The sequence below is a fragment of the Gekko japonicus genome, unplaced genomic scaffold (assembly GCF_001447785.1).
Source record: "Gekko japonicus isolate JY-2015 unplaced genomic scaffold, Gekko_japonicus_V1.1 scaffold63, whole genome shotgun sequence".
Classification (NCBI taxonomy): domain Eukaryota; kingdom Metazoa; phylum Chordata; class Lepidosauria; order Squamata; family Gekkonidae; genus Gekko; species Gekko japonicus.
Window position 1 is genome coordinate 671,107 of NW_015168654.1, and position 72,089 is coordinate 743,195.

At 48.9% G+C, this 72,089-nt stretch overlaps 1 protein-coding gene across 1 annotated transcript; it reads right to left on the bottom strand.

Moving 5' to 3' along the window:
* Positions 1-2,647: 2,647 nt before the first annotated feature.
* Positions 2,648-56,362, bottom strand: GAREM2 (GRB2 associated regulator of MAPK1 subtype 2). The gene is given in 9 exon segments (XM_015415120.1): positions 2,648-3,869; positions 7,115-7,281; positions 16,326-16,631; positions 16,677-16,780; positions 16,783-17,301; positions 17,347-17,509; positions 23,332-23,462; positions 42,976-43,116; positions 56,248-56,362. Coding segments are annotated over 9 exon segments (2,547 nt in total). The 3' UTR covers positions 2,648-2,968.
* Positions 56,363-72,089: the final 15,727 nt, after the last annotated feature.

Genomic DNA, 72,089 nt, shown 5'->3' on the forward strand with positions numbered 1-72,089 from the left:
AAAAGGGAAGTTCCGGCAGTTTTGGTAAACAGATCCAATTTCTAGGGGCCAAGTCTAGAAGATGTAACTGAAGCTTTCTCCTGCTCTGCCTTGAGAGGTGGTGTATGCTTACTCAGTTGGGAAGAGAAGCTTTGCCTCATGACCTATTGGCATCTACCTAGCCTTTTCTCCTACTTAAGATCCTGTTGGAAGAAGGCTGTGGGGGATGGAGAGACTAGATATGTAGGATTAATCCTGGTTTAGCATCAGTGTGTTTCTGTTTAGAGAGCAGCCGCCAGGCATGGCATTTGGGATGAGACCAGACCAGCAGTGGCTTTTAGTTCATTCCCTGTGAACAAAGGAAAACTGCCTTGTACCCAACCAAGACCCTTGGTAGATCATGGTCAGTACTGGGAGCAGCTCCCCAGAGTCTCAGGCTGAGGCTCTTCCGCTGGAGAGGCCGAGGGCTGAACCTGCGACCTTCTGCCTGCAAAACAGATGCTCTACCTCGGAGCCACACTGCCCCCGGGTGGTGATCCTCCCTGGCCCTCCCCTTTGCAGGACTCCTGTTCTGTTTTAGAGCTGGACAGGCTTCCTGCTAGCCTGGCAGTTTTAAAGTGTGTAGTCCTCACTGGTGGGAACATATCCTTATTTGAGGGAAATCCCTGCTTGAAAGGACTTGCTCCTCTCCACCTCCATGGTTGGAAATCATTCAAAAGGGGGGGGGGGAGGACTATGTCTGATGTGGATTTCTCTCTCTCTCTCAATGCTGTCCAGGCTTCGTTCTGTGTAGTTCCAAGTGTTCTCCCCCATCCCCAATAAAGCAGCCAGAGCTGCCGTGGAGTTCTCTCCCCACCTAAACACCACCATCCTCTGCATGCATTTATTATTTTTTAAAATAAACTGGCTTTATTTTACTAATTGGCAAGGATTAAAGTAGGAATGAATACAAATACTCCGCCATCCTCTAGGCCTCAACCAAAAAACCCTCACCCCGTCTTAAGGCCAAAGTGGTCTTCTCATACCCACAGGCAGCACTTGCCAGAAAAGGTGAATCGTTCCAGCAAGGAATTTAGCCAGACAGCGGCAGATCTCAACCGGCCCCGGCAGAGAGGTGGAAGACTAGTAGGACGTTGACACTTGCGGAATGGGTTCAGAAGAAAACAACCAGTTGTCTACACATTGTGCTAAGGGGCAGTTGAAGTGACTGCCATACAAAAGGCCACGTTGGACTCTGCCTGACCCCACCCACCCCCGGCCTCATGAGAGTGGCAGCGTACAGCTCGCAGAAAGAAAGGGTCAACAAGGGCCAGGGAATATTCTTCTGCTTCTTCTCTTCCTCTTGGCCATGTGAAATTTCGGGATTGTCTCTGCTCCAATCACATGAGCATGACATTGATGACGGACAGGGCACTGGGTTTCCAGGCATTATGGCAGTGGAGATGTGCTTGCAAAGGAGGATGGAGTAAAAGGAGGTTTCAAGTATGAGGGAAGAGGCTCCAGTGTTCCACAAGGCTTCCTGCAGAATCACATGGTACAACTTCCGCTGGACTGTAACAGAGCAAACCACAAACTCGCTGAGAGGAGGGTTACTGCTACACTCCCACCAGATGTATAAAAAATTCTCTGCATGTGGGAAACATACTTAAGGCAAATGGCTACCCCGCAGTCCTCCCTGGCAAGCTAGCTTTCTATAGGTGAGAGAAAAAATTCTGCAGGGGAGCTTTCATTCCCCCCCGCCCCAAGCAGGCTGCAGTGATACAGTCCAGACACCGGTACACCACTTATTTCTGCTACCAAGGTGTGTGTGTGGGGGGGACCTAACTCCAAGAAGCTATAAGCAGTCCCCACCCTCTCTAAACTTTAAAGAGAAGGGCTTCAAGGGGAAGAAAGGATTTTATTCCCAGGAGTGTTTCCTTTCTGAATCTTTAGTGCTTCCTGGAACAGAGTGCCCTTCACCCTATCCCTGCAAGTTCAAAAGCAGCTAGACGGTAAGGAGGCAGCTAGGATGCCCTAACGTTAAACTTGCAGTGCAGGGCAGAATTAAGCTGCTACTAAACTCTTCCTCTCCCTGCCTCTGAAACAGGGGACTGCTAGGAACTACCTTACCTGGCTACTTTTCCCACCCCACCCCCCTGGCAGAAGCCCGTGGAAGCCACCGACAAAGGCAACAGCCAGGATGTGGAATGCTACTCCCTACCACCAGCATGTGAGATGCCCCATTTCATAAGGCTGTGCTGCTGCCCGGCCTTCCTCTGAGCAGCCAAAACTGGCCCATGGCCTCCACCATGCCAGGTCACTCCGGCACTTTGTTCCAAGGTTCCTCCTAGTACACAAGAACTGCACTGTGGGGGACATCTGAACAGAAGACCCGCAAGCCTCTCCTGCAGACGTGGCAGAGAAGCCCTTCAGCCCACAGGCTGTGACTCTACAGATGGAGCAAACAAGGCTGCTTGTGGTCCTAACAGCTGGTCCAGGTGGCTACCAGTACTGTGTCTCCATTGAGGAGGGAGGCAGCTGCCGGTTCCCGGGCCATGCCTGTTGAACCAGAACCTCCCTGCCCAGGTCTTGCTGGAAACCAGCAACCATCCTTCTGGTGGTAGTTGTGTCAGTGCACAAAGGCAGGCAGGCTTGTACCGTCCTTTAGCGAGAGGCCGCCTGGGTGCGTAGGGGTAGGGGTGAGGCCTTGTCTCCGCCTCCCAGGTGGGAGGAGGGGATCCTGCTATCTCGCCTTTCTCGGACATCCCCCTCCTCAGTTCGCAGGATTATGGGTAAGGCTCACGCAGCCTTCTTCATCAGTCTTAGCCCAACAGACCCATCAAAGGATAGGTGTACACAATGCAGTTCCCCCCGTCCTACCGCTGGTCCCCTCTCTCCTATCTTCTGCTGCGGGTCTGGCATCTCGGCTGAAGGCCATCCATGTCCCTCTCGTTCCTCGGTTCCAGGGAGGAACGATCCCCTGCGCTGCTCTCTGGGTCTCCCGTGTGCTCTAGATCTTGGGCCTCCAGCCCTTGATAAACTGCATGATTTTCTTGACCTGAAGCTTGGTGAGGTGGAAGTCCTCCAACAGGATCTCCTCCGTGAGCTGTACAAAGATACTGCCGTCGATACGCTCGCGGGCAAAGAAGGTGACCACATCCTCCGAGAGGCCGATGAAACGCAGGCAGCGGGACACCTCCTCGAGTGACAGCACAGACAGGTCGGCTGGGGGCTGCCAGGGCGAGCCATCTCCATTGAGCCGGGCAGGTGGCACCTCAATGACCCCCTGGGCCAAGTATAAGCGAGTGACCCCTCCCTCAGCGCCATGAACAATGGTAGGAGACAACGGAGCCACAGCCGTACGGATGACAATATTTTCGGTTGCCTCAAAGGCCTTTGCTGGCCGAGGAGGGGGAGCAGGGCTGTAGTGCAACTCTCCCTCTGGGGAGGAAGTACCCTCAAAGGGGTCAAAGGTCTCTGGAGAGGACGCGGTGGGCTTCTGCCACTCGAGGGACTCCAACCAGTCTGAGGAGCTGGAGGAAGCCGGGCTGGAGGAATAGGCTGGATTGGCGAATGGGTTGAGAGCCCCAAATGGGGCAAAGCGCTTCTGAGGATGGGGAGGCTTCAGGCGGGGGCAGCTGTGGTAACTCTTGATGGTGGCGGAGTCGCCGCTTCCCAGCAGCGGGGTGGATCGGCCCGTTGCCACGCTGGATCCCAGGTCACTATAGGCCCACGGATCTGACCACGAAGACAGCTGGGCGGGCTGCGGTGGAGACTGTGGTTGTGCCTGGGGACTGGAAAGCTGGCGGGTAGAAGACTCCCCAGCTTTGCAGTCACCCCACGTGCAAGGATAGCAGTAGAGGGAGTAGGAGTCCGGAGACGGGGAGCAGCTACCACTCCGTGGTCTTGACCTGGGCAGAAGGAGAAGAAGAAAAGAGAGAGTCCAGGGGTCAGCCAAAGGGGGGAGGAATCTCTGCTCAGTAGGTGAATTTTTTAAAAGTCATGAAGGACAACCGCTTGAAGAAGTCAGAGCCTCCAGCGGCCCCTGCTGGCTCCCGGGGGAGCCACTGAGCCCTACATAAAAGGTAAAGGTTTCCTTGCTCGAAAGCCAGTCAAATCCGACTCTAGGGTTGCGGTGCTCATCTCCGTTTCAAAGCCGAAGAGCCAGCGCTGTCCGAAGACGTTTCCGTGGTCATGTGGCCGGCATGACTAAACACCAAGGCGCACGGAACGCTGTTACCTTCCCACCAAAGTGGTACCTATTTATCTACTTACAATTTCTTGCTTTCGAACTGCTAGGTTGGCAGGAGCTGGAACTAGAGACGGGAGCTCACTCCGTCATGCGGCACACTCGGGTCTCGAACGGCTGAACTACCAACCTTCCACAGCCCGCAGTTCAGCGTCTTAACCACTTGAGCTACATAGCTGATACCAAAAGGGCAGAAATGCAGGCAGGTTCCAGGCTTGGCTGGTGAGCTTCGTCAGTTCTTTTGCAAAGCCTTTCCAAAATGTGCTGCAGATGCACAGTTCATTGGCTGGAACTCTGGCAATGGTTGGTGCCTGCTGACAGCAGGGATGGGGGACTCCAGAAGGACAACCATCTCTGCAGGGACACCCCCCCCCAGCTGGCTTTATGGTGGGCTTCCAGGAATGTCACAAGAGCCAAGGCCATCCATTCTCCGCATTAAAGGCCAACGTAAGAATTTCAGCAGAAATGGAAAGCATATTATTCATATCATGGGTAAAGGTTAATATGTGCCTCCTGAATAATCGGAGAATTAGGAAGAAATTATAGTTATTAATGTAAAATATCTATGTCAGTTATTCATTAATGTAATAGATTTACTTCATTAAAAAGGCTTAATACGATACTTAAGTATTTACCATATAGAATTCCTTTTCTGGAGAAAGAGTCATCGATGGTATGCAGAAATTATGACATTAAGTCATTACAAATAGATATGTTTTTAAAAATGAGAAATTTATGTAACTGAGCTAAGAAGAGAAATATTTTGATTGTTCTATGTATTACAAACTAGAATTGTGTCCTCTGCAATTATATAATAAAATAAATATATATATAACTTTAAAGGCCAACATGATGTACGTGACCTAAATCTCCAATGCTATGATGGTGCAGGAGGGAAGAAGGGGAGGGGGATGGATCGGTCCCTTGCCCCCAAAACCCAGTGCTGGTACCACAAGCACCCTGTCATGTACCGGGGTTCCTTCCTGAGCTCTGCTATCTTTGCTTACAAGTGGCTATCTCTGGGAGCATTACGTCAGTGTTGCGAGAGCTATAACACTGATTCCCGGGATTCTTCTGTGATGGCTGGTTATAGGGAAGAGCCAGGTGCAATTTCTTTTTCCCCCCAAAAAAACTTTGAGCCAGTGAGGTTTCCAAGGAGGAGAATTCTGCTTCCTTCTCTCTGTAGCAACACAGGTGTCAGCTGCCAAAGAGACTGCTTTGTCTGCACCCCTCCAAATAACCATTGGGTTCAAACACCGGAAAACTTCAGGTCCTGAAAGCTTCCAGTGCACTAAATGCATTAAGATCACCTGAAGAAGAATGACCGAACCATCTGACCTCCTCCATTACACAAAGATCAGGTGTTAAGACTGTTGTTGCAAACTTGGTCAGCATTAGGGATGTGCATTTCGGAATCCCGAACCGAAAAAACCCGGAAAAAATTGCTTTTCGGGTTTTTTCGGCTTTCGGGATCCCGAAATGGCAATCTGAGCACTTGTCCGAAAGCCGAAAAAAATCCCAAAAAAATTCGGGATTTTTTCGGCATTGCCAAAAAACGGCTTTTTGCTCTTTAAACTTTAAAGGGCGGCCGGGAAACCCCGTTTTCCCACCGTTTCCCCCTCTTTCCCGCCTCTAGCTCCTGTTTTCAGGAGGGAGGGGGGAAGAGGGGACCCAGAACAGCCATCACTGTGAATATCTAGTCTCCCTCTCCCCAAGGTCCATAAGAAACAATGTTGCCGAATTGCCACCGAATTTCGGTGGCAAACCGGCAATAAACACTGCAACCCCCTCCCCCCCGCCCCCAGCAAAGTTTCAAGAGGATTTTTGCCATTGACTTCAATGGCCCCATTGGTTATAATGGACCCGAATTTTTCGGGTTTTCCGAAAATTTTCGGATATCTATGCTTTACCGATATAGATATTCGGGGTTTTTTTGGGTCTCCCGAAAAAATTCGGGTCCAATAAACCCGAATCCGAATTTTACCGAATTTTTTTTTTTTTTGCACACCCCTAGTCAGCATGCGAGGACCTGCGTCAGGAGCCCTTTCCTTCCTTCTGAGATTGGGTGGGTGGCAACCCATGTGAGGGCCTTCTCAGCCGTGGCTCTGGAACTCTCTCCCTGGAGAGAGTAGCCTGTCCCCTTCTGTTGCCATTTCTCATTTGTTTCATTTTTTCGTTTGTTTCATCTGACATTCCCTCAGTGACCCCTCTTTTCAGCCATGTTTCTAATTGTTGTTCTTATGCATGTGTATTTTATTGTACATCTATCCTAACTTGAATTGTCGAAATAATGTGGTGTTTGATTTGTTTTTAAAATGTGTTTGTTATTATGCATGTTTTTAATCTGTTAGCTGCCTTGGTGGCCCTGATGAGGGCAGAAAAGCGGTCTATAGGTTTTGTAAAGAAATACATTCATGTGTATCTTCTCCATCTGGTAAGTACACAAGACAGGCCCCAGCAGCAGCAGCCGACTTCCGGTTCCAAGGAGAGGCTCAATGAGCAATTCAAATAAATTCATAATATTTTCTAGAATTCAAATAGGATTCTTCAATTGGTATCCATTCTATATGTTGGTGGGTGTTAAGTATACGTACTAAAGAGGCCAGTTTTGTTGCTTCATAATAAAGTCTTAAATCCGGTAATGCAAGACCACCTTTTTGGGGCGGGCGGCCTGCGTAATGTAAAGAATGTTACCCTGGGGTTCTGTTTGCCCCACTCAATGAGGAATTCCACCCAAAGATGTGTCTACCCTAGATCCCCGTTTTACTGACAGCATGGGACCTGATCTGTGCCAGAACACAAGGGGAAAGAATGTCCCTGAGCATCTCCAATGTGCCTCCCCCCACTACAGAGAGCCCACAGCCAGAGCTTCTGGCCTATCGCGGTCAACCACTGCCCCTCACTCACACAACGTCATGTAGTCCAGATGAGTAGTAGGAGAGGCTGGAGCTGGGCGAAGCAGCTGCCTGGAGCTTGGGAAAGCGCAGAGGCACTGGAGGGCTGGCAGAGGCAGGCAGGTGGCCACCTCGTGGGGGTACTGGGGGTGCAATGAGAAGGCGGCACTCCTCCTTTACCTGGAAAAGACAAAATGGTGGGGATTGTGATTTGCTGGGGGGGGGGAGCTGGATGCCTCCCAGGGGAATTCAAGATACTTCTTTAAGATGGAGTGATACCCAACAGTTTGAGTTTGGATGCACCAGAGTCTTACGGGCACAGCAAACACAGGGGCCCAAATCTGTCTTTGCCAAAACACGGGGTAGGGTCTTTCATAGGGAGCTAATTCAACTGGAGGAAGGAAGGCAGGGTGTTTAAGGGTTCTTGGCAATGATTCCTCGTAAATGCCCCCTCCTGTTGGTGGAATTGTTTTTCCTCTAGCAGAGTTCCCATCCTATCTTGGAGACTGCTTGGGGGGGGGGGCTTTAAAAAGCCTGAGGCAGCATTTGCAAGTGGGAAGGGAAGGGTGAAGCCTCGCCTCCCCCGTGCAGCTTCCCCCCCTGCAAACTTTCCTTCTTCTGCATTTGTCTTACTGAGAAAACACTAGTTTCAAAATGTTTTCCCTTTGTGTATTTTGCCATTATGAGATGCTATTTTATTTCTGATCTCTTCCTTTCCTAGCAATTCTGATTACCAATTCTTAACTAGAATGGCTGGGCAGGAAATTTGGCAGCGATATCACCAAAGAGGGAGGGAAGCATTCCAAATACTTCCCAGTCCCCAGTCTAAGCTCTTTTATCCTTCTTGCCTTGCGTCTACTACTCACCGTGCGAGCACCAGGCAGGAATCCAGGGTTGCCAGCCTCCAGGTGGGGCCTGGAGATCTCCCGCTTTTACAACTGGTCTCCATCTGACAGAGATCAGCTCCCCTGGAGAAAAGGGCTGCTTTGAAGGGTGGACTCTATGGCATTGTACCATGCTGAGGCCCCTCCCCCAAACCCCGCCCTCTCCCGGATCCACCCCCAAAGTCTCAGGGGTATTTTCCAACCCAGAGCTGGGTAACCCTACAGGAAACGTGCAAGGCCAGCCCCTGGAGGGATCTGTAGAATGCCTGGAGGGCCCATATAGCTGGAGCTGCAAGGAGCAGAGGCATTATTGCCGGGGGGGGGGGAGTTGTGCCATCTTGCATGGCAGGCAGGAGAGGGAAGAGGAGACGTAATTCTAAGGTACGCACCACCTGCAACTCACACGCGGCCTCCTGAGAATATTACAAAGATCAGGAAGCCTGAACTGACCTGCCACAGGGCCTCAAAGACATCAGGAGCAGTGTTCCCTCTAAAGACCAGTGGTTCCCAACCTTCCTAATGCCGCGGCCCTTTAATACAGTTCCTCATGTTGTGGTGACCCCCAACCATAAAATTATTTTCGTTGCTACTTCATAACTGTAATTTTGCTACTGTTATGAATCGTAATGTAAATATCCGATATGCAGGATGTGTCTCGGTTCCTAAGACCATCGAAAATTTGTGTTTTCTGATGGTCTTAGGCGACCCCTGTGAAAGGGTCGTTCGACCCCCAAAGGGGTTGCGACCCACAGGTTGAGAACCGCTGCTCTAAACTGAGTTAGTGTGAGCTAGCTCACAAGTTTTTAGCCTCCAGCTTACACATTTTTGTCTTAGCTCAGGAAGGATGGCTTCGGAGCAAACTAATTTATGCAGTGGCCAAATCACCTGCTCACAACATTAATACCGGTAGCTCACAAAGTAGAATTTTTGCTCACAAGACTCCACAGCTTAGAGAGAGCATTGATCAGGAGACATGTGCAAGATTACCCTGGCCTCATCCTGTCTACCTAGAACTATTGTAACAGGATGACAACGACAGGATAATTACTCTAAAGCATTTTGCTCCCAAGAAAGACATGCAGAAACCAAAGTGACTCATTTTATATGGAGTCAGTTGACATCTGACTAGTTTGAAACAAGGGGTTTTCACGCACGGCTGGATGGTGTACAATTCTGGACACTGTGTACGTTCAAATAAATTTATGTCGATCAGTGCACATGTGCAATTAATATAAAGCTTTAGTCCAGCGCAAGTCACCATCCACCAGTTTATAATTTATGAAATATACCAAAAGAGCAAATGGACACAGCCAGATTTATGCAAATTTAAGCCAGACTGGGGAGAATCTTCCTGATCTGCTCTGGGCGGCTTCTGCACAGATGTCTTGCTCTGCCTTGGCTCCTTTACCTCCCGCTGTCCTGTGTTGGGAAGTATCCACGTGAGGTCGTCCTCTATTCACCCTGCTTCTGTGTTTCCCCCTGCTTTGTTGCACTCTTCGCCAAACCTAGTTTGGTACAATCTTTCTGAGAAGATCACTTTCAAAGCACCTTTGGATGCCCAGTGGATGGAAGGGGGTGTGTTTTTGCAGGTCCTGCCCAGATCGGTGCCATTTCCCTTCTTGTATTGTGAGAAAGGAAGAAAAGTACCCCTTTCTCTACCTGCTCTATCCCATGCATAATCTTATAAACCTCGATCATGTCACCCCTCAGCCATCGTTTCTCCAAGCTAAAGAGCCCCAAGCGCTTTAACCTTTTTTCATAGGGAAAATATTCCAACCCTTTTATCATTCTAGTTGCCCTTTTCTGCACTTTTTCCAAAGCTATACCACACTCCACTGAGAAAATTTCCCATTTATACTCACTCTCTGTTTCCTATTAATTAGCCAGTTTTTGATCCACAAAAGGACTTGTCCTTTTATCCCTTGATTTTTGAGCTTCCTTAGGAGCCTTTGATGAGGAACTTTATCAAAAGCTTTCTGGAAGTCAAGTAAACAATATCTATTGGGTCCCCTTTGTCCACATGTTTGTTCACCCCCTCAAAGAACACTAACAGGTTAGTGAGACAAGATCTTCCCTTACAGAACCCATGCTGAGTCTGCCTCAATAGTTTTTGTTCATCAATGTGCTTACTAATTCTTTCCTTAATAACAGTTTCCACCAATTTACCCAGTATCAACGTCAGGCTGACTGGCCTGTAATTTCCCGGTTCTCCTTTGGAACCCTTTTTAAAGATGGGAGTGACATTAGCTACCTTCCAGTCCTCGGGAATGGAGGCAGATTTTAATTAAAGATTACATATTCTTGTAAGGAGATCCACAAGTTCACATTTGAGTTCTTTCAGAACTCTCGGATGTATGCCATCTGGGCCTGGTGATTTATCAGTTTTTCAGTTATCTGTCAGTTGTAAGACCTCTCTCGTCACCACAGACTCAGGTCTTTCAACACCCCTCCCAAAATCAGTGGTTCTGGAGTGGGCAAGCACTTCTCATCTTCCACAGTGAAGACAGAGGCAAACAATGCATTCACCTTCTCAGTCATTTCCCTATCATCCTTCACTACTCCTTTTACCTCTTGGTCATCCAAGGGCCCCACTGCCTCCCTGGGTGGTTTCCAGCTTCTAATGTATTTGAAGAAAGTTTTATTGTTGGTCTTTATTTTTCGCTATATGCTCCTCAGATTCCCTTTTTGCCTGCCTGATCACAGACTTGCATTTTATTTGCCACAGCTTGTGTTCCCTTTTATCAGCCTCACTGTGACTAGCTTTCCACTGCTTAAAGGAATTCTTTTTACCTTTTACAGCTTCCATTACTTTGTTAACCATGCAGGCTTTTTTCTGTACCTATTTGTGCCTTTCCTAACCTGCAGTATATATTTTTTCTGAGTTTCTACGATTGAAGTTTTAAATGCTTCCCCAATGGTTTTGACCCTTTCTACTTTTCCTTTCAGTTTCCTCCTCACATGTCCCCTTCATATCAGAGAAGTTACCCCCTTGAAAGTTAAAAGCGTTTGTGTCAGTCTTTTTGCCCAATTCCCTATTTATACAAATGTTGAACTCAATAACATTATGGTCACTATTCCCAAGCAGTGCAATCACTTTTACATCTCTCACCATGTTCTGGGTGTTACTTAGGACCAAATCCAGGATCGTCTCTCCCCTGGTAGGTTCTGTGACCATCTGCTCCATAGCACAGTCACTGAGAGTATCTAGAAACTCAATCCCTTTTTCCCGACTAGAACACATATTGACCCAATCAATGTGTGGACAGTTAAAATCACCTATTATGACACAGGTTTTTTTGTCTAGCCGCTATCTTTCATTCATCATTTTATAATCCTCCTCTATCTTTTGATCTGGTGGGCGATAAACTCCCACTGTTAAGTTTCCTTTTGGGCCCACTATTTCAACCCATAGCATTTCCAGAAGCGAATCTAATTCTCTTACCCTCTCAGTCTTACTGGACTGTATACCCTCTCTGACATACAGAGCCACCCCAGGCAGTCCATGTCACCAGCCATGGCCTCTGTGGACAATTTCAATCCACCTCCCTGTAGAAAAGCAACAGGTACCCCCTCATCTCTCTGAGATGAGCCAACCCGAACCAGAGACTTTTCATCTCCTGTCGGCTTTCCCCCAATATTTAGTTTAAAAGCTGCTCTGCCACCTTTTTGATTTTAAGTGCCAGCAGCCTGGTTCCTTCTCGGGACAAGTGGAGACCGTCTCGCCTGTACAGCTCCCTCTTGTTCCAAAAAGTATCCCAGTGCCTAACAAACCTGAACCCTTCCCCTCTACACCATCGTCTCATCCACGCATTGAGACTCCTGATCTGTGCCTGTCTCTCCGGCCCTGCGCGTGGAACAGGTAACACTTCTGAGAAGGCTACCTTGGAGGTCCTGGACCTAAGTTTCCTGCCCAGCAGCCTAAATTTCTCCTCCAGGACCTCACGACTGCATTTCCCCACATCGTTGGTGCCGACATGCACCACGACCACTGGCTCCTCCCCAGCACTATCTACCAGCCTATCTAAAACACGCGTAATGTCCGCTACCTTCGCACCAGGCAGGCAAATCACCATACGGTCAGTACGCAGGTTCGCCATCCAGCTGTCTACCTGCCTAAGGATCGAAACACCAACAAGAGCCCCCCTCCCACCCTGCCCAGGGATGGTTCCTTGGTGCGAATGGAACCAGCTGAAGAAGAGGTCCCTTCTGAGGGCACATTCCCCTTATCCTCAGCACGGTGCCCTGTTTCCCCTTGACCCTCATGCTTCCTGACAGCGGCAGGACTACCAGATCCAGAGTGGGACATATCTAACAAGTCCCCGAGAGTCTTCTCCGTGCACCTAACTGACTGTCTCTGCTTCTCCAGGTCAGCCACCTTGACCTCAAGGGAGCAAACTCGTTCCCTGAGAACCAGGAGCTCCTTGCACCGAGCACACACCCAAGACTTCAGTCCAGTGGGCAGATAGGCATACATGTTACACTCCATGCAAAACACTGGATAGCCCCCAACCCCCTGCTGGCATTCTGGCTTCATAATTGCTTTTAAAATAATTAAATATGATCCCCCTTTTAAAACCCTTTGTAATTATGTGGTTCTCCTTGTCGAAGTCTACTTACCTTACTGGGAACACAAGGAGACTAGGGCCTTGGCTTTCTGGCTCTTCCTGGGCTTCTTCCAAAGCCCCTAGGCTAAGAGCCACAGGCAAAGAGCCCTTTAGCCCTCTCGCTCGTGTCTCTGGCAAGGTGCTGCCTTAAATAGAGGCCTCCCCCAGCAGAAGGTGGGGCAGCAGCTATTCAAATTCACCCAGGCACTCAATTTACATTCAAACAATGACCCTTTCTCACCTTATCTCAAGCAGCCAGGACTCTGCAACAGCTCTAATCCCTCCCACACAATACCCTCAGCTACATCCCCTCAGCTGAAAGCAAGTTAAAAAAACTCACCCCTCTAGCAGCTCTGTCTACTGCTCCTTCTCAGAGCTCAGCTGGGTCAGCTCTGTCTCTGTTAAACTCTGTGCCACCCATTGCCACTGTGAATCCATCTGCAATCTCAACGGCAACAAAAGCTACACAGAATAACACCTCTGGGTGGAAGAGCCCTGGACAAAATACTGCCTACGTTAAATTCCCTCCTCCATAAAACTCAGTGTAACTTATTTCGTGTGGTGCTTTATTATCCTGCCTTTCCTTCGAAGAGCTCAAGCAGCATCCATGGCTCTCCCTGGCTCTGTTGTACCTTCACAACAACCCTGTGAGGTAAGTTAGGCCAAGAGAGTGACTCTCATGGAAAGTAGAAACAAAGGTCCTACTCCAGCACGTTTAACTATTACAGCACACTGGCCCTCCGACTTACCCTGCATCCTGACTTTAGGATGTATTTTTCCCTGCTTCTGCTCCACATCCCCTGGCTGCTGCTGGCGGGGCAGAAAAATACACTTCCTAATGACGGCATGAGGCACAGCAAGTTAACTGGGAGGGGAGAACTTGACATGGGGCTCCCATTTTAATTAGCAGCACTGGACTCCTTACAACATGCAGTTTTGCCCTTGGTCCATCACCCTGTCGCACCCTCTTACAGACTAGTCAACATAATCCCCCATTTCCTGCAGGAAATCAGTATGTGGGGAGGGGTGCCTAAGCGAACAGCTGCCTCTATGAATGTTTAAAGCCCTATTAACTAAAGGTTAATGCATCACCTTTCGATCAGGTAAAGGACCACATAATAGTCACCGTGGAAGGATTCTCTCTGGCCGAGTCCCTGGAGAGCCTCTGTGCCAGTCTGAGTGGGCAATACTGACCTTCACGGACCAAAAGCCTGACTCAATATAAGGCAGCTTCAGAGGTTTACCTCCACCTTAGGACATAATGAATGTCATATATTAGGTAGTAGAAAAGAGCAAGAGTCCAGCAGCACCTTAAAGACTAACAAAATATGTGGCCAAGTATGAGCTTTCATGAGCCGTGACTCTTGCTCTTTTCTACTGCTACGGACAGACTGACATGGCTACCCATGCTGATATATTAGGTATGCCTTTTGTGGAAGGATTTGGGTGAGAGTAATATGTACTCGACAGGGTTGCCAGCCTCCAGGTGGGACCTGGGGATCCCCCGGGCCTATAGCTCATCTCCAGGCTACAGAGATCAGTCCCCCCGGGGGGGAAATGGATGCTTGGGAGCAATGTTCCCTCTAAGCTGTGGAGTCTTGTGAGCAAAAATTCTATTTTGTGAGCTGCTGGCATTAAGGCTGTGAGTGAGCAATTTGGCTGTTGCATAAATTAGTTTGCTCTGGAGCCATCCTTCCTGAGCTAAGAGAAAAAATGTGTGAACTGGAGGCTAAAAAAACTGTGACCTAACTCACAGTATCTCAGCTTAGAGGGTACACTGCTTGGGAGGTCCCTGTCCTCTCCAGGCTCCATCCCCAAATATCCAGGAGTTCCCCAACCTGGATCTGGTAACCCTACCCTCCCCCCATCCCCTGCCAGTGGCCAAGGCAGACCTGGCAACCCAAGTACTCGAGTATATACAAGATGCCACGTGAAGCCATGGTTCTGGAATCCCCAGTCCAGTCCATCACTTCCAGCAGCAGAGGAATACCGCTTGGCCAAGAATCTAGTTGCCTAACCCTGCCTTGTATTACTGCAGGCTGCTGACAGCCTCAGGGCAGCTCAAGCGGGGATCAGTTCCAAAGAACCTCACCTACTACAGACCCCGATAGGCGCTGACCTGTGAACAAGGCAGAGAACCTCGCCCCCCTCCCCTGAGAAGGTGGCTCCCTGTTCAAAATGGTTCTTTCACTTTTAAAGTTGTGTGTGTTTCCCCCAAATACAATCTGCCTGGAGGGCCCATGTGGAATAATCACACCGCCACCACCCTTTCATTTTTAAACTCTTTCACTTTCTCTCTCTGCAGGCCTCGTTTTCCTTCCAATCTTCCTCCAAGCACCTTGGGATGACATAGAGGGCTGCCCCCCCCCTTTATCTTCACAATAACCCTAAGAAGAGGGCTGCTTCTAATGTGGAGACTTACTCAAAGACACTATATGCTCTGCAGTCAGCTGGCAACAAGCCCGTAGCCAGTATCTTTTTGTTTGGGAGGCATTTAAATTTTTAAGGGGGCAGTTAAATCACAGTTAATTAAATTAATCTGAATGCCTGTCATTAAAGGCGGAGGCTCCAAGCCTGTTTCTAGCCCTTCCTTTCAAGGGACAGCGCAGTAAATACATCAGTTCCTAGGAGAAAACAACTTAGAGGCAGTGTTCCCTCTAAGCTGAGTTAGTGTGAGCTAGCTCACATTTTTTTTAGCCTCCAGCTTATAGATTATTGTCTTAGCTCAGGAAGGAGGGCTCCAGAGCAAACTAAGTGATGCAGCAGCCCAGTCGCTGGCTCACAACTTTAATGCCAGTAGCTCACAAAGAAGAATTTTTGCTCACAAGACTCCACAGTTTAGAGGGAGCATTGCTTAGAGGGCATGTAACTGTCTTTTGAGTTCCCTTCTACAGGGCAAGAAAGCTTAGAAGGGCACTCAAGAGCACCTACAGTACATCCCCAACAATCCCCCTTTCTGCTAGCCCAGTCCTGCTGTAGAGCACCTAGGTCATGACCAGCGCTTTTAATGTAGAAAAAGCCCAGCAGAAACTCATTAGAATAATAGGCCACACCCAACAGCAAAAACACATTAGCATATTAAGCCACACCCCTGACAGAGCAGCTCATTAGCATATTAGGCCACACCCGTTACCAGAAGAGTGCTCATCCAGCCACACCCACCTTTTGCTTCTTATTCTGTTTACCTTGTTTGTTGTCAAAACCAATGGCTTTTTTTGTAGCAGGAACCCTTTGCATGTTAGGCCACACGCCCCTAATGTAGCCAATCCTAATGAGTTTCTGCTGTTGGGTGTGGCCTGTTATGTTAATGAGTTCCTGCTGGGCGTGGCCAACTCAGGAGCCAGCTGGAACTCCGTTCCTGTGCGTTCCTGCCCAAAAATAGCCCTGGCATGACGAATCTTTCAAAAGTGGGAGGGGGAGGGAAGCCTCCCCGGTGCCACTGACAGTGGGGGTCTCTCCTCAAAAATCAGGTTTCTACACACACACACACATTAAAAAATTACAAAAAAACCCCACCAAAAAATAAGGTTGTCGGCATGGCCATATGTGTGGGGGGTTAAATTAAGGAGGCAGGGCCCCCAAATGCCCCACTGTAGCTATAGGCCTGGCTGGCAAGCCATTTTGGTGCGGGCAGCAGAGCAAGGGTTTGACACCAGATCTCCCCGGTCAAAGCGTGACCCTCTGGCATGCTATATCACACACACTCAGCACTGTCTGCAATCTCAGACTCTCTTACCGCTTCAGATTTCGGTGGGACTGGGGGAGGCATCTCCCCCAAAGGCTCGGCTTTCAGGTGGCCTTGGCAACGTGGGGAGCCGAGTGGGGAGGAGAGGCTCGCAAAGGAGATAAGATCGCGTTGGCCCTTGTTGGCGCTCTCCAATCCTGGCAGGTTGCTGCTGGGTTCCGAGTAGTTTTCGGTGCTTTGATTGGTCCACAGCTCCTCGTACGGGAGCTCCTGAGTCCGGAATGTCGGTTCAGCCCAGTCAGGCGTCATGTACTCGCGCTCAGAGTCTGGAGCCTCAGTAAGATGGGCGGAGTGTTCCTGGCGGGAGGGGAGGAGCCATCGCTGGCTCCTTCCTCCTGCGGCCGAGTCTTGGCAGCCACTTTCGGTGGCGCTATAGAGACAGAGGGAGAGGCGCTGGAAGGACTGGGCCAGTTCGTCGCGGGCATAGCCCTGCAAGCAGAGCCGTTGGCACATTCTTCCGAGAAGTCCGGTTTGGCCTCGCGCACAGCCTTGGAGTATTCATTGGGGTCAAAGCACTCCTGGCAGAGGGCAGCACACTCATGCAAAAGCTTCTCCAGCTGGGGGTCCCCACCTCCGCGCAACATCCCCTCCGGCAGCAGGAAACGGGGCATGTCCGTGAGCAGGAGGAAGTGGAAAGGCGCCACCTCGTCCCTGCGAAGGATGCAGCACAGCACCACCGTCTTGGAGATGATGCTCACCAGCTTGTAACAGTGGCCCTCCCGGATGGCATGCAGGTCGTAGGGGTTGCGAGGTGGGCGGCTGGGGACGGTCACGTTGACGGGCAGCCGCACCTTCTCAATGATGCTGCGGATGGTGTGCTCCCCCTCCTGCATCTGCAGCTCCAGTGGGGAGCGGGTGCTGAAGCGCCCTTTGCACTGGAAGGGCAGACTGAGGCTCTCGTTGGTCCGGTGGTTCATGCAGATCAGACAGGGCATCTTGCCTTTCAGCTGCTTGCTGCTGCTGCCGCCTCCGCTACCATTCCCACCGCTGCCGCCGCCACCGCTGCTGGGACTTCCCGCTTTGCCCAGCTTGCGGAGCAGTGTGTTGAAGCGCGACTTCTCCTTTGCAGCCTTGGCACACAGGATCTCTGCCTGCCCCATGAGCGTCAACTCGTCCCCCGCATGCAAGGTGAAGTTGTACACCTCGCTGTCCTCGCTGAACTCGCCCGACACAACCTGCAAAGGAAACCATGGGGAAGTCGGAGAAAGTGGAAATAAGGGGAGTTTGGCTTGGCCTATTTACTCTGCCATGCTGCTTCTGCTGCAGTCAACCTTCCTTTTCTCTTTATTCTCCCCACCTTTCCACCGAAGACCTTAGGGTGATGCACGTGATTCTCCCTTCTTCCCTTTCATCCCCACAACAACCGTGCGAGGTGGGCCAGTCTGACAGAGAGTGACTGGGCTAAGGTCACCCAGTGAGCTTGCTGGGCTGAGTGCAATCTAATCCTCTCCAGTCCTACTCTGATACTCTCTAACCACTGTACCTCATGGTCTTTATTTCAAAGTAGATCCCATTCCACCAGCCACACCTGGCAATCTGCCAAGAGACAATAATCCTTCTGTTGTCCCAGCCAGGGATTGCAAAAAAAAAAAAAAAGGGCAAAGGGGGGGAGGTGGATTCCTGAACACCTGAAAGGTCTCAGCATGGGCAGCATTTAGTACGGAGGGTTAGGGTTAGGCCTGCTCCAGAAGCCACGTGGAAATGCTTTCCGAACAGGGGACTGGGGGGAAGGAAACAGGAACGGAATTTAGCAGCAAGAACACAGAGCTGATAAAAACCAAGTGCCAGACCTCCAGAAACGCCTGATTGGTGGGTTTGGCGGCAGGGAAGTTAAATCCCAGTAGTAATTAATCTGGGTTAAGGTAATTCAGAGGTTTCCACAGAATGGGTTATTGAATGGTCTCTAAGGCTGTCACCGGTAGAAAAGTAGACACACCTGAGCCATCAAACCGCCTGTCTCCTCTCTGCAGAGCACAGAGTAGGGATGCCAGTCCCCAGGTGGGGGCAGGGGACCCTCTGATTTGGGGGGATTCTGCCTGCTGCCAGCCAGCTGGCTGGCAGGGGGAAGCCCCGCCCCCAAGAGCAGCCAACCGCAGCCACCCTTCTCCCTCCCTCCCCTCCAGGGCCGGCCTGAGGCTTTTTTGCACCCTAGGCGGGCTAACTTCTGGCACACACCCCCGTGCATGCCCAGTTACGGGGTTGCCAACCTCCAGGCGGGGCCTGGAGAAGGACAACTTCTCTCCCCCTTTGGAGAGGTGGGGAGGGGAGACCCGGGCCAAGCCTGTGCACTCCCCCCGGACCAGTACTGAAGGAAAAGCCCACCTCCCCACCCCGGACGTGGTCAGAGACAAGCGTGGTTTCCTTCACCCTGCAGGAAGCTGGGCACTTGGGTCCCGGTTCGGAGCCACGGTTTGAGAGAGCAGCCCACGCAGAAAGGCCCAGTCCCATGCCCAGGAAAGAAAAGAAAGCTGAGCCGTCAGGTGGCCGGAGGGGGGGGGGGGGGTCACCAGAACCACCGCTACTCACTCTGCTGCCCAGCCGCATCTTTGCTCAGCCCTCTCAGGAGAGCCCCCCTCCCCCCACTGCTTGCTGCGCTTTCACTTTCTGCTCTGGGCGCAACTTCAAGGCAGCTGCGCTTGGGGCGAGGAGGGAGGGAGTGCGCAGCCCAGCAGCACCGGCCAGCGAGCTGGGAGCAGATTGGCCAGGCACTGGTCCCCTCCGCCGGTTTCCACCAATGTTCTTTCCCAGCAGAGGGGCCTGGGAAGCAGCCCCAGCACCACCTTTCTGCTTGCTAAGAGACGTGCAAAGAAACGCAGGGCGCTGCTGCCTCATCATCCAGGAGGGGCTCGAGGGGTCCACGTCGGTACTCTGGGGCTTGCGGAGATCCTGGGCTCCCACAGGCCAGGCAAATGCCAGCACCGGGCCGGCGCGCACAGGCTAGCCAAGCGAGAGGCTTGAACATGCCCCCCTCCCCTCCCCCGAGCACTTGCTGCCCACTTGGCTCCCGCCCCACCTGGTGCTTCCTTGGTGGCTGCCAAGCAACACGTTCCGGGGAGAGGGCTTCCTTCGGGCGCAGGCGGGCTGGGATGGCTCTGTGAGGCCGAAGACACCACGCTCTGTCCAGAGGTGCTGCACCCAGTGTGAAGCCAGACCCAGGCCGTGGGCGAGTGAGGGGCTGCGGCTGCCAGGCAGCAGCAGCAGGGGGGGGGGAGGTGGCGGCCAGAGCAAGTGAAGGGCCCTGCCGGCAGAGAAGCAGCCTGGGCTGGGCATGCCCAGAATCATCGCCCGCCCAGCCGGCCTGAGATCATGATGCAGGCTTTTGGCGGGGGGTGGGGGGCTTTGGTGGGGGGGCGGGTCCTGTTTGGGCCCCTAAGGGCCGGCGCGCTCTAGGTGAATGCCTAGTTCACTTAGCAGGTGAGCCGGCCCTGCTCTCCTCCCGCCAGATTTAAAGGGCCCTCCACCTGATTGGTGGGAGCACGTGGCCTGCCAATCAGCTGGAGGGCCCTTTAAATCTGGCAAAAGGGGAGGGAGAGGGGTGGCCGCTGGCCACACGCCTGCACTCTAAGCGGTGAATTCGCTGCTTAGGATTCAGGCGTGTCCCCAATATGATGACATCACTTCTGAGTGATGTCATCATATTGGGGGTGTCCCAACCCCCTCCAGGAACGCCTCCCAAAGTCCCTCGCTGGGGAGGAGGCAGGACCTGGGAACCCTAGCACAGAGGCTATTTCCAGTCTAGGATGGGATTCAAGAATTTAGCCACTTCAGGTTGGAAGCAACTTTCTCAACTTCTCCCTGGGTTAGAATTGGTGTAAAAAGTGTCCCTTCCCTTTTGTCCCGATTATGGGCATTTGACATTTCAGTGTCAAACATAGTCCATTATATTTGCATTGCACCTGCTGTCTTGGATATCTTTCTTGCTCTCTCTCTTGCAAACTTGGAATCAGTTTTGGGAGGGTAGCCGTGTGGATCTGCAGTAGAAGAGCTAGATTTGAATCCAGTAGCACACAGGGACCAACACAGTTTTCAGGGTGTAAGCTTTTGAGAATCAAAGCTCCCTTTGTCAGAGAAATCTGTCGTATCCTTAAAACGTTCAATAATATCTATTAGTTGTTCTATTTTTGAGCATGTTACTCACTGGACAGGAAGAGGCCAAGGTCAGATTTAAACGTAATATTGGCAGAGCAAAAGAAGTCCCCAGAGTGTAGGAGGGGGCTTTGCACCCCCACAGCAACTCACAAAAACTGCAGTGCAACCCACATTGCAGCTATGCGCAGGTGGCAGCCCAATTTCAATGAGACCTGGTATGCATGCAGGGGGAGGGTTCTTCTGCCTCTCCAGCATCTGGTTTAAATCAGATCTTAGATGAACCTAGGAAAGGAAGAGAGCAAAAGCCCCCTGTGCGAGGGCCCTGCTAGACTTCTACAGGGCACTGGAAGCGGGGGGCGGGGGCGGAAACAGATAGGAAACTGGAACGTGAAGCTTTAAGGTCAACAAGGCATTTAAATGATCCTTCCCCTAATCTTCCAGTCTCCGCAGAGTATTAAAGTGCAGCCAATAAAGCGGGGGGGGGGGAGAGATATTTAAAACATCTGCAGTCAGATTGCTCAAAAACAAGTCTATTAAGACGCTTAATATTTAAGAACAGATGAGCAGCCCTGCCGGACCAGTCCATAAAGGTCCTTCTCAGTATATGGCACCCTGATCTGAACAGCGGCCAGCCAGAGCCTTCCAGGAAGCCCAGAAGCACGGCAAGAAGAAAACAGCCTGCCCTGATCTAAAGCCCGAGGACAGATTTTTTAAAAAAAGACTTTATTATTCTACTTTGTACAGACAACTCCCATCCTGAGTTTACCAGCAATTCTGACGCAATTCCGCAGGGCCTGTAAGGCAGAGATGTTCCACCAGACTTTTAGTGGAGGGCAGCAATGGGAAGGTGAGGCCGGCACCCGCTTTTTCTCTTCCGTGGCCCCCACGTGCCCTGCCCTGCGGGACAGCACTGTGGCTGGCAAAGGGGGACTTATTATATCACCATCTTGGACTGGTTTTTAGTTATTCATTTTACTGTTGATTAAATCTACTTATTTATTGATTGTGCTTTAAATGTTTTAATGTTTATAAGGTTTTATAAGGGTGGGCGATTCATAAGTTCAATTAATTAATTAATTAATTAATTAATTAATTAAAACAAGCTTTGGTCTGCTTGCACGGCATTAAATTTGAGGTAGGCAGCTGAGGTATGGCGAGGTTTTCTCATGGGAAGGATCTTTCACTCCAGTCATAGGACCTCAGTTTCGGTCACCAAGAAGTTAATTAAATTTGCCACTCTAAGTAGAATTACATTGCGCTAAGCCCACTGACTTCAACGCAGGCTTGGGGAGATTTAGGGGCGGTGCCTAAACCCTGACCTGGATAGTCCAGGCAAGCCCGATCCTGTCAGATCTCAGAAGCTAAGCAGGGTCGGCCCTGACTAGTATTTGGATGGGTGACCTCCAAGGAATACCAGGGTCGTGATGCAGAGGCAGGCAATGGCAAGCCACCTCCGAAACATCTCTTGCCTCAAAAAAAATAAAGTCTCGCTCACCACCTAGTGGTGCATAACGCTAAAAGAGCTAGAACTTCTTGCTGTCTCCTGGCTATACTACACACACTGCCATACAGACACAGAGCCAGTTTGGTGTAGTGGTTAAGTGCACGGACTCTGATCTGGGAGAACCGGGTTTGATTCCCCACTCCTCCACTTGCAGGTGCTGATGTGACCTTGGGCAAGCCGTAGTTCTGATAAGAGCTGTCCTTGGAAAAGAGCAGTTTCTGTCGAGAGTTCTCTCAGCCCCACCTACCTCACAGGGTGTCTGTTGTGGGGAGGGGAAGGGAAAGGAGTTTGTAAGCCGCTCTGAGACACCTTTGGGGAGTGAAGGGCGGGGTATAAATCCAATCTCTTCTCTTCTTCTTCATAATACGATAATAATGATTATTAGGGGTGGTGCCTGGGGAGTGCAGAATTTGAGGAGTGGAGGGAGCTCAGCAGGGAAGTGATGGCTGAAGTCGAGGTTAAAGGACATCTCTTCCAACTCCCCCCTTCCTGTAGGGTTGCCAACTTCCAGGTGACACCTGGAGATCTCCTGCTATTACAATTTATCTCCAGACAACCACAATCAGTTCCCCATAGAGAAAATGGCTACTTTGGAGGGGGGACACTATGGCACTACACTCTCCTGAGCTCCCTCCCCTCTCCAAACCCTGCCCTCCCCAGGCTCTACTCCCAAAATCTCCAGGTATTTCCCAACCTGGAGCTGGCAATCCCAACTTCCTGTGAGGTCACTTCCTCCCACCAAAATTAAACGTTTCAACTTCCTGTGAGGTCACTTCCTCCCACCAAAATTAAACTTTTCAACTTAAATTTCTTACCTCATCTCTTTGAGGTTGGTAACCCCAATTTCAAAGAACTTGGAAGGCTATAACTCTGCAAGCGGCACAAGGCCTGGGCTTGGGGAACCAGCTCTGTTGTGCTGTAGCAACTCAGGTTTTGCAAAGGTCATTTGAGAAACCCAGGAAGAGGAACCATGGTGCCTCAGCAGAATGCTAACTTCTAAAACACCTTACATACCAAAAGCACTGCACAGGGCAGGCTCCGACACAGCTCAGCTCTTTGTTAACAGCCAATGACACCATTGAGGATGAATAAAGATGAAACAAAGCAGCTGAATGCAAGAAACTGAACTCCCAATAATGACAGGGAGATCTGGGACTCCCCCTAAAGTGAGAGAACTGTGGAGAGAACTCTCACATACCCACACACACCATTCTCACTGGTCACACACTCTCAGCAGAACCTACCTCATAGGGTTGTTGTGAGGATAAAATGGAAGACAAAAGAATGATGTAAGCCGCTTCGGGTCCCCACTGGGGGAAAAGGCCCAGTATAAATGAAGTCAATATATAATGAACAAACTCTGCTTGGGGGAAGATACGCTCACCCTGCGGAAGCACAGCTGACCTTGACGCTGAAGGTGATGGCCTCCATCACAAACACTCGATCTGGGAAGATGCTGGCCACTTCCTCCACACTGTTGAAGTACTGGACGGGCTCCCGGACGTCCCTGTCCTGGTCCAGCAGCTTAAATTTCCCTGCAGGGTTGGAAACCAGAACACATTAGTTTGGTTTTGGGGTAGGCTTGCAAGGAAACCCGCTCCAGGGATCTCTGCTGCAGGCTATAAAGGCAGCTGAAACCCAAGGCTAGCATCCCTGAAAGCCAGGTGACAAGAAGGACAAAGCTGTGGTGAAACAATGCCTCTCACGCCCCCCCCCCTTCCAGGTAACTCATGTCAGATTTGCAATTTGGGAAGGGCAACATTTAATTTGCACTCTGCTAATGCTCAGAGGCTAGTACAACATGGTCTTTCCAGCCGCAGAACAAGTTTATCTTGTTTGCCTCCAGTCTGCCTACCTAGATGTATGGCAGACAATATATAATGGTGAATAGCCAAGAGGAGAACAGGAATTTACCTGTAGCACCAGAAGCCTCAAGTCCACACAAGGCACCTAGGAATATTCTGGGGGTAAGAGACGGGGATGGCCCAATCCCATCAGATCTCAAAGCTAAGCATTTGGGTAGGAGACCACCAGGGCTTTTTTTCTAGAAAAAGCCCAGCAGGAACTCATTAGCATAATAAACCACACCCCTGACAGCACAGCTCATTGGCATACTAGGTCGCACCCCCATGTTACCGGAAGTGTAGTCATCCAGCCACACCCACCTTTTGCTTCTTATTCTGTTTACCTTGCTTGTTGTCAAAACCCAGGGCTTTTTTTGTAGCAGGAACTCCATTGCATGTTAGGCCACACACCCCTAAAGTAGCCAATCCTAATGAGTTTCTGCTGTTGGACGTGGCCTATTATGCTAATGAGTTCCTGCTGGGCGTGGCCAACTCAGGAGCCAGCTGGAACTCTGTTCCTGTGCGTTCCTGCCCAAAAATAGCCCTGGAGACCGCCAAGGAATACCAGGGTCACTACGCAAAGGCAGGCGATAGCAAACCGCCTCTCAATGTCTTCTCGCCTTTAAAACCCGATGGGGTCGCCCTAAGTCACCGGCGATTTGTCAGTGCTTTCCACCACCACCAAGAGACCAGAATCGTCCACAAAGCAGGGGTGGTTCTGATTGGGCATAAATTGAGGAAAACATTCCAGGAGGGCATCCTCAGAGTTTCTGAAAGGAGAGGGGATACAAGAAAGGGCTGGGAGATGGGCTGGCTCCTCACCAAACAGTGGAAAGACAGAAACTTGCCTTCAAGAAGGTATGGAAATCTGGTAACCTTAGCTTATTCTGGCTCTCTCTTAACAGGAAAATACATCTAGAACTAGGAAAAGAGGACTACATTTAAAAACTCCTTTTTAAAATTCTACCTTTGCTCAGGAGCGGTTAGTTATTTTTCTTACTTCACCACCCGCCTTCTGTATTGGGTGAGTTTATTTACAAGCAGTGGACAATTTTCTTAAGGAATTAGTGTCTTATTGTGATCATTTGGCTCCACATGGGCATCCACTTGGCACAGCACTAACCAAGTTACAAAGAGCAGCCTCGGAAACTTGCACCTGGATTTGGGTTACTAGCAATGCAATCCTAAACAGAGGTATACCTTTCAAAGTCCACGGAGATCAATGAACTTAGAGCCAGGGCTATTTTTGGGCAGGAACGCACAGGAACGGAGTTCCGGCTGGCTCCCGAGTTGGCCACGCCCAGCAGGAACTCATTAGCATAACAGGACACACCCAACAGCAGAAACTCATTAGGATTGGCTACATTAGGGGTGTGTGGCCTAACATGCAAAGGAGTTCCTGCTACAAAAAAAGCCCTGGGTTTTGACAACAAACAAGGTAAACAGAAGCAAAAGGTGGGTGTGGCTGGATGACCACACTTCCGGTAACATGGGGGTGTGGCCTAATATGCTAATGAGCTGTGCTGTCAGGGGTGTGGCCTAATATGCTAATGAGTTTCTGCTGTTGGGTGTGGCCAGTTATGCTAATGAGTTCCTGCTGGGCTTTTTCTACCAAAAAAGCCCTGCTTAGAGCCATTCTAGCTACAGCATATCTGCCACAAGACAGGTCAGGATTCCCCAACCCATTTTACAGACGATTCCCCAACCCATTTTACAGACAGATGTGGCACTGGGGAACTGAAATTCCCAAGTGTGCCAGGGATGCTTGGGGGGAAGTGTGGTGCTGGTGGAGGAGGGGCTCCAGCCTCCCTCCCATGCAGTTTTCATGAGCCCAACTACTTGCTGTGCTTTATGTCACAATAGTTCACCTCCTCTGCAGAGGCCCAGGTCCTTCACTTGCATTCCCTTATATATGTCTCTGGCCCTATCGCTATGGTGGGGCTACTGGGGACTCCGCCCCCTCCCTTAAAGAGCTAACCCGCTTCCATAAAGGCCCCCACCAGCTTATTCTCAAAAGGGATCCTTTAAATGCTTTTGAGATGAAGCGGGGGGTGGGGGGGTGGCACGCGCCACTCTCCCTCCCCTCATGCAAGATTGAGTGGGCCCTCCAGCTGGTCAGTAGGCCATGCACTCCCCCGCCGACCAGCTGAAGGATCCTTTAAATCTTGCAGGAGAGGAAGGAGAGGGGTGTGTGCCGCCACCCCTGCTTCATTATGGAAAATAACGGCAGCCTCATCAGCCCCACCAGAAATGTTTTTGCCCCACAAGCCACAAAACCCTGGCTATGGGGCTGGTATGCAGTTATAGGGCCAAGCTACAGCTATAGGATCACCGCTCACCTCCCACCCTCCAGTTCACTGCACGGCCCTGGGTCAGTTACTCACTCACGCAGCCTAAGCTACCTCACAGGGTTGTTGTGATGGAAGAGATGTGGGGTAGAGATTAGAGGCACAGCTGGCCTGTAAAGTCAGACCCTCCCATCAGAAAGGCCACGGGGGCTGGATCCCACAGACCCATTCTGTTAACAGCAGAACCTTCCCCAAGTGGAAGGACCGTGGGCCTCTTGCATCCGAGGAATGTTCCTTGCAGCAGGGTGAAGGTGCTCCCATTAATGGAACGAATCCAGATCATCCAGCCCCTTCTCCCAACGGAGTCCAGTTGTGTGATTGCTCAGTGGTGAGAAGACATTCTGGTGGTGGCAGCGGAAAGTTCCGTCAAGCCGCAGCTGACTTACAGCAACCCCTGGTGGCGTTCTCAAGGCAAGAGGCGTTCAGAGGTGGTTTGCCATGGCCTGCCTCCTCCATGTCACCGCCCTGGTATTCCTTGGTGGCCTCCCATCCAAACCCTTGCCAGGGCCGACCCTGCTTAGCTTCCCGTATCTGGTGAGATTAGGCTAGTCTGGGCTATCAAGGTCAGGGTCAAAGACATTCTGCACATGCTCAATTTCTTATTCCTTCTCTGAAAATGAAGTTAAACATATTGTCACTCCCCAAATTCCAGGGTGTTGAATATGAGCACCGGGGAGGCACTCTGCACACTCAGTGGTCCTTTTCCACATTTGAATTTTGGTACTCAAGACAGGTTCTGGGGTGTGAGCCCCAGTGAATGCATCCCTGACATTTATATCTGACTTTGGAGAGAAGGAATTAAATCAGCTGCCCCTTCTCCCTGTGGGGCCCTTGTAGCCATGGAAAAAGAGGAGGAGGTGCCAGAAGACGCCGTGGTGAGATCAGCTCCATTTATGGGAAGGCTCTCTCCCCCTTTCCGCCCCCACGTCAGAAAGTCCCAGAAGACGGAAAGACACAGAAATCCCAGAATAGAGAGGAAGCCAGCAAGAGAAGGCTGAATCAATGTGTCAATTGCTTTCCAATCCATCACGGCCGGCTCTCAGACTCTCTGACCATACAGCAGAGCAGACACGGAGGTCTCATCGCATCCGACAGTCAGCACTCCTCCAAAGTGCCTGGCAGCCCTCAAATATTGTCAGTGGCTCTCCCGGGACTCGATATTACCTTTCCCAGGAATTCACTGGGATGGGCTTAACTCACCTATTGATCCTGATTGCTGTCGCTTATTTATAGCGGGCAACTGACGCCCTGTTCCTGAACGTGCATTTAAAGTTTTGAGAGGGTAGTCATGTTGGTCTGCAATAGAACAGCTGGGTTCAAGTCCAGGAGCGCCATCAACACCAACAAGATCTGGGGGGTATGAGACCTCTCCAGAATCAAAGCTCCCTTTGTCAGACTGACTCTCAAAAGCTTGTACCCCAAAAAAAATCTTGGAGGTTTCTAAGGTACTAGTAAAGGTAAAGGTAAAGGTTCCCTTGCTCAAAAGCCAGTCGAGTCCAACTCTAGGGTTGCGGTGCTCATCTCCGTTTCAAAGCCGAAGAGCCAGCGCTGTCCGAAGACGTTTCCGTGGTCATGTGGCCGGCCTGACTAAACACCAAGGCGCAGCGAACGCTGTTACCTTCCCACCGAAGTGGTACCTATTTATCTACTTGCAATTTCTTGCTTTCGAACTGCTAGGTTGGCAGGAGCTGGAACTAGAGACGGGAGCCCACTCCGTCATGCGGCAACTCGGGTCTTGAACTGCTGAACTACTGACCTTCCACAGCCTGCAGTTCAGCGTCTTAACCACTTGAGCCACTGCAGCTCCTCTAAGGTACTACTGGAATCAAATTTATGCATTCAACAGAGTCACACCACTGCTCCATCAAACTTAGGGTGGTCCACTCTGACATATGTGGGAAGGACATATGTGGAGGAAGGGCTGCTTATAAAGCGGAGACACACACACACCCGTCTGCAGGATTTGGGCCACCCAGCACTCAGGGCCGCATTATGACTTGGGTCGGCCCTGGACACTTTTGCCTTCATGGCCCCCTCCTGCCATAATAATATCAAGATTAAAAATTATTTTTATATAAATATAAATACATTAATGTTTTTTTCCCTATTTTAGGCAAAATTTAACAGATTTTCATGGGCCCTAAACATTTCTCCCTACCCCTCCTCCATGGGCCCTAGGCACTGTGCTTACTGTGCCTAATGGATAAGTCGGCCCTGCCAGCACCACACCATGGCGTGGAATTGCAGGAACAACCAATTAGATAAAGTCACGGAGGAGGAAAAGTCCATCTCTGCCTATTAATCATAATGGATAAATGGACCCTCCACATTTAGAGGAATGGTAACTCTACCTGCCACTAACCGGTATTAAAATAATGTAGAAGGCCGTTCTTCCACACACACCCCACCCCAAGCATCAGTCCAGCCATGATTGGAAGCAGGATGCTGGACTCGGTGGACCTTTGGCCTGATCCAGCATGGCATTTCTTACGTTCATTATTATGTGAAAGAAAAAAGTAGTGCCCTTGAAAACACCACTAGGATAGGGAATTAACCACCTTCTGGTGATCCTCAGTGACCCTAGACTTTGAGCTTCAAGCCAGCCTCCGCCTATCTGCATAGCCCCACCCCTTCATCCACATAGCCTCATCTTGGATTCTGTTTCTTGGTCACCCAAGAGAGTGACAGAATGACGGGAGCTGGTTTTTATAGAGAAAGGAGATTGGAAATGCTCAGCCTGGAGAAAAGGAAGCGGTAAGAAACAATTTGCAAGTGGTTTCCAAATGTTCAAAAAGATGTCATTCAGCCAGAAGAGGGGGAAGCAATAATTCATCCCATCTGTCTCCTGCAGATGGGAAGAAGCAGCAGTGGCTTTAAGTCAGAGTCAGATAGGAAGTCCTTCTATAGCTCAGCCTGCCAGACCGCTTTGGCAGCTGCAGAACATGCTGACTTTCACCTTCGGAGACTCTCAAGAAGCAGCTGGGCTGGCAAGTGTCGAAGATCCCACCCTGGAGCTATTGGGTACAGGCCAATCTTGTGGTCCCCCAAAACTGGTGGTCAAGTTCACCCATCTGGCCCAGTTTCCTTGCTCTCTCGCTCTCGCTCTCTCTCTCCTGACAGAGGCACAAACAGCTCCTGGGCAGTCACTTCCCACAGAGGACTGCAAATGGAGCATGCAGACGAAAGCCAGGAGCATTAAGGGATAAATCAAGGATTAGGGATTGATCGCAAGGGCTTGCCCCCCTCTGTGAGCTATAGGCAGGCCTTAATGGACTTTCTTCTCCCTCCCACCTCCCCTTCATCCATCCCTCCATCAGATACAGTCTTCAAGCCTTTTGATTTAAACTGAGCTCAGCTTCAGATAAAGATGAATTTATCAGGCAGGGATTGGGAAGTTGGGGCGACCCCGAAAGCCCATAGCCGGGGAGCCAACAGATGGCCTTAGATAGGTCTCCTCTCAGTTGCAGATTGCCTGCATGTATATCCCCAATGCATGATAAAAAGTAAGGGAAGATCTTGTCTCACTAACCTGTTAGTGTTCTTTGAGGGGGTGAACAAACATGTGGACAAGGGGGATCCAATAGATATTATTTACCTTGACTTCCAGAAAGCTTTTGATAAAGTTCCTCATCAAAGGCTCCTAAGTAAGCTCAAAAATCATGGGATAGAAGGACAAGTCCTTTTATGGATCAAAAACTGGCTAGTTCATAGAAAACAGAGAGTGAGTGTAGGTGGGCAATTTTCTCAGTGGAGGGTGGTAAGCAGTGGGGTACCGCAGGGATCAGTACTTGGTCCACTGCTTTTTAACTTGTTCATTAATGATTTGGAGATGGGAGTAAGCAGTGAAGTGGCTAAATTTGCGGATGATACAAAGTTGTTCAGGGTGGTGAAAACCAGTGAGGATTGTGAGGCACTCCAAGGGGATCTGTCAAGGATGGGCGAGTGGGCGTCAACATGGCAAATGGGGTTCAATGTGGCCAAGTGCAAGGTGATGCACATTGGAGCCAAAAATCCTAAATATAAATACACATTGATGGGGTCTGAACTGGCAGAGACTGAGCAAGAGAGGGATCTTGGAGTTGTAGTGGATAACTCACTGAAAATGTCGAGACAGTGTGTGACTGCAATAAAGAAGGCCAATGCTATGCTGGGGATTATTAGGAAGGGTATTGAAAACAGATCAGCCAATATAATAATGCCCCTATATAAATCAATGGTGAGACCTCATTTGGAATACTGTGTGCAGTTCTGGGCACCACACCTTAAAAAGGATATTATAGCTTTGGAAAAAGTGCAGAAAAGGGCAACTCGAATGATAAAAGGGTTGGAACACTTTCCCTATGAGGAAAGGTTAAAGCGCTTAGGGCTCTTTAGCTTGGAGAAAAGACGACTGAGGGGTGACATGATCGAGGTTTATAAGATTATGCATGGGAAAGAGCAGGTAAAGAAAGAGGTACTTTTCTCCCTTTCTCACAATACAAGAACTCGTGGGCACTCCATGAAACTGCAGAGCGGTCGGGTTAGAACGGATAAAAGGAAGTACTTCTTCACCCAAAGAGTGATTAACACATGGAATTCACTGCCACAGGAAGTGGTGGGTGCTACAAGCATGGACGGCTTCAAAAGGGAATTAGATAAGCATATGGAGCAGAGGTCCATCAGTGGCTATTAGCCACAAGGTATAGCTAGGGGCTCTGGGGCAAGTGATGCTCTGTCTTCTTGGTGCTTGGGGGGGGGGTCAACAGTGGGAGGGCTTCTAATGTCCTGGCCCCACTGCTGGACCTCCTGATGGCACTGGTATTTCTGGCCACTGTGTGACACAGAGTGTTGGACTGGATGGGCCTTTGGCCTGATCCAACATTGGTGTCTCTTATGTTCTTAAGTAGAGACATCACCCTGCCAACAAAAGTCCGCATGGTCAAAGCAATGGTATTCCCAGTAGTCATGTATGGCTGCGAGAGTTGGACTATAAGGGAGGCCGAGCGCCGAAGAATAGATTCTTTTGAACTATGGTGCTGGAGAAGACTCTTGAGAGTCCCTTGGACTGCAAGAAGAACAAATCAGTCAATCCTAAAAGAAATCAACCCTGACTGTTCCCTGGAAGGCCAGATAATGAAACTGAAGCTCAAATACTTTGGCCAGCAAATGAGAAGGGAGCACTCACTGGAGAAGACCCTGATGCTGGGAAAGATTGAAGGTCAAAGAAGACGGGGACGGCAAAGGATGAGATGGTTAGACAGTGTCATCGATACAACGAACATGAAGTTGAGCAAACTTCGGAGGACGGCGGAGGACAGGAGGGCCTGGCGGGATCTGGTCCATGGGGTCGCGAAGAGTCGGACTCGACTGTGCGACTGAACAACAACAAATATCCCCAATGGGGCAAACAACTGTTTGACAGGTGGGAAACACTGCCTCTGTGTGAGGGGGAAGTGTTACGCCCTCTGTGTGCTGGAGACCGGTATATTATTGTCTGAAGTATGTTTAAGGAGGTCTTCTAGAGAGGCAGCCTATACATTTTCTAACTAATTCACTAAATACCTAGCTTACAATGCTCAAGTTGAAGCCATAAAACAAACAAATCTTTTAAAAGCCTACCAGTAAAAAGCAGCATTAAAACAAGCATTAAAAAGAGCAGATGGAACAGGTGTGAGCAAGGTTGGGGGTGGGGTCTGAGAGCAACATCTGGTCCCCCACTTCCCATAAAATTGCCGCTGTAGGGCTCAGTATACTCCAAAGCAGACAGACACACAGATCTGGCACTCTCTCCCGCTCTGTTTCTCATAATGACCCTGGGGCCTCAAACTGCTCAACAATTTTTCAAAAGCATCGTCCGCTAGCTGCCGCTTCAACCCAGTTGGTGGATGCTCCCGACCAGTAAGCAATTTGAGGGAGGGATGTGGTTCCTGGGCCACTGACGGTCCCTCCTTTGACACAGAATATAAAAGCACAAAACCAGCTGTCTAACTTGACCGCTTCAGTGTCCGTGTGCGTCCATTTATACACATGACCATGAGATGATATTTCCCCCACCCCAAACATCAGATTTAACTTCCAGGGAGCTGGAACAGGGAGCAGAAATCTGAAAAAGATCACCACTAGCAGTTTTCAATAGCCACGTTTTGAAAAGCCATTCTCTAAAGGCAGAAGAGAAAAGAAAAAAGCCACTCTACATTTGTAGCCAACTCTGCCCTAACCCTCACCTCTCCCCACATGCACGGGGGTGGGGAAGGAATCTAAAAAGATATTTCAAATGCTACTATAAATCTCCATTTGGCAAAGAGCAGGCAACTGCAACTGAGGCTTGATGGATGCTTTGCCAAGATCCTCAATACTTCCTTCTATGTATTTGCTCAGGATTTATCAAAGGGTTTTCACCCCACTTTGCCACTAAACCAACCTAGCCCTGGTGTATGAATGACATACGAACACATATACTGACATCAGACCCTTGGTCCATTGAGGTCAGTATTGTCTATTCAGACTGGCAGCAACTCTCCAGGGTCTCAGGCTAAGGTCTTTCCCATCACCTACTACTTGATTTCTTTTTAACTGGAGATGCCAGGGACTGAACCTGGGACCTTCTGAATGCCAAGCAGAGGCTCTTCCACTGAGCCACAGAAATAGTACAAGAACAACAGGTTGGATCAATTTGCATGGTCCTTGATGAGATCGGATGCTGTAAAAATATCCCAGCGAGTTCCTGCTTTAACCAAGTCCCAATTCAGTTGGCTCAGCTCTCTATTCCAACAGTAGCACACCCTTCAAGCTGTTATCCGGGAGGGGGGGGCTGCCCCCCCATACCAAGGTCTGCACCCACTTTTCCCCATGGAGATGGTGTCCCATCTGCAAACACTTCTTCAAACAGCCTCCGTTTGCTCAGCAAAATCCTTGTATCCAGCAAACAAGAAATTCTCAGGAAGATGGGATGCATAGACAGAAACCCGAAATGAGACCCACTGTGACAAGGAGCAGAAGCAAGACAAGCAAAGAGCCAGGGCTTGCACGCTGCTCCCAGTCTAACAGTCTGCAGACAGCTGTGTACCTTAATCTCACCCCCACCCTATGGATGAGATGATGCGGGAACAGGCTGCAGCAGTAGGGGTACCAGCTGGAAGAGGTACAAGAGCTTTACAGCGGATGGAAATGCGTAACTGTGGTACCTGCGTCCTCTTCTGTGCCCCCTCCCTCTGTCGCAGCCAGAACATGGAGACTGGATAGCAGATAATAAATGGGTGCCTTAGTTGTAGCCCCCAAATCTTCCCTTGTGATCTTGTAAGTCAGAACCACAGAGAACCAGTGTGAATCAGGACTATAAGGAACCATCACAGATCCCCCAGACAAAAACTTCTTCAGCATATATCCTCATCGTAAGAACATAAGAGAGGCCATGTTGGATCAGGCCAGTGGCCCATCTGGCCCAACACTGTGTGTCACACAGTGGTCAAAACCCAGGTCCCATTATGGGGTCCACCAGCAGGGCCAGAACTCCAGAAGTCCTCCCAAGGGTCAAGAAGACAGAGCATCACTGCCCCAGACATAATGCTCCATCTATACCTTGTGGCTAATAGCCACTGATGGACCTCTGCTCCATATGTTTATCTAATCTCCTCTTGAAGCTATCTATGCTTATAACTCCCACCACTTCCTGCAGCAGTTAATTCCACAGGTTAATTACTATTTGGGTGAAGAAGTTCTTCCTTTTATCTGTTCTAAGCCTACTGCTCATTAATTTCATTGAGTGCCCACGAGTTCTTGTATTGTGAGAAAGGGAGAAAAGTACTTCTTTCTCTATCTTCTCTATCCTGTGCATAATTTTGTAAACCTCGATCATGTCACCCTCCAATCGTTGTAAACTTCTGTCATGTCACCCCTCATCCATACACCACTCTGAACCAACCGACCAAAACACAAGAAAGCAAATCACGTGCTTTGCTCAGCATTATGGCCCCCTGGGTGACCAGGATCCCCAGAATCTGATCCTCCTAGTTCCCCCGCTTGGTGGCCCTGTCATGAGCTGTGACCTAAACGCCCCAGATTCAAATCCAACCACTGCCACAAAGTCTCTAAGCAGCTTCAGAGGTCGCTGTCTCCTCAGCTCCAGAATGTGGGAGTAATGCAGATCTACACAACAGGCCTGGTACAAGGATTATTACCAAGGTAACCTATTCAAGCTACCTCAACACTAAAAAGTTGTTATAAACAAGGATAAACTTTCGGATGCCATAGCACTTCCAGTTCACATAGCTACTCCACATTAGTTAGACTGGATTAACTGCAGCCCCACTTCCATACCTGCAATCCCCAGCTTCATCCACCAGGACCAGAGAAAGGTGGGGGAAACAAAGTCATGCTTTACGACACTTAAAATACTCTGAGTGCAAACATGATACAGCGCGGGGGTCCAAGGGGGCTAAAGAGACAACAAACGGCATCAAGGAGATCTGAGAATGTGTCCCAGACTGCTGTCGTAATTCAGTCTGCTCATTATGTCACTGAATGCAAATAAACATCCAAGGTAATTTAAGGGGACCTTTAAAAAAATTAGCCACCATAATGAAAAAACAAACTCACAGGGATGGTAAAAGGGTGGACCCCCCTCCCCCCAGCACTGCATTACTTGCTCCAGGATGACGAACAAGTTCTGATCCACTTCAGGGAGAACAGAATTAGGGGAAATAGTTTTTCCAGATTAAATAAGCAAGGCGGCAATTCTCAGCCTTTGGCAACCCAAGGAAACTTGCTGTGATTTAAATTTTTGGAAACCAGCAAGCCCTTCCCCCCTCCTTTGCCAGCACTGCCCCTTTTAAAAGTGCACATGACCCACCTTGTGTGTCCCATGGAGGCTTCCATGCTCTAGTGTCCACAAAACAATACGATGAGACACTTTTCAACCACACTTTCAAGGCAAGTTTAAGCAAAATTCTTGTATTATCTGCACATGAGCTACAGGGTCAGGTTTAGGGAGGATAAATAATTCTGTTGGACCACAACCCAAAAGGCCCTAACCCAACTTGTGATCAATCTTGCCCTTTGACTGGAAGTACGTTTCTGCCACAGACAGCAAAAAAACTTCCTTATTGGTTAACAATTTCTAACAGAAGCTGGCTGATAAGAGTTGCCAGGTCCCCCTGGTCCTTGGCAGGGGGTGGAGGGGTAGGGTTGCTAGCAATGTTCCCTCTAAGCTGTGGAAGCCTGTGAGCAAAAAATCTACTTTGTGAACTACTGGCATTAAAGTTGTGAGCGAGTGATTTGGCTACTGCATAAATTAGTTTGCTCTGGAGGCATCCTTCCTGAGCTAAGACAAATATGTGTGAGCTGGAGGCTAAAAAACTCTGAGCTAGCTCACACTAACTCAGCTTAGAGGGAACACTGGTTGCTAGATCCAGATTGAGAAACTCCAGGAGATTTGGGGATGGAGCCTGGGAAGGACAGAGACCTCAGTGGAGTATAAGGCCACAGAATCCACCCTCTAAAGCATCCATTTTCTCCAGGGGAACTGACCTCTGTAGTCTGGAGAGGAGCTGTAATTTCAGGGGATTCCCCAGGTCCCACCTGGAGGCTGGCATCCCTATGGCTGAACAGGGGTGGGAAGGGGCTTGGAAAAGTGTTCAGAGCTGCCCATAGAAACATAAAGAAGATCAGCATCACATAAGATCTGAGCCTTCAGTACTCAACTAAAAACTACCATTGACTATTAATTGACTAAGGACACAGAACGACTTCTCTGGTTCTGCATGGAAATCCTTTGCACTGAGTGAAACCCTGTTCAAGTTTATACCAGAAGTAACCATAACAACTGCATTAGGTCCATACCTCTTTGGTGCCACTCAATCAAATAGAGCTCCTAGGTCTAGTGCCCAAGGTGATTTGGGAGACTGCCGGTGGGGGTGGCTGTAGGAGCTCCTGCCCTTCATAAGGGGGAACTTGATCCTGTTCCCTTCTCCTGAGCCAGGGCCTTAACTGCATTCCAAGAAAAATCAGAGGGTTCCATTTTAATATTAGCCAAATGAGCTTAAGAAGGATGCTCTCGCTGTCTTTAGAGAGGACTTCTGGACCCTTCTGGACCTCAGTTTGAGAAGCGTAAGCAAAGTGGTAAGAGAGCTGGGAAGACCCAGATTAAAATTTGGCTAGCCACTCTCTCTCAGCCTATCCGATGTCCTCAAATTGCTGCAAGGAAAAAGTGAAGGCAAGAGAGAGCCTTAGAAGAAGAGCGGGATACAAATGTAAAAGAAAGAGAGAGTATACAGAGGTGAGATTTGGGGTTCTGTGCAGCCTGGCCCAAGATGGAGAATCCAAATGGCACCTATTTTCCCCAAATTAGCATGGGGTACCGAACCCACCAGGAAGTCCTGTTGCTCAGCCTTCATTGAAACTAAAGGACTGCTGCTGCCGTCTTCCTGCATCTCCCAATTATTTGTCCTGAGAACTTCCCACAGGATCGCTTCCCACCAATCAAGTCTCTCTTTGCCCTGCAGTAGGACCATCTCCGAGCACGAGGAATACATCAATATGATTTCTCTGGACTGACCATCTCTTTGTGCATCTCCCTGTCGAAATGGACTCCATTCCCCACACTATGGAGAGAAGCCAGAATCACCATCCCTTTCCCTGCAAGCTGAGGCAGGAACCAGCTGCTCCGATTTTATGAATGGGGACAGCAAAGCAGGTAAACACACTCCTCTCCTCTTTCCCTGTCCCGTTCATCTCCCCCAGGAGCAGTGATTAGCAGCCCCTGCTGGCCCATCTCCCATTATTTATTCATTCTTGCACATCATTACCCAAGATGGGAAGCACTTAGTGGGCTCATTAAGGGCCAGGGATGATCTCAGCCCCGTTAATTCCCAGCTCTGGTCACTCCCCTCCTACTGCACCATCTGTCCAGCCCATTCCACTGCCTCCCAGCATGGCGCCAGTGCATCCCTTTCTCCTCTCTGACCCTTGAGTCCAGGCACCCCTTTGTACCCCTCTTGCTTGCACAGGCCAGTGACAACTGCTACATTCTTAATTGCAGGTTTGCCCTCGCCACATCTTTGCAAAGCAAGCTGCCGGTATTCCAACAGGCAATGCTTAAGGAACTGTCTGAGGCTGAGAAGTAAACAAATGGCAGCCCATGCAGGGCCACCCATGACATTGTCAGCAGTGATATTCTCCCGCCAGCATTGCATCCATCCAGTACAGACCCACATAACTCTTTCAGGCAGTCTTTCAAGTAGTCTTTCAGAGTCTTTTGGGCTCTGGCCAACAGGAGAAGGCGGACTGTTCTGCAGCTCACTGTTATCATTTTGCGAAGCACTTTGCAGATAAAATCTCTCACATTCATTCCCCCTTGGAGTCCACATTAGCAGCAACAGGATCGGATGGTCCCAGGGTGCTGATTTGTCCAATTGTGCGGGATACCTTTCAGCTTGTCCAGTCTAAGGATATGGAGAGGATTCTAGGGTATTTAAGACCTACCACCTGTTTGTTCAACACTTGTCCCTCCTGGCTGCTTAAATCTGCAGGGGGCTGGGGGCCTGGGTCTAGAAGAGATGGGGTGGTTGTTCCTACCTTGACGTGGGCAGTGATGCATCTACTCTCAAAGAAACCTGCTCTGGATTCTTGAGATTTGAATAAATACTGTCCAGTCTCAAATGTACCATTCTTGAGCAAGGTGATTGAACAAGTGGTGGCAGGTCAACTTCAAAGATTCCACAAGGAAGCGGATTGTTTTGATCCATTCGTCTGTTTTCAGGCCTAGTTAAGGGGCTGAAATGGCCTTGGTTGCTACGTTTCAGAGTGCGGTGCTTGTGGACTGCTGCTCAGCCCCTTGGCCTGTGGGGTTCCCCAAGGTTCTATCTTGTCCCCAATGCTTTTCAACATCTAAGTAATGCCACTGGGAGAGGTCATCTAGAGACTTGAGCTGAGTTGCCACCAATATGCAGACAACACTCAGCACTATCTTGCACTAACAGTAGATCCCATGGAGGCTGTGGAAACCACAAATAGGTGCCTGGAGGCAGTTTTGGAATGGATGGGGGCTAACAAGCTGAAACTTAATCCTGACGAAATGGAGGTGCTGCTGGAGGGGGGAAGGTCTGACCCTAGTAATGGATTATCGCTTGTCCTGGATGGGGTTGCACTCCCCTAAAAGGAACAGGTTTGTAGACTGAAGGTGCTCCTGACCCTGGCCTCCTGTTGGATAACAGGTGGCAATGGTGGCCAGGGGTCCCTTTCAGCAGCTTCAGCCCTTCCTGGACACAAAAGATCTTGATACTCTGCTGCATGCTCTGGCAACATCTAGATTAGACTACTGCAATGCGCTTTACACAGGGCTGCCCTTGAAGACTGTCCAGAAGCTACAGTTGGTACAGAATGCTGCAGCCAGACTATTGACTAGAGTGGGTCATAGGGACCATAAATCACTCTAGTCTCGTTCCACTTACACTGGCTTCCAATTTGCTTCTGGGCTCAATTCAAGGTGCTAGGCTAGTACTGACCTTTAAAGACCTGAACGGCCTGGGACCAACGTTCCTTCAGGACCTAGGGTTGCCAGGTCCCCTGGGGGGGGGGGGGTTGCCCACTTTAGGACCCCCTGATCTGCCGGCCGGGATCTGGCCGGTGGAGGGAGCCCCACCCCCGAAGTGCTGGGATCACGACGATGTGCCCTGGCATATCGCCGGGGGGACGCTCTAGCAATCACCCTAAAAACCCATAGAGTTTTTAGGCCGATTGTTAGAGGGTCCCCCAACGACATGCCTAGCATGGTGAACGTAAGAACATAAGAGAAGCCAATGTTGGATCAGGCCAAATGGCCCATCCAGTCCAACACTCTGTCACACAGTGGCCAGAAATACCAGGTGCCATCAGGAGGTCCAGCAGTGGGGCCAGGACACTAGAAGCCCTCCCACTGTTGCCCCCCCCCAAGCACCAAGAATATAGAGCATTACTTGCACTTCCAGGTGACATCATCGCAGCGTACACATGTAGAAGACCCTGACCAGCCGCCTGGAGCCCCCCGCTGACAGCCAGGTATGACCTGGCAACCCTATCAGGACTGCCTTCTCCCATATGAACCTTCCTGCTCACTAGATGGGTATTGACCCGAGAAAGGGCCTTTTCCGTCATGGCACCAAAACTTTGTAACTCGCTCTCCTGGGAGATTTGTCTGTCTCCCTCTATTGGTGTCTTTCGCCAGCAGGTTAAGACTTTTTTTTTTTTGGTTTTGCCCGGCTTACCCTCAATAATGCTTATTGGCCCTCCTTCTGGTGTTGCTTGTTTGTGTGTTTTTAATTGAATTGAATATTTTTAAACTTTATTTTAATTGTTTAAATGTTGTACTGTTTTTATGTTTGCCACCTTGTGGGCCCTGATCGGGTAGAAAGGCAGTATAGAAATGTTTTAAAGAAACAAAACAAGTAAATAAAAGCATCTAGGAAATGAACTCTGGCCTCAAAGGCTTAGACACACCATGGTCTGAAAGGGAAGGGGCTGTCTGCAAAGCCACCACTGCAATCAGAAGCTAAGCAAAGAAAAGCCCAGACCAACAAAAGCCACTTGGAGGAGCAGATTCCCCCAGCCAAGCAGGAACGAAGGCAACTCCCTCCCAATCTGGGCAGGAAGCAGTTTCTGCAAAGGGACTGTTTTGGTCTGCTTTGGGACACCCAGTCTGCACTGAGGAGGGGTCAGGGCTGTTTGGATCTCAGTTTCCATGACCAAAACAAGCACCATGAGAATCTCATCTTTCACTGCAGTACTATGGATGTTTTTTGCAAGATTTGGGGGTGGGGTTATTTATCTCCTGTGCAATCACTTCCTTGGGGAACCCTGAAACAGGCCCAAAGTCCCTCTCCCCTCATTTTCTCATGACGTTTCCGGCCTGAGCCGTAGCTTAGCCAGTCCAGCTGACCCCTCTCGGCTTTCCTCATAGGTTGTTTTTGCTCCTTCGACTCCCACCCAGAACAAGGGGTTATGAGGAGCTGGTTTGTCCTTCGAAAAAAGCCTGGAACAGTGGAATGAGTGGCTGACGCCACTCCAGAAAGTCATGCTCACCCTGGAACCAACCCCACAGCAGGTTGCTTTGCCAGCCGTGACTCACATTGGGTGCACACTAGACGGGATATTTCCAAAAAAAAATTAGAAGTCTCCCACCCACACAGTGCAAAGGACTGCCCAGAAGTGATGAGGGAGGGACAGGAAACAAACTGGTAACAAGCTCCCTCCGGGCATCATCCTAACAGTGGCAAGCATAACACCCTTCTCATGTGTGTTTCACAGAAGCTGGGGGAAACCCTTCACAAGGAGGAGATGCAGTGTGGAATCCTCGCATTACTTCTGGGTCCTGGGAAGGGGCAATACTGTGGCAGCTCCCCCAGAAACAGTATCACAAGGGGGCCTTAGAAACCCATTTACTCCCAAGTCTTCATCACTGACTTCCAGGAAGCTGAAGGGGGCATGCCTTCATTTGCACACATTTACATACCCCTTGTTACTCTCCTTAATTTCAGGCCCCCCACTCTTCCTCATAAGCCATGCTCCTAGTTCTGTGCCTACAGGTTGCTATACAAAATTCTTGTACGAAGAATACATTCCTTTACGGAATGGCTGTAAAGAATTATGAACATAAGAGACGCCAATGTTGGATCAGGCCAAAGGCCCATCCAGTCCAACACTCTGGGTCACACAGTGGCCAGAAATACCAGTGCCATCAGGAGGTCCACCAGTGGGGCCAGGACATTAAAAGCCCTCCCACTGCTGACCCCCCCAAGCAGGCTTGGCTTTGGTAGTGGCATTGAGAACAAGCAGACACGCCATTAGTCGTTTTAAGAAGCTGTCTCAGAAAGGAATAAACCCTTCTTGGATTTCTTTTTCCCTGGTGGAACAGTTACTCTTTCTGTAAACAAAAGATGTCAATACATAGGGAAGCAGTAGGGAGACTGGGGTCATTGTGAGCCAGGTTTATGAGTGCATTTGCACAACAATCAGCCAAATGCTTGGAAACCCAAAGCCCTCTTCAGCTCAGACTAGACCAATAATCCCTAGACCAACAATCTCCTACTCCTCTTCTTTATAACTGCAGTGAAATGGGAGAACAAACTTTGCATTCTCGCTAGCATTATTTTGGAGCTCTTTTTATAATACCCCCCCCCCAAAAAAAAATCAGGCATTAACCATTTTCCTGTTTACTCTCCCTATACTTGTGAAATGTAAGGTCCAGAAAGGAAAATCCATCCATTATTCAGAGGTTCCCCCAGGGAAGGGCTATCCACTGAGATGTAGAGTGGGTGGTAGTGATGTACAGTGGGCAATTATTTTCACTAACCAAACTCTCCTTAGCCAGTGAAACTTTATCTCCACACTGTGACAAATCACAGAGGCCTCTTTTTGTTCTGGGCTGGAATCTATCCACCTGACACCGCCTTAATGCCAGAAGGGAATTTTGCTGTCCATTCCCTGTGCTGGAGCTTTACAAAGCAAAGAGACTCACAAGGCCACAACGCTTCTTCTGCCATGTTCTGCCTCTCCCCCAGCAGCACTTCTAGCCCATAAAGAAAGAATGGAGTCCTCTGCTGTGTAGCTCCTTGTGGCCATTTCAGCTCCTACTTATTCCTTTGCTGGAGTTGAAGTGTGTGCACAGCTCCCCTTGGGACTGGCCAGGGTTCTTTTGGATCCTGGCACTGTTTTAACAAGGCATTTTCCAACTGGCTGGAAGATTCCCTAAACCTGCTGATGCAGTACATTTGCAGGCAGCTGGGACTCTTGCATTGTGGCACTGATGGACGGCAGAGTGTATCTGGCATAGCTGAGTGAGTGGGAGGCAGCAGTCAAGAGAAAGATTATCTACCTGGGGTTATTGCATAGGTGGATCTGGAAACAGTCAACAAAGCAAAGCAGAGCTGGAGACCTGGCTGCCTGCCTCAGCCAGGCTCACAACCACAGAATAATCCATGCAAGAGGGCCACAGGGGGGCCTTGAACAGAGTTGTGGGGAGGGGAATCTTGTCGCCCTAGGGCCTAACAGAATAGCCAAGGGGACCCACCCGGGGCCATGCATGCCCTTGTCATCTCTATAATTTGAGCAATGGTTTGGAATGGGAATCAGATAATCATAGGCTGAGGCCCTGTTTGGTGAGCCAATGAGACCAAGTGCTCAGAGCCCTCTGCAAGCCCAGGATGGAATGGGGCATGCCACATTGGTCCTTGTGACTGACAGGCAGTATGATTCCCTATGGATCAGTCTCCTAATCTTTTCTAGTCAACAGAACAGTATCATTTGCTTGCAACACTTCTATTCACTTTCCGCTTCTCCACACACACCGAGCTGAGATTCAGAAACCCTGGTCAGATTTCTATACTTTTGCTTCTCCTTGCTCTCCCAATCACCATAGTTTAGTTCGCAAGCTCCTTGGGGCATGGACCATATGGTAAACCACCATACACACTGAGCACAATATACTGCTGATTTTCATTTGCACGTTAAGGATGGCAGATTATGTTGTGAGAATAAACCTTCACCTAAGCAACATTATACTGGAACACTCTACAATTTACAGAGGTGCGTAGGATTCCAGAATCTAAAAATCATGAATCTAATCCAAGAATTCACAGAAACTATCCTGGCTTGTGCCTATGATGTATGGTACTAATGAGGCTACAATCCTCTGCTTACCCCTTCTTTCGTCTCCTAGAATGGGATCCTCTCACCAGAATTTGAATACACAAAGCTATTTTGTATTGAGTCGGGTGCAGAATGGTTTGTAGCAGTTTTGCAACCTGTGACACCAGGGATTGAACCTGGAACGTTCCACATACAAAGCCTGTGCTCTTCCACTGAGCCCCTTCCTTAAATGCCGTACCTCAGCTTCCCCATCTTGTTACCTGGGTATTGGAGGGGGATGTCAATCTTGGGCCCAATGACGTAGTGTCCCTCTTCCAGGCTGTGGGCTGTCACTGTGGTCCACTGGCGGCAGGAATGAACGAAAAGCACATCCTGCTCACTCACCCCTTCCATGGACTCTCCTGCAAAGGGGAAGTAGCAAAGGGCATGAGAGTTCAGCAAAGCCTAGCCTCCCTGGCCTGTTTCCGAGAAGGAGGAGAGGAGGAGGAGAGGAGGAGGAGGAGATTGGATTTATACCCCGCCCTTCACTACCCAAAGGTGTCTCAGAGCGGCTTACAAACTCCTTTCCCTTCCCCTCCCCACAACAGACACCCTGTGAGGTAGGTGGGGCTGAGAGAGATCTGACAGAAACTGCTGTTTTTCAAGGACAGCTCTTATCAGAACTACGGCTTGCCCAAGGTCATCCAGCCAGGTGCAAGTGGAGGAGTGGGGAATCAAACCTGGTTCTCCCAGATTAGAGTCCGCGCACTTAACCACTACACCAAACTGGCTCTCACCAGTTGGGAGAGATTGGATTTATACCCCACCCTTCACTACCTGAAGAATCGGAGCGGCTTACAATCTCCTTCCCTTCCTCTCCCCACAACAGATGCCCTGTGAGGTAGGTGGGGCTGAGAGAACTCTGAGATAACTGCTCTTGAGAGAACAGCTCCGAGAGAACTTGTGACTGACCCAAAGTCACACCAGCAGCTGCGTGTGAAGGAATGGGGAATCAAACCCAGTTCTCCCAAATTAAAGTTCACACTTCTAATGACTACACCAAACTGGCACATTCCATTTGTGGCGCTGATGTTGGTCTGTCACTTTCACCAGTGGCACTAAGCCAATGTGGTACAGTAGGCACCAAGGAGATGCTTCCGCATGAAAAGTACATTCTCATGACCACAGCCCATTCGTTTTATTGACAAGGATGGGAAAGTGTCACATTTTAAAATCACGCCGCAAAGTACCTGAAAGTACACATGAGGATCACAGGGAGCTGGAGCTGGTGGAGGAATCGCTTTCACCTCCCCCCTCCAGCCCAGAGATCCCTTGAGATGGCTCTATAAACAGGGCAACATCTTCCATTCTCTGTTTTCCTTCCCCAGCAACACAGGCAGGCAGGCAGGCAGGCCTTTGCTGCCAAGAGTGACAGGTTGCCCTGGAAACAATCCTTTGTCCGTGCTAAATGGCCAGAGAGTTGCAGGCCCAAATGCCCATCTGGAGCAGCCTCTTTTATTGACACTGTTTCTGGCCTGTGGGGGGGTTCAAGGCAGGCCTTGCTATGGGCAAGCAGAGTGGGCAAACACTCCTGGTAGGCCTAGGCTGAACAGCAGCATGAGGGTCTCCTTAGAAAGGGCAACAGCTGAGCAAATGCAGACCATCTCCCCACCACCACCACCACCACAGCCAATTTGGTTCAAGCAGGACATATTCCTTTCTGGGAAGCCCAAATCCCTGTTCCCTGAGGGGAAAGTTGGTTTCGAGCCTTAGAAACACAAATGCTCATTTGTGCTATGGCCAGGGGAACAGAGACAACACCAACATGGGTGAGGCCAATGATCTCTGGACTCCTAGTTCCTGTGAGCCCTTCCCACTAAGCCTCACCTCTGAAAGGCTCCAGAAACAGCCCTTCAGTTCCTTGAGCTGCGTCTTCATCCTTGCTCAGTATCATTGTTTACAGTAATGATTCTTAAAGGTTTCTTTGGCTTTCTAAAGTGGTCCCTTTCTAGAGTTCCCAGCTCCAAGTTGGGAACCAGGGGTGCCAGCCTCCAGGTGGGGATCCCCCGGAATTACAGCTCATCTCTACACTACAGAGATGAGTTCCCTGGGAGAAAATGGATGCTTTGGAGGGTGGACTCTATGGTCCTTACCCCACCGAGGTCCCTGTCCTCCCCAGGCTCCATCCCCAAATCTCCAGGGGTTTTTCAACCTGGATGCAACAACCTTAACCCCCCCCCCATCCCCTGCTGATGGCCAGGGAGGTCCTGGCAACCCGAATTCCTGGAGATTTGGGGGGTGGAGCCTGAGGAGGGTGGGGTTTGGGGAGAAGCAAGACTTCAGTGGGGTATAACGTCATAGAGTCCACCCTCCAAAGCAGCCATTTACTCCAGGTCTGTGTCACCTAGAGATCAGTTGTAATTCCAGGAGAGCTCCAGCCACCACACTGAGGTTGGCAAGCAATCCTACCCCACTCTCACGAGTCTCTCTGTAGGTTGTTAATATTTTTTCCTTACTGCCAGCCAACTGAAGGCCGAAGAAAGAGGGAAATCCCTACACATCCCCATAGAAATTACACAGTGAACCATTTTCTGCATGAAAAGGCTCCTGCTTTTACACACACACACCCCACCCAAGTCCCTTCTTCCCACAGGGCGAAGCTGGTGGTGAAGGGAACGAAGAGCCTGCTTTGCCTTCCTTTCTCTGCAGATGGAGATCTGCAGATCCGGCCTGCAGGGCTGGGCTAGGGGGTTGCTACCAGTGTTCCCTCTAAGGTGAGTGCGAGCTAGCTCACAGTTCTTTAGCCTCCAGCTCACACATTTTTGTCTTAGCTCAGGAAGGATGGCTCCAGAGCAAACTAATTTATGCAGTAGCCTAATGGCTCGCCCACAACTGTAATGCCAGCAGCTCACAAAGTAGAATTTTTGCTCACAAGACTCCACAGCTTAGAGGGAGCATTGGTTGCTACTGCCTAGCAGAGCGAGCTAATTCAGGGCCCCTTCCTACTGAAGCAAGAATGATTCGAGACAAACCTGGTTTTGTGGCCCGACAGGAATTCTGCAGGAAGGCTGAATGCTCCTCAACAATGAACCCTGGATAGGATTACTGTCTCTTTTGACTCGCCTTGCTTCTGTGCTTTGAAAAACAGCCTGACAGTTGCTGAACTTTTTCCCTGCCATTTCTCTCAAGGGCAGGAAAAAACTTAATTTGCTTAATTTATGTGTCTCAGGCTGCTGCTAAAATGATCAGGTGCAGGCCAGGGGAGTGGTCAGACACAAAAAGGATCCTGATAAGTGACATCATATGAGGATATCTTCCTCCGCCTGGAAAAGTCAACTTCTGTGATTAATCAAACACTCTGTAGCCACAACTGGACATCTTCAAAAAGCACACTATAGGACATCGTGTCAATACTTTTACTTGCTTTGCTTTTGGTGCTGTTTGTTTCTTTTATAGAGAAAGCTAGGGTTGCCACTGGCAAAGGATTGGGGGGATAGGAATTAATAATAATAATAATAATAATAATAATAATAATAATAATAATAATAATAATAATAATAATAATAATAATAATAATAATAATAATAATAATAATAATAATAATAATAATAATATTCATGGATTGCCCAACCCTGCAAGTGGGCTCTGGGTGATTCAGCATAGATAAGTTATCGCAATACACAATATCACAATAATAAAACAACCAGTCCAGATGGTGATAGCAACCCCTTTTGCCGGCTGCAGTGCTGTCTGCGCAGCAGGGCAGAGGATGAGGGGACCGTAGGAAGAAAAGAAGATCCAGGTTGGGAAACTCCCGGAGATTTGGGGATGATGCCTGGGGAGACCAGGTACTTCAGTGGTTTACAATGCCACAGAGGCCACCCTCCAAAACATCCCTTTTCTCTAGGAGAACTGATCTCTGTAGTCTGGAGATGAGCTGAAATTCTGAGGGACACCCAGGTCCCAGCTGGAGGCTGGCATCCCTAGAGAAAGCTGTCAGGCAGCAGGTTTCAGACATTTAAGAGTAGTCATCAGGGAGTCTCCAGCTCTTGCCCAGGAGGCACAACCCACGTAGAGTTGCCAATTCCGCCTTGAGAAATTTCTGGAGATTTGAGAGCAGTGCCTGTGAAAGGTGGGGGGGAGCTCAGCAGGGATGAGGTCTAACCTCTGAATTGACCTCTGGGGTGTGAACATCAATTGTAATTCCAGGAGAATCCCAGCCCCCCCCCCAAAGTTGGTAACCTTCCAACCTATCAGGACATTCTCTGCACAAGTCTCACTGGAATGGAGTTGTCCAAAAGCACAGGAGCCCGTGCAGAAGAATTTCACAATGGATTGTGCCCCATATCAGTTAATGGGAAAGGGACCATTTATATTTTCCGTAACAGATACCAAATGTCTTGGGCCAAGCCTGAGGACTGCCGGTGGAGTCAGAACCTCAAGAAGTTTATCAATACTCTTTCTATGACTTCCAGGAACAGAAGATGGTAGCTGTGCCAGATGATCAGCAGAACAATACTTCTTAGCGTGGAATATTTAAACAACATCCATTAGCATTTATATCATGCTCTGGAGTGCTCAAAGCAGCTCAGATGGATTGCCACCAGTCCTTACAACAGGTTTGTAATGTGCCTGAGTATTATTAGCTGCAACCGAAGATGTTTTTGCATGTTCATTCGCTGGCAAAATAGCGGTTTCGCTAAGGCCACTTACTGAACACATGCAACTGCCTTCCACTGTGTGTTAGACCGCGGGTCCAGCTCAGTATTGTCTACTCTGACTGGCAGTGGCTCTCCAGGGTCTCAAGCAAAAGTCTTTTACATCACCTACTATTTGTTTTGTCTTTTCTTTTTTTTCCTGCTGTCAAATCACAGCTGACATGGCTACCCTCTGGAGTTTCCAAGGCAAGAGACGTTCAGGGGTGGTTTGCTGTTGCCTGCCCCCGCGTCACAACCCTGGTATTCCTTGGAGGTCTCCCTTCTAAAAACTAGCCGGAATCTACCCCGCTTAGCTTCTGAGATCAGATTAGCCTGAGTTATAGAGGCCAGGATATATCACCTCCTAGCTGGAGATGCTGGGGATTGAACCTGGGACCATTTGCACGCCAAGCAGATGCACTACCTCCCCTTCCCCAAATGAGCTACTGAGTTCACTGCAGAGGTAAGATTTCAACCAGGGACTCCTAGTTTCGTTGACCACTCTTAGCCACAGAGCCACTGGAAGATCAGTCCAGGAAAGGCAAAGCAAGTGTTATTTTCTCTTGACTGCATGCCTCCAATACGGCATGAGCCAATGGGTATCAGGAGGCAAGCCACGGGTGCTCCACTTCCCCAGTCAGCCCACTGAAAATGCCAGGAATGGTTACTAGGGAAATCCGCTGTGTTCCAAGGCCTTTGCAGCCAGAAATAAGCATTCTTGGCAGCGAGCAACAAGGAGAGGATCCCTTTGTATTGCTGCAGGAGGATACAAAGACACATGGTAGTGGTGGGGGACACCCCTAAATTCATTTATTTAAAAGTTTGTCACTTGGTTTGTCCCATGGGGAAAGCAGCTAATAATCCTGGAATGGTCCCAAGATCCCTCGTAAGTGTGGCTGTGTTCCCTCTCCGTGAACATCACTGTGCAAAAATTCTCTTGGCATTTCCCTGGTCATACAGGAAAGGAGCTAAGGAGACATCCAGAAGCAAAGAGAACTAACTGCACACACCTCATGGTGCCTTCTTTCTGCTTCAGACGTGCCACCATCACACTCTCTTTTAATGAGCCAAGGGATTGCCTGCATGTGTTCAAAGGGCCACGTGGGCCAAGATTGCTCTGGACTCCTTGGGCTGGAACGTATCACAAAAAGGGATGCACATTTCTGCTGTATCAGAAGTTTTACCTTGCCGTGCATTTACTAGCAAGAGAAAAGCCACTAGTTTGGTATGCAGCACCCTTTCTCTCTGTCCTGTTGCCAGCAGGGTTCATTGTGTTTGCATGAAATGCCAGTAGCCCCTTTGAAACCAACGCTTTCCCCCCAAAGTAGTCTTGAAGACAAGACGCTGAATTCCCTGCCATGCCAAATTAGCTGTCCATTCACCCTTAAAGAACCTTGAACCTTCAGCTCCTTGAGACCCAGCTTCTCCCAGGCAACCATCTACGGGGAGGAAACTCCTTCAGCCTGACCTACAAATATGTCGGGAATTGGGATTCTATTAGCCGTAAATTATGTGGTAGGTGGGGACGTCTCCTCCCAGCCATCTGACCCATTCTGCCCTATAAAGGAACACCTGTCCTAGAATCACCCTGGGAGGATTCTCCCACTGAACTGACTCAATGCCACGAGGACAAGGACTGAGCACTGCTTTACCTGGCCAAGACTACCCAGTGTGGCTGGACTTCTGTCTCCTCAAGATATCTCAACCTGCCTAGGATACCACCTTGAAATTAATCAATTATATTTTGTTGGTGTTGTTTTCCTTCTAGCAAATGTTCTCAGCAAGGCTACACAGAGATATTTGCCGCAAGGGCATTTCTTGTACCTGGCTTCAGCCATTTCTCGGAGGCAGGATTCAAGGCAGAGGGACCCAAAACGTGGATGGTTTCTATTGCAATTTACAGTGCAACCCTAAGCAGGAGTTACACCCTTCCAAATGCACTGAGGCAATGTACCCTAACCCTGTGGAAATCAGTTTCTTCTCAGGTTCAGCCCAGGTTCAGATCCCCATCCTGCCATGGAAGCCTGCTGGGCGACCTTGGTCCAGTCACATGCTCAGCCTAACCTACCACACAGGGTGCTTGTTGGGAGGATAAAGTGGAGAAGAGGAGAATGATACAAGCCACTTCCGGTCCCCGTTGAAGAGAAAGGCAAATGAGTTAAATGAATAATTCAACCCTTACTCCCCTCACCCTTCCTTTCCCACCCACCCTATCCTGCCTCCCTTGTTCTCAAAGTTTAAGCCACTCTGTAAAAAGCCACACGTCACTGACAGCCATTTCTAAGGAGTAACAAGTACTCTGGCTGGGTTTTCCAACACTTCTTTGAACAGATACATAACTACCGTTGCCTTTTTGTATGTTTGGGGGCGAGGGTGAGCCAAGGGGAAAAGATGGCAACCTGCTGATGCAACCGAGAGCCATTTCATATGGGATAGGCTTCCTTTGGCTGTCTAAGCCTTAAAGGACTCTTTGTCCACAAGTTAACCAGTTTTATATCAGCTTTCATGGACCACAGCCCACTTTCTTAAGTGCAAGAAGCTATGAAGACATATAAATGAGATGTGCTGGCAAACACATGTTGTGAACCATGTGCACATGTGGCAGGGAACATTCCAAACTCTATTCCTTGGCACAACCTTTCCCCAACAGACATAAAGGTGACAGATCAAGATGGGCAGCCGTGTTAGTCTGTAGCAGTAGAAAAGAGCAAGAGTCCAGTCGCACCTTAAAGGCTAACAAAATATGTGGCAGGGTATGAGCTTTCTGTCACTGAGTCACTGCCCACTTCTTCAGATACAGCTAGAATGGGAGTCCATCAGTCCTATTATTTGGAAAGTGGAGTGATTTCAGATGTCGAATGACATTAGCAGGCAAATAACAATAGGGTGAATAACAATAGCAGGCATGATTGGATTAGGTGAGATAGCCAGGGGTAATAGGTGTGGAGAAATCAGCATTGGTAATGAGACAGAAAACCTAGGTCTCGATTCAGTCCTGGTGGATAAATTGTCTTGAGCTTCATTATCTACTACCAATGCTGACGCCTCTGCATATCTCACCTAATCCAACCATGCCTGCTATTGTTATTTACCTGCTATTGTAATTTGCCTGCTAATGTCATTCGACATCTGAAATCACTCCACTTTCCAATAAATAGGACTGATGGACTCCCATTCTAGCTGTATCTGAAGAAGTGAGTAGTGACTCACGAAAGCTCATACCCTGCTGCCACATATTTTGTTACTACATAAAAGTGAAAATACACAATTGCTGTGAATATCAATCAATTCACAGCCAAAGTGGGATCTGAACCCAGGACTTCTCAGAAAACAGTATCAAAAAAGGCACAAGAGCAGTGTTCAAACCTGCAGACCTATGAAACATATTCCACAGGAATTGGGAATGGGAGCAGGGTTGCTCCTAGGTAAACCCATTAACATTGCATGGCAAGATATTCTTCACACCAGAAGTCCTGGGAATTAATCCTCATTTCTGTCCCACCGCCCTTGTTTTATTTCTGTGCTCAGTTTCACTCTGGGGGTCTTCTCCACTCTGAAGCTTCTCCACAGCTATTTGCATTCAGAAAGTAGCAGATCAGAGCCAACACCAAGCCAGGAAGGGGGTGGAGGTGGAGAGAAAGTGGTGGAAAAACTTACAAACAAACAGCACCAAAGCTGTTATCCCAACCACTCTTTAGACGCAAGCTGGTCACACAGAAGCCAAAACCCTGGCATCTGGACACACACTGGGGGCAGCTAGAATCAAAGGCCCTTCCTTTCTGAGCTGAGGATTGGGCGGCTGGGAGTTAGACATGCTCCTTTCCCAATATGAACTCCAACTCTCCTTGCTGATGTTTTTTATTACAAATTTGTAGAGAATTTTGAACAGAAAAACATTAAATTGTCTCTTCCTGCATGGCACCTTCTACCTCCAAGCATCCAGCTGGGCCTCATTCACAGAGCCATCTGCTCAACCCACAGCAGTTCCAGCAGGCTATCCCCACCTAAAAATCTTTGTTTGGAGAAGGGGGAAACCTCCTGGCCACACTCATCTCCTGCTTTTACCCATTAACATACTGAGCATGCTTGAAAACATCAGGTAGTTAACAGTGCATCACACAGCAAAGAGAAAGTTCATTCCCCACCTCCCCACTGCATATTATATGAGCCTTCCAGTCTCAGGGACCAAGAACAGACTCCAGCTGCAGAGTTTCTCCAGTCTAAGGAAGCCAGCAGAGATTGGAGCGGTATACCGGTAAGAAAGTGGCCAGTGTGGTGTCTCCCATCTTCTGCTTCATGTACCACCAACAGAGACAGTGTAGATGTGTGAAAGTGTCATCAAGTCACAACTGACTTATGGTGACCCCAGCAAAGGGCTTTCAAGGCAAGTGAGAAGCAGAGGTGGTTGGCCATGGCCTTCCGCTGCAGAGCCTTCCTTGGTGGTCTCGCTTCCAAGCACCAGCCCTGCTTAGCTTCCAAGATTTGACCAAATCAAACTATACCACCATTCGACATCACAACCACCATTCAACATCATAAGAGAGACAGTACCAGGAAGCAATGCTCCCTCTAAGCTGTGGAGTCTTGTGAGCAAAACTTCTACTATGTGAGCTACTGGCATTAAAGTTGTGAGTGAGTGATTTGGCTACTGCATAAATTAGTTTGCTCTGGAGCCATCCTTCCTGAGCTACGACAAAAATGTGTGAGCCAGAGGCTAAAAAACTGTGAGCTAACTCACACTAACTCAGCTTAGAGGGAACACTGCCAGGAAGATATTTAAGTTTCTGTCCATTCTGAATCTGTTTGAATGAGTTTAGACTTGAGTAACTCTGCAACTGGAGTTAGTCTGCCCAGGATTACACTGGAGGTTTCCCTATATGAACCCAACAAACTGTTTTTCAAGCAGGCATCTGATTGAAACAGACAGAGACTTAAATGTCACTAGTGTTTTGCAAAGATAATAATAACAATAATAATACTTTTCTTTTTTGCAGAATCATTTAAATCATTTTAATCAGTGTTAGGCAATTATTTTAACTCCCCATCCCCAAATGTACGACACAAATCTCTGCTTGAAAGAAATGCTTACATTTGATGACCTCACTCGTAGCTTTGCCTTATACTGTCAGAATGTTCATCTAACTCAGGCTGTCTACTCTGGTTGGTAATGGCTCTCCAAGATCCTTCCCAGCTGCAGATGCCAGGGACTGAACCTGGTACCTTCAATATGTAGAGCAGGTGCTCTACCAGTGTACTGTGGCTCCTCCACACAACCTATCCCAACATAGTACCCTCTCCCACCCCAACTCCTAAGGTTCCTAGAGTGCTTCCTAGTGCCCAAACATTTTATCCTGGCTCATATTGTAATTTAACAGAAAAATACACTTCTTTCCTCCTTCAGGCAGCCCAGCTGGAAGATGGTTCTCCTCTCATCAGCCTTTCTTCCTGCTCTGAACAGACTCCAAACTCCTTCCATCTTGCCTCATCTATCAAATTTTCCAGGGCTCTGCACACATTGCAAACAAGACAGAAGATATCCCAACAGACGGAGCAGCACCTGAATTATGGCCTGAAGGAACCAGGAGTCTACAGCTTGGCCCAAAGAAGGGTTCCCACACTATCAGCCTGCCACAGATTAACCTGCATAATTCAAACGACCATGTGCCACAACTATGCTACCCACTGGGACTGATTTCTCCTCTATGTATTCCACAAAGAACAACTGAAGCAAGCCCAGGATGGCCTTAGTTATCATAGAGGGGGGTACACCATCCTATGATGCTACTGGAATAAGAACAGATCCCTCAAGGAAAGGAGCCAAGTCTTAGGGAAGGGTTGTGGCTCAGTGGTAGAGTATCTGCTTTGCATGCAGAAGGTTCCAGTTTCAATCCCCATCATCTCCACTTCAGAGGATTGGGTAATGCTTAATGCAAAAGATCTCTATGTGAGATTCTGGAAAGCTGCTGCCAGTCAGAGTAGACAAGATTGACCTTGATAGACTGATGGTCTGATTCAGTATATGGCAGCTTCCTGTGTTCAAGTGTGTACTTTGGGACTCTAGATCCTGCAAAGAACAGGTGTGGGACTCCCATTCAAATGCACTTGTACCATCTCTCTTTGGGCCACCTGTGTTTCTCTAACCTCCTCTGCACAGTGCACAGGCCCCTTTCTTTGCCCTGCACACAATTCCTGCACAGAACTCTTGCCCAGCCAACTGCATGTGACACGCTATAAAGTTCAGTCACAAATGATGCTGCTAAGAACCCATTTTCATCCAAGTGGGGTCACTTGCCAGGTTATTATCATGGGCACAATGGAAGAAGGTCAGCATTGTCAGCCATTACAACAATGGGAGCAGGTCAGCCATCACAGCATCCAGATCTACATCCTAAATCCCCTGCAACATTTTTCAAAATCGCTTGTAAACAAACTTCCACATTTGAATTTATTTTCCAAATTACAGTCACACAAAATACAAAAACCAGCCAAAGCACCTCTTTTGGAAGACTGCCTGATCTGCGGAGTGATCTGCCGGGGCAACGGCAAATGCTGAGCAATGAAGTCTAGATTCAAGTTACACAAGCACCCTGAAGACCAATGAAAGTTTCCAGGGTATAAGCTCAGATCTGACGAAGTGAGTTTTGATTCCCAAAAGCTTACACCTAGAAATTTTTGGTGGTCTCTAAGGTGCTAGTGGATTCAAATTCTATTCTACCGTTACAGACTAACATGGCTACACATTGGATAATGATGTACAAATTGTGGTCAGTCCCAATGTTCCCTCTAAGCTGTGCAGTCTTGTGAGCAAAAAATTCTACTTCATGAGCTTCTGGCATTAAAGTTGTGAGTGAGCGACTTGGTGGCTGCATAAATTAGTTTGCTCTGCAGCCCTCCTTCCTGAGCGAAGACAAAAATGTGTGAGCTGGAGGCTAAAGAACTGTGAGCTAGCTCACACTAACTCAGCTTAGAGGGAACATTGGTCAGTCCACCTGTCACCCACCACTCCTGAGGCCAACTTGTGTTGAAAACCGAATTACAAATGGATAGAAGATAACTTTTGTGTACACCTGTGATTGCAGTGGCTGCCAGCAACCCAACCCCTGCATCCATGTGCAGTAAGGAAAACACGGCTGCAAGGACTACCAGCTCTGCAGCCACCACACCACAACCAGCTCTGCGGCCACGGAGAAGAGAGTCTCAGCGGGCCTGATATAGCCCACAGGCTGCCAGTGGAGAATCAAGGCATCCACACTGCTTGGCACAGGGGCCTTCTGGGTTTCCTTCCAGATGCTCCAAATCAGACAAAACTCAGCAGGCACTGGAGAGAAACCACAATGCCAGTCTGGAGGAAAGAAGGCATCTTGAGTTTATGCTTTTTGCAAGATAGCAACAACATATGTTGACCCAGCTGGTGCATGCGGGAGGTGGACAAGACCTGATCGCCACAAGAGCGCTCCCTCCTGTCTCTGAAATGGGAAAAAAAGAGGCCAAACTGACAGCTGTCTGTTGCCTTGATGTCGTTTACCCTTCTGGATGGGGGTCAGGTCCCGGCTGCCTCATTAGGCTGCCCCAGCAATTGAAGAATCAGGGAGGGGGCGATCCGGCATCAAGAGCTGCTACGGCTTCCCCATCCCTGCCCCCCCCTCCCCAAACTCATTCACAAATAAAACAGGAGAGGGAAGAGACACTCTGGTTTCCCCTCCCATTAGTATTCAGGGCATCACACGTACCACGGATGGAAAAAATTCCCATTCTTCTCACGGTGTACAAAACCCAAGCCGGGCAGCCTGCCACAGAAACAACCCCCCCCCCCTTGGCTCCCCTCTGCCAGGGGTTTGCGGGAACAGAATGAGTGCCATCTGCAACCAATCCCTCCCCAGCAATCAGAGTGACAGAAATTGGGGCGGTGGGGGGGGGGGGCAGCGCAGAGATGCGAGAGATACCAGTTGCCAGGGTAGGCGATACCCTGGTTTGAAAAGCCGCCTCCCTCCCCCTCCAATTGTGGAACACATTTTCACATCCTAACAGAGCCCTGTAAAAGCAACTGCAGAGGGCTTAAGATACCCCCCCCCTCCATAAAGTTTGCCCCCAACAGATTACAGAGTTCCACCAAAGGGACAGATGCTTCCTTTCTCTCCCCCACCAAACGTACTCCCTGCACAAACACACAGGACCAGGATCTCTCCCCCTCTCCCTTACTCAGGCATCAAGGCAAACAAACTGGACACAAGAGGAAGTGCCACAATAGACTGAAAGGGCTCACTGGTCGAGAGCTGTAAAGTGCCTTTTCCAAAAAGGTAATAGAGTCATGATGTAATAAAGACAGGCTCTCAGGGACTCATCAAACAAAGGCTGCCTTACCTCGAGGCAAGGTGAAGGAAGCATCAGGTAATGGACGAGGGCGGCATTACACAGGGTAGAAGAGAGATCTGACTGGAAGGGCACAACCCACCTCTGCCAACCCCACTGAAACGGCGCTCCGGTGCAGCTCCTGTTCGTTTCAATGGAACTGGTGCAGGTGGCCCTTTCCGGGTAGACCATGCCCCCTGCCAGTGAGTGGGAAGCTGTGTGGATCTTCCACCTGAGCCCCCAAAATGCCTTGAACTGAGGGGAAGCTTTCATCCCAGGCACCCCAAAACATAACAGAGGTCAGAAGCAGAGACCCTCCCGAGCCCCTTACAATGGACCACTCCTCCCCTCCATCCTTTCCATCGGCCCCAGAAAGTAAACGCCCCCTCTGGCGAGTCTATGGAGTGAGCCTCCTCCGCGGGGGCCCTCCCCGAGAGCCCCACCACAAACAAGTGTAGAGGCCCGCAGAAGATGCCCATTCGCCCGCCCCTCCGACGGCTGACCCACCGGGCCCGGGGCGCACGAGGGCAGGCAAGCGGCACTTGGCCACGATTAGGTCGAGCGGCAGCGGCGGTCCCGGGCTCCACGCGACGCGCCCCAGCGCCGCCGCCAGTCTCTCCATGCTGGCCGCCCGCCCCGTCGCAGCGGCATCGCCCCTCAGCCTCGCCCGCTCCGTCCAGGCACACGCTCGGCGGCAGCCCAGGCGACCACGCTCCTCCGCCGCTCGCCGGGCCGCTCCATGCAAGAAGCGCGACGGCAGCGGCGGCGTCCGCCCCGCGTCCCTCGCCTGCCTTTGCCGGCCTGCTCAGGCCCGCCCCCGGAGGGCGGGACGGCCCAGCCGCGCTCACACGCCCCTGCGAGGCAGCAGGCGAGCCGCCTTCGGGGCTCCAAGCGACGGCGTGCCCCAGCAGCAGGGAGCTCTCTGGCCCAGAATGCCTCTCGGCGGGGGCCACTCTTCTGCCCCAGGAACAGCTTCTGTCTCAATCCAACGCAGGCACAAGTTCGCCTCCTGGCTGGCACAGAACGGGGACTAGTTCAGAGGCACAACAACGCAGCCTCCCCAAGGAATGCCCGCGCCTCTCTGTAAAGGGAGCGATTCAGTGAGCCAATGTTGCATCTCTGCATGTTTTCATTGCTCTGGTCTTTGACCGTTAATTAATATGACTAGAAACCTACAGATGCCAGCAACATGGTAATTAAACAATTATGTTGTTTGGGCAGCTGCAGGTGTCTAATCATCTTGATTTATGGTTGTCCTATGGTTTTGTATTTTCATTGTTCTTTACCCAGCGAGTCAAACAGTGGGATATAAATAGTTTAATGTATGTTTAATTAATCAGCCTTTCACATCACATTAGCGGCACATAGTTTGGGAATAACCACAGTATGATACAGGCGCGCGCGCGCGCACTTTGCAGGCTTCATTTCTCAAATTTGAGAGCTGCTCTGTTATATCTGCCATTGAAGAACATACAGCACAGGTAAATGTTAATCTCAGCCACACTTTTTAGCAACAGCAGCCATGTTAGGCCAGCATAGCCTTGAACAGAGTGAATGGGGTTGGTGTTCACCCAGAAATGTGTTCCGTTTCCCCAAGTTGCATGCAGGGGTTACACTAACATGACATCATCAGGTTGACAAATATGGTTGCCTTACCCCTTGGCCTCCGGTGGGGGATGGGGGGGGTAGGGTTGCTAGATCCAGACTGGGAAACTCCTGGAGATTTGGGGGTGGAGCCTGGAGACAGGGACCACAGGGGGACTAATGCCATAGAGATCACACACACCCCAAAAAAACCCATCCATTTTCACCACTGGAGCTGATCTTTGTGTTCGGGAGATGAACTATAATTCTGGGGGGTCTCAGGTCCCACCTGGAGGCTGGCATCGCTACCCAGAAAGCAATTATGTTCTTCCAGGATATCTCTGGGAGGGCGTGGAGACTGTACACTGTGTATACTGGGGTCCTCAACCTTTTTGAGCCTGTGGGTACCTTTGGAATTCTGACAACGGGTGCAGCCACAATATGGCTGCCGCAGGGGTGGAGCCAGACATAAAATCCAGCTTATCTTCAGTCACAGTGAAGATCCTTGTGCTGTGGTGTGTCCCCACCAATGCTTCCTCTAAGCTATGGAGTCTTTTGAGCAAAAATTCTACTTTGTGAGCTACTGGCATTAAAGTTGTGAGCCAGTGGTTTGGCCACCGCATAAATTAGTTTGCTCTGGAGCCATCCTTCCTGAGCCAAGACAGAAATGTGTGAGCCAGAGGCTAAAAAACTGTGAGCTAGCTCACACTAACTTGGCTTAGAGGGAACACTGGTCCCCCACCTACTTCAGTTGTGCTGTCCCTACCCACTTCAATAGGCAGGCTCTAGTTAAGGTGTTGGAGCTGCGGTGGCTCAAGTGGTTAAGACACTGAACTGCAGGCTGCGGAAGGTCAGTAGTTCAGCAGTTCAAGACCCAGGTGCCGCAAGACGGGGTGAGCTCCTGTCTCTAGTTCCAGCTCCTGCCAACCTAGCAGTTCGAAAGCAAGAAATTGCAAGTAGATAAATAGGTACCACTTCGGTGGGAAGGTAACAGCGTTCCGTGCGCCTTGGAGTTTAGTCATGCCGGCCACATGACCACGGAAATGTCTTCGGACAGCGCTGGCTCTTCGGCTTTGAAACGGAGATGAGCACCGCAACCCTAGAGTCGGATTCGACTGGCTTTCGAGCAAGGGAACCTTTACCTTTTTAGTTAAGGTGTTGGTGGGCATCACATTGGGGACCCCTTGGGATTAAATGGTTCAGTATTTACATCTGGATGCCTACACCCAAATCATAAAAGAAATACAAAAGGTAATGGGTAAGCCCTGTTTTAAACAAAATAGATTAACCTATAGTAAGAAGAAGAGAGAGAAGAGATTGGATTTATACCCCGCCCTTCACTACCCGACGGAGTCTCAGAGTGGCTTACAAACTCCTTTCCCTTCCCCACAACAGACACCCTGTGAGGTAGGTGGGGCTGAGAGGGCTCTGACAGAAACTGCTCTTTTTCAAGTACAGCTCTTATCAGAACCACGGCTTTCCCAAGGTCATCCAGCCAGGTGCAAGTGGAGGAGTGGGGAATCAAACCCGGTTCTCCCAGATTAGAGTCCGCGCACTTAACCACTACACCAAACTGGCTAATTCAAAGCCTTGGTTTGATAAGGACTGTAGAACTATGAAAAGTGCTCTTAATGCTATGTACATCAAACACAGGTGTAATAACAACACCCTAGGGGAATATAAAAACCTTAAAAAACAATATAAGGCCTTGATACAATGAAAAAAGAAAGAAGCCATAGCCCTTGCATGGGAGCAACTAAGCTCAGCAATCAGAGATTTCAAAAATCCCCATTTATTCTTGAATATGGTCTCTAATTGTACTACTAGATCTCCCTCAGTGTGCAGTAATACAATTCTCCCTGAAATTTGGGGAAATTATTTTGAGCAGCTCTATCGAGGTCAGGATGAGGCTGCAACAGAGGATCTGGATATAGATACTTTACCTTCTTGGCCCCCTGTGCATCCTCAAGAAATTAAGAACCTTATACAGACATTGAAATCCAATAAAGCCCCAGGCTCTGATCTTATATCGGCAGTTCTGATTAAGAGGAACTTTGGGGTTCTGGTTCTTATTACCTTATTTACAACTATAGATAGAACGGGTAGAATACCTAAGGACTGGGGGGGTGGCAATAATTGTGCCTATTTACAAGAAAGGGAATAGAGAGGACCCTGCCAATTATAGGCCAGTTAGTCTGCTAAGCATAATAAGTAAGCTCCATTCAAAACATTTACAATGGAAGCTAAAAGATTGGATGGAGCAGGAAGGTTTTTGGGGACAGGAGCAAGCAGGCTTTAGAGAGGGATGGTCGTGTTTAGATCAGTATGTGATACTGAACCATTTAATCTCCAAATACTCTTTGAACTCTTTAACTTCCTTGTATGCAGCTTTTATAGATTTTAAATCTGCGTTTGATTCTGTCTCAAGAACTACCCTATGGGAAAAGTTGAAATCCTCTACGATAGATAGGCGCCTATTGTTTCTATTGAGAGCTCTCCATAAAAATACTTTTATTAGGGTACAATGTACTCCACAAGGTCATCTAACGAACATGATTAGTTCAGACAGAGGAGTAAAACAAGGATGTATATTGGCACCACTTTTATTTAATATTTATATCAATGACATGGTTCAGTTTTTGCACAAACTTGAATTCCACCCTCCAAAGCTTGCAGACAGACACATTTCGATATTACTTTATGCAGATGACGCAGTTTTGCTTTCTAGGACCCCTAAGGGTCTTAAGAAAGCTCTGTTTGCTCTATCACAATACTGTGGTCAAAACTGCTTGGAGATAAATTACACAAAGACCAGAATAATGGCTTTTGCCAACAAGCCTAGGGTGTTTAATTGGTTTATTGACTCTCGTCCCATTGAGCAAGTTCGTTGTTATAGATACCTTGGAGTTGTATTTCAGTCATCTGGTTGCATGAAAGGCCATGCTGATTACCTGTCAGAAAAGTGCTGGTGCTATCCAAAAGTTATTTTGGTCCAAATGAGGTTGTAACTTAGAAGCTGCCATTAAGTTATTTACTATAAAAGTATTACCCCAATTATTATATTGAGCACCTATGTCCCTCCAGACAAACTTGACCTTACTTGGAAGAACGCAATCGAAATTTTTAAGAGCTATTTTTCAAGTTCCAACGGGTGTTTCAAATGCTGCAATCCGTTTAGAGGTTGGCCTGGTTACAGTGGAGGCAAGATTGTGGATTGCTGCTGTTCATTATTGGTTAAAACTGATTTTCTCACCCACTGGCCTTACTCATACTATGAACATATGAATATAAGAGACGCCAATGTTGGATCAGGCCAGAGGCCCGTCCAGTACAACACTTTGTGTCACACAGCGGGCAGAAATACCAGTGCCATCAGGAGGTCCACCAGTGGGCCCAGGACATTAGAAGTGCTCCCACTGTTGACCCCCCCAAGCACCAAGAAGACAGAGCATCACTTCCCCATAGTCCCTATCTATACCTTGTGGCTAATAGCCACTGATGGACCTCTGCTCCATATGCTTATCTTGACGGCATGCGCAGAACGTCTGAATAATAATAATATCAGGATGCTGTATCTGAGCTATATACAGTGGCTTTTATTTACAGTTATTTACACAGTCCTTTCCACCATGCGGTATCCCAGGTTCATAGAACTGACCGACAAGGTGCTTCGCAATACACTCTTCCACTGGTGTGGAACACTTGCCTCTGGACTACATTACATATATACAGTACTTGCACCAATCAGAGTCATTTTGCCAACTCATGGTGACATAGTTAATTAGCTGATGCAACCTAGTGCAACTTGCATCTGGTGACCCTGTCACATGACAGTCTTACCTGTCACCCAGATCAGTTTAATCTGACATGTGTGCATCATTGGCTGTCATCTTGCATACATATAATACAATATGCCAACACGCCTCCCAAGATACAGCCTATACAAATGATAGTTTACTTTTTAACACTTTAAATCTATTTACAGGTACACACTTTGTAAATAAATCAGCCAGGTTATCCTCAGAATTACAGTACTGAATGTTAATAAAATTTGTACACACAGCAACCCTTACATTCTGATACCTGATTGTGATGTGTTTACTTCTGGTTTTTACCCCTTGATTTTTAGCCAACTGAGCAGCTGCCAAGCTGTCACAAAAAACCTTGATAGGTAAATCACACTTTATGCAAAAGTCTTTTAATAATTGGTGAAACCATTCCAACTGAATAATTACATCACTTATAGCGGAGAATTCCGATTCACAGGAACTTAATGAAATATGTGCCTGTTTGATTGATTTCCATCCCACCAGGGCACCTAATACAGAAATTGTGAACCCTGTGGTCGACCTTGAATCCGGCCTTTCCCCCCAACTTGCATCACTGAAGGCTGACAGACCGTCTGTTTGTGCATCCACCTTTAGCACTAATTTTTCACTTGCTGTGCCCTTAAGGTACCGGAGCACTCTTTTTGCTGCAACCCAGTCTCTTTGATAAGGACATTGACATTGTTGACACAACCAATGCACAGCTATAGAGATATCTGGCCTTGTGCAGCATGACAAATACAGTAGAGACCCAACCAACGATTGATATAACTGTTTGTGAGGAAACATTTCTCCCTGCTCCTCTTTTAGGTAGTTTACTGTTACAGGCGTCTCAGTAACGTGAGCTTCACTCATGCCAAACCTTTCAATGAGCTGCAAGATCTTTTGCTCTTGGCAAAGAGTGTAATTACCTTGTTCATTCTTGCTTATCTGTACACCCAGATAACTCTGTATTTCGCCCAGATCCTTCATGTTAAACACTGATCTTAATGTTTCTGTAAACCAGTCCAATTGTTGTTGTGACGTGTACAATAAACAAAGGTCATCTACATAATAAAAGAGCCAGTAAAGCTGTCCTTTTAACTCTTTGCTGTATAAACATGGATCAGCTATACTCTGTTTGAAACCTTTATTTACCAGAGCATTATGAAGACATCGTCCCCATTCAAACGCGCTCTGCTTTAACCCGTAAAGAGCTTTGTTTAACCTTAGAACAGATGTATCAGACCCTGAATGAAACCCAGGTATCTGTTCCATGTAAATTTCCTCTTTCAAAGGAGCATTCAAGTACGCGGTTTCAATATCAAAGTGTCTCACTCTCATCCCCTTTGCTGCAGCCGCAGCCAGAGCAACCCTTATTGTTTCATTTCTGACCGTGCTTTGAAAAGTTTCATCATAATCTTGATATTGCCTCTGATCAAAGCCTTTACCGACCAGACGTGCTTTGTAGAGCACCTCACCATTCGGCTTGTGTTTTAACTTGTAGAGCCATCGACACCCAATTGCCTTCCGTTCCCTAGGCAACTCAGTGGGAGTAAATACCTCGTGTGCTCTGAGAGACTGATACTCAGTTTGCATTGCTGCTTCCCAAGCCTGGCGTTCGGTAGCTGCTAGAGATAACACTTCAGTGTATGTTTCAGGTACCTTTACAAATACATTATTTATACCATATCTCTGAGGTGGTATTCCCTTAGTAATTCTTGTAGACACTCTGGGTATTTGTGGAGAACCTGAACCAGTATCAGAGACTTGCGGTGCTGCTTCGGCACCTTCCTGCTTCACCTCTGTTCCCCCTGTACTGTCAGTAATTGGTAACATGATCTGCTGGGGAGTTTCATTAGCATGAATGTGTGACCAGTTGGCATTCTCGCAAAAATTTGCAGACCTGCTGAATACCAACATGTTGTGAGCGTTCACAAAACGATATGCTTTCATTCCAGTTTGATAACCAATGAAAGTTAATTTTTGTGCCCTGGGACCTCCCTTTCTTCTTTGCTTTAAAGGTATGTTCACCCATGCCTTTGACCCAAAAATTCTTAGGTGCTTCAAAGAAGGATTTTTACCATAGAGAGCCCTATAGGGAATGTCTTCAATTGTTCTACACCAAACTCTGTTGACATTGTAGGTGGCACATCTCAAGCACTCTGCCCAAAAGGACTTTGGTAAACCAGAATCTAATAACATAGAGTGCATCACCGTTTGTATAATTCCTGCTCGTCTTTCCACAATGCTATTTTCCTGAGGACAGGCTGTATTAGCCACTCTGTGTTCAATACCTTGTGCCTTTAACCATTTTTGCAAATCAGTAGCCATAAATTCACCTCCAAAATCAGTTTGAAGCTGCTGAATTTCTGTTCCTAACTGTTTTTGCACCTTTTTTGCCCATGTCTTAATTAATTCACATACCTCTGATTTCCTCTGCATAGGAAATGACCAACAGTACCTGCTGTGGTCGTCAACAATCAAAAGCCCATATCGTTTACCCGATAAGCTATTTTGATAGGGTCCTATTACGTCGGCGTGTACTAGGGCCAATACTTTATCTGTGGACCTTTGACTAGCCTTAGCTACTGGGTGTGTGCGTGATTTACTCTGCTTGCATATATCACAGTCTAAGTACATTTGGCATTTCTTTAACCTATCATGCCCTAGACATGCAAACGTTTTCTCTAATGTTGAGAATGACATGTGCCCCAGCCTTCTATGGTACATGTGGATACATTCATCATGCAATGCTTGATTGCTAATTACAGTTTTCACTTGCCCTGGAACGTTATCAAGAATATATACACCATTCTCCACTTTGCCAGTGGCAAGGACCTTATCTGCCTTCTGTATCACACATTGCTGTTCAGTAAATGTTACCCTGAACCCAGCTTTAGTTAATTCACCGATGCTTAATAAGTTGTGTTGGAGGCTAGGAACGCATAACACATTTTCAAAAGCATGATTCAAACAATGAAAATAAATTGTTCCTTGCACATTTGCTGATGCTGGTGCACCATCAGCCAAACTCACGTGTGCTGGACTAGCTGGCTGAGAGTCAGTCAGCAAGCTTGCGTCCCTTGTGAAATTCTGGGATGCGCCAGAGTCCAGGACCCATTTGTCCCTTTCAGAAGACCCTGACGCTGTCACCAATGTTGCTTGATGGGTGGCCACATGTTGAGGCTTGACACCGCCTCCGTCCTTGAGAACGTTGGTGGCCCTTTCTTTCTTCCGCGGGCAAAATCTTTTGATGTGGCCGGTTTCATTGCACAAAAAACATCTGCGTGCCTTCACGTGTAGAAGCGAAGATGCTTTCTCATCCTGTCGCTGACTCGTATGCTGCAGGCTGGCTAAACACCTGCTTTGGTTGGCTTGCTTCCCAGAATAGCTGGCTTGCTTCCCGGAGTAGCTGGCTGCCGTCCCGGACCTGCTGGCGTTGTTCCCAGGATGGCCGTTTGCCAACTCCCTCTGCCGGCCCCTCTGTTCGGCTTGAAGCAATCTTCCGGTCACATAATCAATTGAAAGATCCTCGGGCTTTACCCCTTCTAGAGCTGCCAGGGTCGGCTCAAAGGATTCAGGCAAAGAGCACAAAATTGTGTAGACCTGGTCTTCTTGAGAGATTTGTTTGCCCCTCTCAGTAAGAAGTTGAAAGCACTCATTTAAAGAGTCTAAGTGCCCTCTTAAATCATCTCCTTCTGCCATAACAGTCCTGTACAATCTCCTCAGGAGGGTAATTATTGAGCCTGAGGTTTTTTGTACATAAATATTTGCCAGAGCGTCCCATGCCTGCTTTGCCGAGGTCTTCCCAAATAGATAAACCAGCTGTGAGTCCGATACACTCAAGACTATAAAAGCCAGTGCCTTGTCTATTTGTATTTTCTCCTCTGGCGTGGGAGCCGCTGGGGGGGCTGAAACAAATGTCCACAGCCCTTCCTTTACAAGGAAGTGCTGCATCTTCATAGCCCACACTGTATAATTGGTGTAACTCAGCTTTTCAACAAACACGGCTGTTGGAGCCAAAGCCATGCTGATAAGCTCACCGGTTCCACTTGGTATCTGCTGCTGGACGGCGTCCTCTGTCTCTCCCGCCTCCTCCGAGCCGGACTGGGACGAGCTGTCGTCCGTGGACTGTGTTACTGCCTGGAAGACGTCCTCTTCCTCCTCCGAAGACATGCACGCTGTAGCTCACCAATTTGGACCTGGCAAACTTCCTCAGCTCAGTGCAGCCTTCTCCAACTGTACTCCAGCTCAGTAGCGCACCTCTGGGCCCATAACCCTGACGGCATGCGCAGAACGTCTGAATAATAATAATATCAGGATGCTGTATCTGAGCTATATACAGTGGCTTTTATTTACAGTTATTTACACAGTCCTTTCCACCATGCGGTATCCCAGGTTCATAGAACTGACCGACAAGGTGCTTCGCAATACACTCTTCCACTGGTGTGGAACACTTGCCTCTGGACTACATTACATATATACAGTACTTGCACCAATCAGAGTCATTTTGCCAACTCATGGTGACATAGTTAATTAGCTGATGCAACCTAGTGCAACTTGCATCTGGTGACCCTGTCACATGACAGTCTTACCTGTCACCCAGATCAGTTTAATCTGACATGTGTGCATCATTGGCTGTCATCTTGCATACATATAATACAATATGCCAACATATCTATGTTTATGATGCAAGATAACTTTGTTCCTTTATGGCAGAAAAAGATAGAGGATAAACTGGCTTGTTACGGTTTTTCTAATCAGTTTATACTGTCTTTGGGATATGCTCAGGCTAGATCAGTTCTAAAACAAAGAATATTAGATGTTGAGCGACAGATGAATGGGAGCAGGATTAGGAGCCCTGTATTTGATGTAAGTACACTTAATAACTTTGAGACCTTACATCAAATACTTAGATATCTGTAATCATAGAAGAATTTTTACCCTATTAAGATATAACGCTTTGCCCTCAGCTATTTTGGAGGCCAGATTTACTAGATCACTGAGGGAAAGTTGTATATGTGGGATGGGAACTGATGGAACATTAGAACATGTAATTTTCGATTGTAGTATATATCATAACATTAGGGAAGTTTTGATTAAGCCTATTGTTAACTCCTACCCAGGTCGTAATAGAAGGATACTTTTGTCAATTATGCTGGCAGGTGATAATCAAAACCTGACTAGGATGGTTGCCAAATTTGGTTGGTTGCCATACCGAGCTAGGAAAGATATAAAGTACAGATAGGCCTAGATTTTAAGTTCTGATCTTAATATTAGTTTTACCATTTCTGTATTTTAAACTTTTTAGATTCCTATTTATAATCTTAGATGTTATTAAATTTTATAATCTTACTGTTTTTTATCAGTTATTTATCTGCCTCCTATTGTATTGATTGTTGGTCTATGACCGTAATAATAAATGTGTGTATTTGTATGGGAGACACTGCTAAGCAATAGAAGAAGAAGAATTGGTTTTTATACCCCACTTTTCCCTACCTTAAGGAGTCTCAAAGCGGCTTACAATCACCTTCCTTTCCTGTGCCCACAACATGCACCCTGTGAGGTAGGTAGGGCTGAGAGAGTTCTAAGACAGCTGTGACTGGCCCAAGGTCACCCAGCAGGCTTCCTGTGGAGGAGTCAGGAATCAAACCAGGATCTCCAGATTAGAGTCCACCACTCTTAGCCATTACACACACACACAGAGAGGGAGGGAGGGAGGGAGGGAGGGAGGGAGGGAGGGAGGGGTGGGGGGATGACACTTCCAGCAGTCAGAGGCCAGGATTTTCACTCCTTGCTTACCTGTGTGGTATGCATTGTCTGACATCCTCAGATGGAGCTGGGGAGGAGCCAGATGTGTGTGTTTACATCAGGAGGTGGGATACAGGTAGGGATTCTGAGGCGACCAGTGTTAGCAACATGCTGTAACCAGTGTTCCCTCTCAGGTGAGTTGGTGTGAGCTAGCTCACAGTTTTTTAGCCTCTGGCTCACACATTTTTGTCTTAGATCAGGAAGGATGGCTCCAGAGCAAACTAATTTATGCAGTAGCCAAATCGCTCACTCACAACTTTAATGCCGGTAGCTCACAAAGTAGAATTTTTGCTCACAAGACTCCACAGCTTAGAGGGAGCATTGGCTTTAACAGTGTAACATGCTTGGATGCTTGTGCAAAGTAGATTTTCAGAGATGGGCAGTCAAAGGGTTTTCATGGCATGGAGCTAAATACCGCCTCCTGACAATTGCTACAGATCATACTGATGTTAAAGGGACAGCTACAAGAACCTGTTTATATGTTGGCAATCCCCCACACACTGTATCGCCTGACCTGTGTGTGGCCTGGTAGAGAGTCTATACGGTGCTTCAGAGAGCTGTGGTTGACTGGAGGCTTAGTCAGGCTAATTAGATGTTTAAATTCAGCCATGTTTCATGAAGAGTCACAGAAGAAGAGTTGGATTTATACCCTGCCTTTCACTTGGAGTCTCATAGCATCTTACAATCTCCTTCCCTTCCTCTCCCCAAAACAGACAACCTGTGAGGTAGGTGAGCTGAGAGAGGTCTGAGAGACCTGCTCTTGAGAGAGCAGCTCTGGGAGAACTGTGACTGACCCAAGGTCACCCAGCTGGCTGCATGTGGAGGAGTGGGGAATCAAACCCAGTTCTCCAGATTAGAGTCTGCTGCTCTTAACCACTACTACACCACACTGACTCTGGGGATCCCCTGGAATTACAGCTCATCTCCAGACTTTAGAAATCAGTTCCCCTGGAGAAAATCGAGGCTTTAGAGGGTGGACTCTATGGCATTGTATCCTACTGAGGTCCCTGTCCTCCCCACACTCCACTCCCAAATCTCCAAGAGTTTCCCAACCTGAAGAAGTGTGTTTTGCACATGGAAAGCTTACACTTTGAATAAAGCTTTGTTGGTCTTAGAGGTGCCACTGGACTCAAACTTTGTTCTGCTGCTTCAGACCAACACAGGCACCCACCTGAATTTTTCCAACCTGGATCTGTTAACCCTATCCCTCCATTTCCTGCAGGGGCACCCGGCAACCCTAGCAAGAGACAGTATCCAACTCAAAGTGCTTTAAAGCTGGTGGAGACCCAGATGTGGTCCTATCTTCTGCTCGGTTGCTCTTCAGGTTATTCAGCCCTTAAAGCGATATCGTATCACCTAGAAAGCCCTTTGTGGCCTTGGACACTCATATGGACAGAATCACTTCTGCTGTGTTTCACCAGGACAGCTTCACTCACCTGAACAAAACCTCCCAAACGAAGCTACCTCTGTGCAAATGCGTGAGACTGATAACTGTCCCGTACATGTACATTCTTTGTTATGACTCCCACTCTGTGGAATGGCCTGCCTGAGGAACTCAAAAAGATGCCTACACTTTCACTCTGCAAACTGTAAAACCAAATTGTTCAGGACCTGGGAGAACATTTTTGTAATGGGAATAAGACTGTATAGGATAATGCAGGAGTCCCCAACGCTTTTGAGCCTGCCGGCACCTTTTGAATTCTGACTCCGCCTGGCAGGTGCAGCTAAAAAACAGCTGCCTCAGGAGGTGGATCCAGCCACAAAATGGTTGCTGCAGCTTACCATGGAATGGTTCAGGAGGGTGCTTTTATAAAAGGAACAAGATTACAGTTCATTCCACTGTTTATTGTATGTATTACCTTGCTCCTACTGCCCTGTTTTCTATGTTTGTTATTCCGTTTTTGCACTGTTCATGGCACATCATGTTTGATACTTTTGTAGGGTTGCCAAGTCAAATATCCTTACTGGCAGGGGAGTGTTGCCGGGCTCCGGGAGCTCTCCTCTGATGTGCGCGCGCACAAAGCGCGCATGCGCCGCCAGTACTTCCGGAAGTGATGCGTGACGTCGATCACGTTGGGGGCGTGGCCCCAATCGTCGAAGGGAAAACCATAGCGTTTTCCCTCCGACGATCGGGGCCACGCCCCCAACGTGATCGACATGGTTGCGTCACCTCCGGTGACGCAGCCACAGTGCGCTTCGGGGGGCAGAGTTCCCCCTGGGGCCTGATTCCGCAGTGGCAGAAATCGGGCCTCCAAAGCGGGGGTTTACCCGCCACCCGCTCCCACTTGGCAGCCCTATACTTTTGGGGGAGAATTGATTCTAGTTTTTGTGATTGTACTCTTATTGCATTTTGTTGGATGTCTCATTCTGTTTGAAGGCATCGTCTCACACTGCGTAATCCCTCTTGATTCTCAGCAAGAAAGGCCGGTGTTGGGGACCTGAGGGACCACTGAGCTCTCTCCAATCCCAGGGGACTCCGAGGAGTCTCTCTCAGCATGCACTCTCCAAGACAGCAACACATGTGGGACTTTTCAAGCAATGCTTACTGGTCATCTGGTTGACAGTGACTAGCTCTTTAACAGCCCACAAACTGACAATCGGCTGGGAGGCAACCTGCAGCCAGAAGATGTTCAGTCACATCTCATGGTAGTTCCAGAGGGGTGGAACCACCAAAAGGGTCGCCTCAAGACAAGACAGGCCCTTTATAAAGTGAAAGGAAGCTAACCAAAGAGCACTCACTGGCTCTTATTCCTCACTTTGAAAGGAGCAGGGACAGGAGAGGAGAACAAGGGTTAAGAAAACCCTCTCCCATCTTAGTGTGAGAACTGTGGCCAGTCTACCAGACTTGGGCAGGTCTTCTACTGTGGCCTGTAAAGCAACAGATTAAATACCTCTGATATTCAGGGATAGTATTAGCAGAATAAATCCCAGAAACCTTGCTAAGCTAATGTCTTTGTCTGCTTTCTGTGACACCAAAATGATCCTGGAGTTACAGACTTGCCTTACTAGGAGGAGTTATATTTCCCATTGAAATGGATACGTCTCATGTAGCCCTTTGTCTCTGGAGGGACCTTTTGTAATTCAACTCTGACCAGTCAGGGTTGTTTGCAATCTCCTTGACATGGGCTGGTGTGCGTCTGTGTGAGTTAATACCTGGTTTCTTTCTCATGGCAGGACAGTATGAAGTTAAAACACAAGAACATCAGGAGAACCTAGCTGTCTTGGATCAGTGGTCATCTGGTCCAGCTTCTGGTTTCCTATAGTGGCTAGGCAGAAGATTCTTGGAAGTATAACAGCTGTGTTTGTCCCCCCCAATGATAGTTGGAAATATAATTATTCTGAGCATGGAGGTTCCCAACGGAACTGATAGATATTGCTAGCCTACGAATTGTGTCTAACCCCTTTTTAGAAGCCAGTTAAGTTGGTGCCTGACAACGGATCTTGTAGCAAAGAATTCCATATGTTAATTATCCACTTCCTGAAAAAGTACTCTCTTTTATCTGTGTTGTACTGTCAATTAATTTCACTGAGTGACCCACCAAGTTAATATATTATGAAAGAGGAAGAAGAAAATCTTGCAATCCACCAAGCATACTTCTATGAACCTCTATCACCTCTCCCCTTCACTGATTTTTTGCTTAAGCAAAAAGCCCTGATTCCTTGACCTTCACTTTGGGATGCACTTTTCCAGCTCTGTGATATCTTTTTTAATGTACACAACCAGAACTGTGTATGTGGCCACACTGTAGATTGGGGTCCCCAACCTTCTTGATCTTTGTGGGCCCCTTTGGAATTTTGAGAGGTGATGGTAAACACCATCCCAAAATGGCTGCCAGAATATGTGGAGCCAAACCTAAAATGTCTGCCCCAGGAGGTGGAGCTGAACATGATACCTCCCTCCTGTCTTCAAAAAAGAATCGCAGGAGAGGAATAAAGGGGAAGAAGGAAGGAAGAGAAGGGGGAAATGGATCTACACACTGACTAATGAAAGTCTGGGTGCTTACCAGTTGTCTTAACCCTCCAGTGCCTGTGGCTACTATCGCACCTGTAGAAAACCCTTTAATCTGAATGAGGGCAGCTAATAACAAGCCCTGCCTTACAGTGGCTCCACCATCTTTCAGAAAAGTTCAGTTGTCCCGAAGGAAAGTAATGGCAGGCACTGTGGCACCCATGGCATCATGCCGGGGAACCCTGCCGTAGATCTTTTCAAGGACAATACAATACAAGTGATTTTATTTTCAAATTCCTAATACTTCCTCATAGGGATGCCAGCCTCCAGGTGAGACCTGGGGATCCCCTGGAATTACAGCTCACTTCCAGAACTACAGAGATCAGTTCCTCTGGAGAAAATGGATGCTCTGGAGGATGGACTCTATGGCACTGTATCCCCAGGGCCGGCTCTTTCACTAGGCCTACTAGTATCTGGCCTAGGATGCAGATCTCCCAGGGGCGCAGCGAGGCCCCTGCCGCCGCCTGCCCACCCACGCCCAACATGGCTTTCTGGGCACCCACAACGCGCCCCTTCCTTCCCGCAGCTCCACCCTGCACAGCTCTCCCGGCTACCAGCCATTGCTGCTCCCAGCCGCGTGGGGGGCGTGAAAGGGGCCGAGGGGAGGGGGGCCAGCGCTGGCGCCCAAGACACGCTGGAAACGGCGGCTAGCCCCAGACGGGGCCCGGAGGCGCCCTGTTCTGCTCAGACCCGCCACCCCCTGCCTCCCCCCCCCCACCTCAGGCCGAAGACCGTCGAGGAGAGGCAGGCCGAGGGGCAGCCATGGGGAAGATGCGTGCTCTGGGCTCGGTGCCCCCCCGCCATCTGACTGCTGCCTAGCTCCCACCCCGTGCGGCCCTCCAGGCGGGGAGTGGGAGGCCCAGCCCAGCGGATGAGACTCTCCTCCTCGGCCCCCCCTTTGGCCCCGGGGGGGCAGAGGGTTCGCCGGGAGGAGGCGGAGGCGGCAGCGGGGGGAGCACAAGGAGGATGGCGGGGGGGACCCTGGGTGGCACGGGGGGGAGGCCTGCCCGAGCCCGGCCCCGAGGGTTGTGCTCCTGCTGCTGCTGCGCCCTGGCTCCAAGAACCTCCAGGTTTCCCCAGGGCCGGGGACCAAGGGAGGGGGGTTCACTGCCGGCCAGCTGGCTGGCCCCTGGGCT